Raw genomic sequence first — 72,089 nt, forward strand, 5'->3', positions numbered from 1 at the left:
GCGTATCATCAGGAAAACAAATTTCCTGGTTTTGGAAATGATCTTACTGCATTGTTTTGCAGTAATCAAAGAGATGGCGGCAGGTGGTGCTACCTCTGGTATCCTGAACAACTTATTTCCCAATGTAATAATAACAGCACGGGGCCTTGATTCATACACAGCATGTCGCTTCCACAAGTATGGTTGTCCTAGTAATATATCACAAACTTCAAGAGGAGCAATGTCACACAATACCTCATCAGTGAAGGGCTTGATGTTGTATGGAAGGCGACACTGCTAGCTCACGTGAAGATCTCGTCCTTGGTGAAGCCACCCAATGGTGTATGGTTGTGGATGTGCTGTGGTCGGTAAGCCCAACCGCTTCACGACCTCTGCTGAAATGAGGTTCTTTTGACTCCCGCTATCAACAATGAACTGTATCGGGGAGCCCTTTACCCACATCTGGGAGTGGAAGAGACGCTGCTCCTCCTCTGGATCTTCGGGTTCATTTTTCTGGATCTTTGCGGTAGCAACAGTGGTGCTGGGATCCGCATCAATGATCTGCTTCCCTTTTTCATACCCCTTATCGGGTTCTGACTCAGAGTCAGAACATGCATCTGATTCTGAAACCTTTAGCTCAGCCACCAGTGACTGCTTGGCCCGACACTCACTTGTGTTGTGAGTGGAGCTCTTATGGAACTCGCACCATTTTCCAGTGTCCTTTCTCGGCTTCGCGGCGCTGTTATTTGCTTGCGGCTTCGGCTGGTTGTCTTGGGCTATCCCGCCTTGGCTTTGTCCTTTGTTTTGTGGCTTAGGGGCACCTTTCCCCTCCTTTGGATTCGCAGATCCAAAGTCTCGCTTCTTCTGTTTAAACTTCTGCTCGACCTTGACGACATATCGGTATGCTGCGCCGAGCGAGGGGATGTTTAGGAATTGTATTTCTTCCTGGATGTACTTGTGTAGGCAGCCACGGTATTTGAGTATCAAATGTTGCTCCGAATCCTTGATACCCAACTTTGTGCGAAGGGTATGGAAAAGATTGGTGAACTCCAGCACGTCTTGGTCCCTTCCCTGCCGCAGCATGGTCCACTTTATGTATTCATCCTCATAGCTTCCGACAGGGTAGTACTGCTCCTTGATGGCATCCCGGAACGAATCCCAGGTGGGTGCGGCTGAAAATAGTGAGCCAGTACTTTCATCCTTCTGCTCGCAGTAGGTTTCTCACCAGTCCTTGACGTGGGGGGCTGCTTTGAGAAGAGCAAACACAATCTTTTCCCGACTCGAAAATTCATGAACAAAAAAATAACCTTCTAGCAGATTTAACCATTTATCTACGGCATCTGCGTCTATCTGACCCTCGAATATGGGGATTTCAAAATTAACTTGTACCTTAAAGGGTGTGGCGTTTCCAGAGTAGCTGCTGGAAGCCGATGCGTTGCTTCTGGGTAGCCGCTGAAGGATCTGGGCAAAGCTGTCCATCATCGCGTTCCGTTGTCGCTCGAGGGCTTCTTCGAGCAAGATTTTGATGGGATCTCCTGCCCCCTCGTCTTTCTTCTCGTCTGCCATGGGAGGCCGTCGGGATTTGCGAGGCTGGTCTTGCAAAGGTTCAACCAGTTCAAGCCCTAACTCCTTATATCCCGACCTTGTTGGGGACATGCAAAGAAAAACAGGGAAAAAGCAGACCGCTCTGATACCACTGATCCCGATTTAAACAGGAACGCAACAAATTACAGAGATAACCATATGCACAAAGATGCAGCGGAAATAATACTTCATTTCTTTAATGGAAAAATACTGAAATATGCTTACAACCAGAAATGGAAATAAACCAGCTAGGGCGATGGTAGCTTATCTCTGAGAAGAGATGTGATGGCTCACGCCTCTGAACTGTGTTACAATGAGGCTCGAAGGCCTATTTATTGTTGAGAAACAATGGAAAACCCTTAACATTCCAAAACCTAACCCTAGGAGATGAAATGCCAAACTGTGGGCCCCGTTTGGGGGTAAATTGGTACATCAACTTCCGGGGGTCGTAACTTTGGCATATGATCTCCGTTTGACGCATACAATAGCTCATTAGAAAGATCTATCCGAGCACTATCATTGTTGGAACAAGCAACATGGGGTCCATTCCATGGACCCATGTTGCCCCTGGATTCCCCAAAAAACGTCGTTTAGGGCCTCAAAACGGCTCCGGAAGTTCAGGACCCGAAAAACTGCTAAAAATAGTAAGTTGTGCTACAATTAAGGAAACTGAAAATGCTAAGAAAGACAATGGTGGGGGTCCAGGTGGACTTGGCAGGTGGCCACCAATATCCACCTGGATCATCATCTTTCCTCTTATAATAAGTTGAATCAGAAAAGCAATCTGATGAGGAAGACGAGGAACATGGTTTTCAAGATCGAAAGTAATTAAAATAGAATCAAAATGATCAAAAACTCCCATAGTAGACAACAATGATTTTTGTTGCGTTGGACATGCTAGGAGAACTTCCAAAGCAGACATCACCGAAGGCACTTGAGCTAGATCTTCGACTATATTATAATGTTGTGCAGACCTAGCATTCGTATTATAGGATGATTTCGGAAGGACACCTTTGGGAGGTGGCCGGATCACAAATTCATTGTTAGGTCACTCAATATGGAGCAGACCAGAGCTGGGTGGAGTGGATATATAAGGTATCTCAGTGACTTCTTTCTCCATCGTCTGCTTTTGAAGGGTTTGATAGTCTTTCGATCGAGTAGCAACAGAGATAGGCAGTGAACCTTGCATCATGAAAAAATGAGAACCAGAGAAGGCAGAGGATTGTGGTTGGTCTACCAACTGAGTCTAATGAGATGGAAATGGTTCTTTCAAAACAGTCGGAGTCCCTTTCAGCACGTCAGGGACAATCCTTAGTAGAATGGTCTTCCTCACAAATGATGCAAGCATATTTTAACTTTTGTTTGGAATCATCATCAACAGATGACTTGGGAGGATCCTGTTTGGGGGTATCGAATTTGGATTTACCTTTACCCGTTTTCTTACCTTTCGAGGATTTATCTTTGCAGTAGACTGAAAAGACATGGACCTTAGAGGTTTTACCAGGATTCGACTGATTTTTTGAAGGATGATTGGAACCAGTATCTGAAACAGATTTTTGCTTCGAAGAAGTCTTATTAGAGGTTTGAGACACTGATTTGATTATATCGTCAACATGTGCTACATCGAGAGACTTTGAAGATGCTGGATCCAAATATGGTCTTGGAGCAGTAGGCAACATCTCATACAACATGCGAGATTGGGATAGACTAAGTCTAAATACTGGGCAAAAGAAATAGCTTGGTCCTTGGTAACACAACCACCCATTTCTATATCTTTAGCAATTTTGTTTACGAATGATTTTGAGAACCATTCAATTAAAAACTCATCAAGAATATCGAATTTGATAAGGTGATGCCGACGTCTCCATTCATGGATATGATCCGAAATATGCATCGCAATATCTTGCTTCAGAGATGTTAGAAAATGAGTACTAGTGTCATAACAAATTGGAAATTCGAAGTGGCTGAGGAAAGCCATAGCTAAAGAGTTAAAGTCAACGTAGGTACCTCAAGGTAACTCAACACACCATTTTGCGGTAGCACCTTTAAGGTTCTCTGAAAGTGGCGAAGATAGATAGAATCGTCGACATAAGAATTTGAAGAACACCATAAGTGATATGTCATCACATGGGCTTGAGGGTCATCTTTAGGTTTTTTGAAGAACACCATAAGTGATATGTCATCAAATGGGCTTGAGGGTCCTCTTTAGGTTTTCCTTTGAACTTAGGGCAATCGCTCGAAATTTTAGTAGGAACTGGAGGCCAGTAAGGCGAATGAAGAATTAGATTATTGGTGAGCCTCGAGACATCAGGCAGTTCCAATGTAACTAAAAATGACAACTTTAGATTAAAAGGCATGTAAGGCCTTTGAGGAGGCCCAACCTACAGGTTCCAACCTTGTTGGTAAGGATTCTGCCCCCACAGTGGAGGATTTTGACCATAGGGGACTTGATTTTGCCCCCACTAAGGGGTAGCTTGACTGTAAGGTGGATTTTGTCCAGGGTAAGGTTGATAATGTTCTACCACAAGCCATTGATAAGAATTATATGCAGCATATGGATTGTAAGGTCGTTAAACCTGTTGACCTTGGATATGAAGAGATTGGCCCTACTGTTGCAAGGGTTGACCTTGTGTCTACAAGGTTTGACCTTATTGATATACAAGTTGAGCTTGTTGTTGCAAAGGTTGACCTTGTTGCTGCAGAGGTTGACCTTGCTACTACAAAGGTTGGCCTTATGGATACAAGGGTTGAGTGGGTTGTTGAACAAACTACATTTGTTGTTGCAAAGGCTGTTGATACTGCTACAAAAGTTGTTGCAAAGGTTTCCCTTGGTGCTGTAATGATTGTTGGACAGTTCCTTGAGGCATACCCTATGGGTATTAGTACGTTTCGTATGGATTTTGGCCATATGCATCGGGAATAGCAAATGGACTAGGCTGTACATAAGGTCTTGCTTGTGGAATATAAGATGGATTTTGCAAGACTTGTGAACCATATGGGACATAAACCTATTCGAGTGGAATATGAGCCGTGTAAGGCCGTTGATACTGGATATTACCTACCCCGGATGGACCAGCGGAGTTAGGAATACCAATAGAATAAGGTTGATTGACTCCAACCATGTGAGGTTGTGATCCACTCACATGGCTTCCACTTGAAACAAGAGGAATATTTAGATTCCCACCCAGGTGGTGGTACATTATGTCCACTTGACAGAGCGGTGGAGGAACTTACGGAGGCATGACCTAAAATAGTCGGTTGTACCAGAATGGAAGATTGAAATGATGGTACAGGTTATGATGGAATCGTCGGTTGAACCAGACCTGGCATAAAAATAGTTTTTACAAGAATTTGAGAGGCCATGCTTCAGATAAATGCACCAGTAGTGGGCATGGCATTTGATGACCAAATATGATTTAGATACAAAGATGAAGCACTAGGAATTCCTGAAACTAATTGAGCTAAGGTTGTATGACCATGTGGAAGCATAGGCCCACTGTTTTCAAGAAGTGTGTGAGATGGGACTCTTCTAGTAAAAGGAAAGCCTTCTCGAGGAAAGTCATATTCTTTCTCTTCATTAACATGAGGAGTGTGAGTAGCGGAAACTTCCGAATGACCTTAATGAAAGGTTGGGATCTCACCTTCTGAATCCATGGGTGGAAACAAATAGCGATGAGGAATCCCAGATGTATGAGGAGATAAATCCAAAGGAACACCAGGTTGATCGTAAGGACTGTAAGGACACTAAGGAGATATGAAAACTAGACCAAATAACAGATAGGACACTAAGGAGATATGAAAACTAGACCAAATAACAGATTCGGCGGATATAAGACAAACTTTTATGGACTCTCAGGGGTTTTTGGATCAGATTCTTGAGGTGACAAGGAATTCGAAGGTGGCGAACAAGAACCAAGAGTTTGGATGCTTGGGAAAATCCCAAGTTCAAAGCCTTGAGCTTCAAGTGACTGAGGAAGTTACAGATGAACTCCTTGTGAATACCCTTCACTATCAGACAATGAAGGGGAACTTTGGGGTGAACTCAATGGTTTAGCCACGATGACATTCTCTCAAGAGCAGAAGAAGGATAGATGATTCGTTGAGGGCTGATTAAAATTAAATTTACAAGGATTTACTCAATACTGGGCAAAGAGGTAAATGCATGGATTCGACATGTTATCGTTGGCATTTAATATTATTGACATGAAACAACAAATAAATCAAAATGGGTAAAAACTAGGCAAGAGGGTTTACCAAGTATCTGTGAACCGCAATATACACCCCAACCAAAGCTAAGGACTTAACGTACGATGGCAAATCTACTTGAATGTTTTCTTCGGTGTATCAGATTTACAAGGCAACTGACTCAGTTTCCTGTGGCTAAAGGATAACAACCTAAGGTCTCCCAATATATACACGATAGTACAGGGAGCACAAGTCCATGCTAGCGTTGTCTAATGCAAAACCATTTGATGAGATCATCCCTATATACTTTTCATACTGAAGTGCCTCCAATATACCCGAAAGTATTGGAGAACATTCTATATACTTCCATACTAGGACAAGATTTCACCCCCAGGATACACTGCAAACAGTTAACGACAACTACTATGTCTTAAGATGTTGGAACACATCTCTAGCTTAGACCTCTAGATATTTGCGTTAAGTGAAAAATTCTCCTTAGGTTAATTGAGGTAAATTTTAAGTTAATCTTGAATTAAGTTTCAATTTTGATGGCTCAACGATGTCACTTGTTCCTGGAATGCAACTAAATGATGAAAATGAAACCTTTTCATTTCATGAAGGCTAAGCTAACAAAGGAAGAGAAGCAACCAAGAAATGCATCAACCAATTCAAAATACATCATCACAATTATTCCAATGCAATATGTAAAAATGAAATTTAATCTTTCATTCTACTAACAAATGCAATTCCGACATGCAATCCTATCGAAAGGAAAATCTCTTTCCTTTCACTAAGATGCAATAATGATTTTTCATTTCACATTGATTCAATTAATGCAAACGAATGCAAAAATTAAAGGGAAATGCAAACAACTCATTGAACATGAAAATCTATTTCACTTTATGATTTTGAATGCACAAAATGTCTCAAAAATACTTAAATGAAAAACACTTTCACTTTCCAAAATACAAGAATGATAACAAGCACGTTCTTTCAGTTCAACCAAAGCAAATAGTTTGTGATCTATGCTCGACAACGGAACTAAACCGATCTTAAAAGCATCAATATGGTTCAACACTAATTAAAACAACTTCTCACCAAAGAACCAAAAGAAACTTGTAACAGATGTCCCGATGAAGAAGACTCTTGAATAGAAGTAATCGATCTCTGAGAAGCAGACCAATCAATGAGTGGAGGGTGACCTAGAAAACCTAGAAACCCTAGAAACCCTAGAAAGAAAACAAGGTTCAAACACACATAAAACAAATCAAGGGACAATTGAAATAAATCAAGTATGATAATCAGGACAAAAACACCATAGACACACTCAAAAATAACTAATAGAGGGAAAAAAGACTGAGAATAAGAAGAAAAACCCTAATTTCTCTTATGAGTTGGGATCATCGTGCTTGTTATAGGGAAAAGGGCGATGAAAGATTAATAATCACAACTGTAATTAAAATATCAGCGATGACATCATGACTGTGAAGTTCAAACCCGCGATGAGCGAGAAGAATGAGGGAAAATTAAAAAAATATTCAAGACTAGACAAAAGTGAGTGTCCTCAAGCAATCACCAGCAAGTGAAAATAATTACGGAAAAGAAAACAAAGCAGAAAAATGACGGTTGGTCAAACTCATCACATCTCAGGGTGAAGGATTGGATGGAAAGAGTTATAGCATCCCCAATAGATTCACCATTTTGTTGTCTAGGAAATCCTCTCTGCGGATTGAGACAATCCGTCTAGCTCAATCAGTGGGACTAGCAACCTACGTGACAATCTACTGGACACTTTGTTACAATTGAAATAAGAGACGAAGAAGTTGGCCTACCTCGTTCCGATGCTACCACATCTTCCTTTGTTGAAGACCTTGAATCACTTGCATCACGGGCTTGGTCTTGCTACTCACAGCATTTAAACACCTGCACAAGAGATCAAGGCACAACAAGGCATATCAATACAAATAACATAATAAAAATTAACCTACTTAACAGATAAAGGAGCGCTAAGATAAATGATACATAAGCATACACATTTATGGAAAATGAACAAGCAGTTGTATATTACAATAAAGGATGAAGGATACAACCAAGACTTGATGTCAATAGGCTCTCCTTGAATGAATGTGCAAGTCCAAGCTTAAGATTTCCAAGAACTCCTTCTCCAAGCCAAATGGGTAACATATAGGCACAACCTTAACAGAAGGGTGCAAATAGACAAACACCAACCATTTGGGAATGGGAAAAGATGAATATAAAGGCAAGGAAAGGGAGTTAGGCTCTCTCCAAAGATAGGAGTAAGCCCTCATCTCAAGGAGGCAGCTCATAGGGATAAGACCAAAAGGCCAAGTTGAGAGACCTTGACCTCATCCATGCCAAACAACCTCCAGCTCGTCACTCTAGAAGCTTCTATATCATGAAGCTTCTTGATCCAGGTGGATATTGGTGGCCACCTGCCAAGTCCACCTGGACCCCCACCATTGTTTCTCTCAGCGTTTTCAGTTTCCTTAATTGTAGCACAACTTACTATTTTTAGCAGTTTTTCGGGTCCTGAACTTCTGGAGCCCTTTTGAGGCCCTAAACGATTTTTTTTGGGAAATCTGGGGGCAACATCGGTCCATGGACCGATGTTGCCCTTCCCAAAGTGGTAGTGCTCGGATAGATCTTTCTAACGAGCTGTTGTACGCGTCAAACGGAGATCGTATGCCAAAGTTACGACCCCGGGAAGTTGATGTACCAATTTAACCAAACGGAGCCCACAGTTTGGCGTTTCATCTCCTAGGGTTAGGTTTTGGAATGTTAAGGGTTTTCCATTGTTTCTCAACAATAAATAGGCCTTCAAGCCTCATTGTAACACAGTTCAGAGGCATGTAGCCACCACATCTCTTCTCAGAGATAAGCTACCATCGCCCTAGATGGTTTATTTCCATTTCTGGTTGTAAGCATATTTTAGTATTTTCCATTAATGAAATGAAGTATTATTTCCGCTGCATCTCTGTGTATATGGTTATCTCTGTAATTTGTTGCGTTCCTATTTAAATCCGGATCAGTGGTATCAGAGCGGTCTTCTTTTTCTCTGTTTTTCTTTGCATGTCCCCAACAAGGTCGGGATATAAGGAGTTAGGGCTTGAACTGGTTGAACCTTTGCAAGACCAGCCTCGCAAATCCCGATGGCCTCCCATGGTAGATGAGAAGAAAGATGAGGGGGCAGGAGATCCCATCAAAATCTTGCTCGAAGAAGCCCTCGAGCGACAACGGAACGCGATGATGGACAACTTTGCCCAGATCCTTCAGCGGCTACCCAGAAGCGACGCATCGGCTTCCAGCAGCTACTCTAGAAACGCCACGCCCTTTAAGGCACAAGTTAATTTTGAAATCCCCATATTCGAGGGTCAGATAGACGCAGATGCCGTAGATAAATGGTTAAATCTGCTAGAGGGTTATTTTTTTGTTCATGAATTTTCGAGTCGGGAAAAGATTGTTTTCGCTCTTCTCAAAGCAGCCCCCCACGTCAAGGACTGGTGGGAAACCTACTGCGAGCAGAAGGATGAAAGTACTGGCTCACTATTTTCAGCCGCACCCACCTGGAATTCATTCTGGGATGCCATCAAGGTGCAGTACTACCTTATCGGAAGCTATGAGGATGAATACATAAAGCGGACCACGCTGCGATAGGGAAGGGACCAAGACGTGCCAGAGTTCACCAATCTTTTCCATACCCTTCGCACAAAGTTGGGTATCAAGGATTCAGAGCAACATTTGATACTCAAATATCGTGGCTGCCTGCACAAGTACATCCAGGAAGAAATACAATTCCTGAACATCTCCTCGCTCGGCGTAGCATACCGATATGTTGTCAAGGTCGAGCAGAAGTTTAAACAAAAGAAGCGAGACTTTGGATCTGCGAATCCAAAGCAGGGTAAAGGTGCCCCTAAACCACAAAACAAAGGACAAAGCCAAGGCGGGACATCCCAAGACAACCCACCGAAGCTGCAAGCAAAGAACAACGCCGCGCAGCCGAAAAAGGACACTGGAAAATGGTGTGAGTTCCATAAGAGCTCCACTCACAACACGAGTGAGTGTCGGGCCAAGCAGTCGCTGGTGGCTGAGCTAAAGGTTTCAGAATGAGATGCATGCTCCGACTCTGAGTCAGAACCCGATAAGGGGAAGGAAATAGGGAAGCAGATCATTGATGCGGATCCCAACGCCACTGTTGCTACCACCAAGATCCAGAAAAATGAACCCGAAGATCCACAGGAGGAGGAGCGTCTCTTCCACTCCCAGATGTGGGTAAAGGGCTCCCCGATAAAGTTCATTGTTGATAGCGGGAGTCAAAAGAACCTCATTTTGGCAGAGGTCGTGAAGCGGTTGGGCTTACTGACCACAGCACATCCACAACCATACACCATTGGGTGGCTTCACCAAGGACGAGATCTTTGCGTGAGCCAGCAGTGTCGCCTTCCGTACAACATCAAGCCCTTCACAGATGAGGTATTGTGTGACATTTCTCCCCTTGAAGTTTGTGATGTATTATTAGGATAGCCATACTTGAGGAAGCGACATGCTGTGTATGAATCAAGGCCCTGTGCTATTATTATTACATTGGGAAATAAGTTGTACCAGATACCAGAGGTAGCACCACCTACCGCCATCTCTTTGATTACTGCAAAACAATGCAGTAAGATCATTTCCAAAACCAGGAAAATTGTTTTCCTGATGATACGCCCTCAAGGAAAGAAGAAGACGGTGGCCTTGGCCTCCAGACGGGGTCCCTCTGCACGACAACTACAGATGGACAAGGTTGTGGAGGAGTACGAGGACATCTTCACCTCCCCTGCAGGGGTTCCTCTACACTGTCAGGTCAAGCACTCCATCGATCTAACCCCAGGTGCGTCGCTACCCAATGGACCAATTTATCGGCGCTCCGTTCTGGAGAACAATGAAATCAAGAGGCAGATTCAAGAGCTCCTACAGAAAGGTCACATCCGTCCGAGTTCATCGCCTTGTGGGAGCCCGATCATGTTGGTACAGAAGAAGGATGGGACGTCGAGACTCTGTATTGACTATCGGGCACTGAACAAGATCACTGTCCGTAATAGGTACCCGATCCCGTGGATTGATGACCTCTTGGACCAACTAAAGGGGGCGAAATATTTCAGCAAGATCGATCTGAAGTCAGGATATCACCAGGTACCAATCGAACCCTCTGATGTGTGGAAGACTGCCTTCAAATCCAAGGAGGGCCTTTTCGAATGGTTGGTTATGCCTTTCGGATTGACGAATGCTCCAGCAACCTTCATGAGGCTAATGGATGACATCTTGCGGCCATTCACCAACTCCTTTGTAGTAGTATACTTGGATGACATTCTGATCTTCAGCCAGAGTTGGGAAGAGCACCTCCACCACATCCGACAGGTTCTCCAAACACTACGGAAACACAAGCTATGTGCCAATTTGGAGAAATGCACTTTTGGCATGACCCATGTTCAGTATCTGGGATACATCATTGATGAACAGGGGGTGCATGTCGATCCAGCCAAGATCCAAGTCATTCGGGATTGGCCATCTCCAACCACTCTAACAGAGCTCCACAGCTTTCTAGGTCTTGCCAACTTCTACCGCAAGTTCGTGTTGGGGTTTTCTCATACTACTTGGCCCTTGAGTCAAGTCACCAAGGGAGGGGCGAAAGCAAAATTCTTTTGGTCTGAATCTCAACAGAAGGCATTCATGGAGTTGAAGGATCGCCTCTGCACGGCACCAGTGCTCGCGTTACCAGATTTACAACAACCATTTGAGGTCGAGACAGATGCCTCTGACTATGCTATTGGGGCAGTCCTTACTCAACATGGACATCCAGTGGCATATCACAGTGAAACACTTTCAGACACAGTCCGGAAGTACCCCACTTATGATAAAGAGATGTATTCCATTGTACAGGCCTGCCGACAATGGAAGCATTACATTTTGGGGAAGGAAACGGTCATCCACACAGACCACCGACCCCTGCAGTTCATACAGACCCAAGGGAAATTGCCGAATGATCGCCATCAGAAGTGGTCTACATACCTGCAACAGTTCCACTTGAATATCAAGTATAAGAAGGGCATCACCAATAATGTTGCAGATTGCCTTAGTCGACCACTGATCATGGCGTTAACCACCGTGCTCAACTCTTGTGGGCACGAGACTTGTGATTGGCCACTTCTCTACAAAAGCGACCCAGAATTCGGCCACACATACCAGACACTGTTGGAGGGTCGGCATGTTCCAGATTTTCACCTCCAGGATGCCCTGTTATGCCACCTGGGTCACCTTTGTGTTCCTTCAAGCGAGCGTGCCAATATGATTTGGGAAGCACACTACAGTCGGGCTGCTGGGCATTTCGGGGTCGAGAAAACAGTGGCAGTACTGCAAAATTATTTCTATTGGCCAAATCTTCGACAGGATGTTGGGAAGTATATTAGATCATGTACTGCCTGTGCCATTGCCAAACCGACCATTAAGAAGCACGACCTCTATACCCCATTGCCTACCCCTAGTTGACCTTGGGAATCCATCTCCATGGATTACATGTCAGGCCTTCCTTCCACTAAGCATGGAAATGACTGTGTTTTTGTGGTCGTCGACAGGTTCTCGAAGATGGCCATTATCGTGGCCTGCAAGAAGAATATCACAGCAGAAGCCACTACTAAAATATTCTTTGAACGAGTGTGGGTGCACTTTGGGATCCCACAGTCTATCATCTCAGATCGGGACAGTCGGTTTCTCAGCACATTTTGGTCTAGTCTCTGGTCAATGCTGGACACCAAACTCACGAAGTCCACAGCCTTCCATCCTCAAACTGATGGCCAGACAAAGGTTGTCAATAGGATGATTGTGCACATTCTGCGCATGTATAACTCAAAGCATCCACGCACATGGGACGAGAGCCTCCCCTATGTTCATCACAGCTACAACTGAGCTCTTCATAGCTCCACTGGCCATAGCCCTTTTCAAGTGGGTTTGGGATTCCAGCCACTATGCCCCATTGATGTGGCCATGCCACTTGCAGCTACTCACATAAATTCAGCTCATGTCCAGTCCGAAACAGATAAGGCCACCAGCTTCATTGAGCACATCCAACATATTCGCCATCAGGTCCATGACATTCTTGAGAAATCAAATGCCAAGTACAAGCAGCGACATGATCAACATCGGGTGCCACACAAGTTTCAGGTGGGCAACAAAGTCTGGTTGCATTTGCAAAAGGAACGCCTTACTGGAGCCTATCGGAAATTGAGACCACTCCGATATGGTCCTTACACCATTACTAAGGCTATGGGAGACAATGCATTTGAGCTCAGCATTCCCCCATTCCTTGGCCTGCACCCAGTGTTCAATGTGGACCGCCTTCGGCCATACTTTCCACCATTGCTAGACACATCCGACATTGCAGAACAGCTCAAACCCACAGAATTAAATCCAGATTGCATGGAACAAGCTGCAACTTATCGGATCATGGACACATAGATCAAGAACACTCGCCAATAGAATATCCAACTGTATCGAGTTGTCAAAGCAGGCCAACTCCTTCAGCAGGCCAAGTGGCTCACCAGGAACAAGTTCAGCAAAAGTTTCCTCATCTCATGGAGGAACTCAACGCAATGGGGACCATTGCTTCCTAAGGGGGGAGGAATGATCCAAGTGGATATTGGTGGCCACCTGCCAAGTCCACCTGGACCCCCACCATTGTTTCTCTCAGCGTTTTCAGTTTCCTTAATTGTAGCACAACTTACTATTTTTAGCAGTTTTTTCGGGTCCTGAACTTCTGGAGCCGTTTTGAGGCCCTAAACGACGTTTTTTGGGGAATCTGGGGGCAACATCGGTCCATGGGCCAATGTTTCCCTTCCCAAAGTGGTATTGCTCGGATAGATCTTTCTAACGAGCTATTTTACGCATCAAATGGAGATCGTATGCCAAAGTTACGACCCCGGGAAGTTGATGTACCAATTTACCCAAACGGGGCCCACAGTTTGGTGTTTCATCTCCTAGGGTTAGGTTTTGGAATGTTAAGGGTTTTCCATTGTTTCTCAACAATAAATAGGCCTTCGAGCCTCATTATAACACAGTTCAGAGGCATGTAGCCACCACATCTCTTCTCAGAGATAAGCTACCATCGCCCTAGCTGGTTTATTTCCATTTCTAGTTGTAAGCATATTTCAGTATTTTCCATTAATGAAATGAAGTATTATTTCCGCTGCATCTTTGTGTATATGGTTATCTCTATAATTTGTTGCGTTCCTATTTAAATCCGGATCACTTCTCATCCTCTTTGGGAAAATTTCCTTTTAGGGATCATCACAGGTATCCAAGAAAATAGAGTGATGGCATCGCGAGGCTAGTATAGTGCAACTAGCCACCATTTTGGTTTTCAGTATCATAAGGGCGATGATTCTAAAATTAGGGTTTTAGAGCTATTTCTTTTAGGGGAAGCTCAAGGCATTTTCCAATTAGTGTTTTAGGGAGGATCTGAGTTGCATATCTGAATGAGTACACTGTATGATGGTCATGTTTCAGGAACTTCAGGGTATGTCACAGGGAAGTGTTGGAGGTGTGACAAAATATTGTGTAATAGGTACACAAGGAGTTGAAGATGTATTGTAGGGTATGCGATGTTTGTTAGAGGATGGGGTGACCATCGCAAAGGGACGAGTTGCCACTAAATCCACAAATAATGTTGCAGGTGTTCAATAAGTGGGTGATAGACTTTGTGGGCCCAATTTAGCCACCAGGCAAAAAGACGGGGGCTAGATACATTATCACTACAATTGAATACTTGACCGAGTGGGTGGAGGCATAACGAGTGAAAAACTATAACGCAGGTACAACGATGATGTTTCACTTTGAATACATCTTGTCTCGGTTTTTCTGCCCTAAAATTTTAATGAGTGATAGGGTCACACACTTTTTAAATGAAACCATTACTGCGATGCTTGAGGATTTCTACGTTTATCATCAAAAGATTACGCCCTATCACCCTAAATCTAATGGCACAGTGGAAGCCTTCAACAAGATTTTGGAGACCGCCTTGACAAAGAGTTTCAAGGCGAAGAGGAATGATTGGGATGTGCACATACCAACGATGCTTTGGGTGTATAGGACCACTTGTAAGAAGTTGACAGGACAAACCCCATTTATATTTATAAATATGGGCAGGAGGTTGTAATGCCCATGGAATACATTGTGCCAAGTTTGCAAATTGCGGTATTAATAGATATGGCTGATCATGATACTATGGACGAGCTTCTCGCGCAGCTGGTAGAACTAGAAGAACACCGTCTCCTCGTAGGATTTCATCAACAAGTGCAGAAGGATCATGAAAAGGCATGGCATGATCGCCACATCAAACAACACACCTTCAAGAATGAATATTTGGTATTGATATATGACAGTAAGTTTACAAAGTTCCCTGGAAAGTTTCAAATGCATTGGCTAGGACCCTATGTTGTTAAGGAAATTACAACTGGTGGTGCATTTCATCTCGCGAAGCTGAATGGTGAATTATTCCTAAGAAAAGTCAATGGCAGTCGATTGAAGTTGTATAGGGGTGATCCTACCCCTGCACAATGACTATATGATTTCGGGATAGTCTTAGTACCCCAGGAAGCTACAAGGAAGTATAGGACTCTAAACTATATTGCCCAAAAGTTGGAAAATCGACCTAATGGGGATGTCTGATGGGTTGACATAAGGTACCGAGGGGAGCTGCATTGAAGAAGACGCGCCACAAGGATGGGTGCCACGTGGCTAGGCTAACAAATGACCATTGGAAACACTGTAGATGATTGGATGGAAAAATTTGGTTAAAAGGAGCGGGGAAGACACATTTATGGAGCATATCGTTGGAAATTTGATGCCAAAGATGCATTAATGATAAGAAATTGGAGGGAATGGTTGGATTTGAATTTCATGGCATGTTGTCCCACATTTGAACACTTTGGTTCCTGAGAGTTTTTATTGAGATTTCTCACCTTGCTGTGTGCCAAGTGCAGAACTGTATGTCTGGGCCAGATTGGGAAGAGCTCTTTTCATGACTAGGGTTGGCTGACATACCTGAATTTCTTCATGAGCATTTTCTAGCCAGAATGACTGCAACTCCCTCTGAGATGAAAGTAGCACTATCTATCCCTACCAGATTTCTGACTACGGTGCATAGGTCTCCCAGACCTAAGGCTTTGGTATGTGAACTTTTTGCGTCCAAGGAGAAAGATAAGAAGAAGAATAAACCTCAATAGGTCCCGTTGAAGCAGTCACCACAAAAAAACCCCGCGGAAGTCTGCCAAAAGGGGAAGATGGATCGGTCATAGCAACCGATAGAACCGATGGATTTGGATGAAGAATAACTCTGTGGAGGTGTAGAGGAGATTTATGCTGAGGAGGTTGAGCCGATGACTCGGCTACCAAAGTACATTTCGCCATGCAAGGCCACAACTAAAGTGCCAAAAGTTATAGACAACGAAAATTTTATGGTGTCCACGCAACTCTTGCCAGATAAGGTCATGTTCAAGGGTGCGTTGTTGGCCCGCATACCAACACTCAAGATGGAGGATTGGGACTTAGGGGACCATGAGAAGTTCCCTCGGTTGGCTCCCCCCAAAATACCTGTCCAAGGTATACTACGAAGAATCATAGGTTACATAGTTGGAACCAATGAAGTGGGTAGATGGTTTTAGGGCCGGTGGGCTCCTGAACATGCTTTGTGTGCCGCATTTTAGTCGCACCAACATAAACAAAATCTGTGTGTGCCAATTTCTCACACTAGTGCATTATGGGTGTATCTAGCTAGGAGAACCCATCCCGATTACAGACATGCTGATCCATTGGATCACCTTAATAACATACCAAGGAGTGGATCCTGCAGAAGCATTTGGAGGAAAAATGCGGGAAAAGAAGCTTGCAGACCAGATGAAGTGTAAGTTTGGCCTCATCAAGGAGTCGCATGGATACTCTATCCACTCTATCTCGAATCCTGCGGTGCAATTTCCCATGTAGATATTAGCAGGGAAGGTAATGCATATGTGCCTCACAGACAAAATACCAAAACCAATAATCTCTTTGGCTTCCTAGTGGACCAAAGGAGTTCAGTATAAATTGGCTTAGTACTTATGCAAGGAATTTCTAGAGAATTGCAGGGAGGCCCAAGATGAGGGCAAGGTGTTACATTATATCTCGTTTTTTCTACTAATACCATTGGTGGCATGGCGGACTCTAGAGGATAGTTTGTTTCCTCCCCACGATCCAGACCTTCCCGAGGCAGCAAAGTTCACTTCACTCTGGGCTACAAAGGACCCCAAACGCATCACAAAGGTGAATATCTTATGGGTCCTTTCTGATATGGATTTGAGAACAGTGATTAGTCAGAGGCCGAAGTTGTCACCCACACTGTACAAGCAGTATGATACCATAGCCAATTTCAAAGCATATTTCCACAATCTTCATATTCATGGATGAGGGATCCCATGAAGATATCGCACAAGTTTCCCTACTTGGTAGCTGAAGGGGACATAGTACGGGTTGCCACCAAGTGGCGAAGTGACTGGCTCACCCCGTTTGATGTCGGTGTAGGTACTAGTAAGGTCTTGGAGGGGTCGACCGTATAGACGACGACAACAAAGAAAAATAAGCACAACACACTGCCATCCGGGAGAAATCTACAAAGAAAAAATAAGTTGCAGCCAGAGAAAAATAAGTGGAAGCCAAAGAAAAATCATCCTAGGAGACACCAACGTCACAGGCCATAATTGACATTGAGGAGTTGGAAAAGGATAAAACACCGGATGAGGAAGACACAAAGGAATGCGATGCAAGGGGTGCAGAGTTAGAATCCCCCTTTGTAGTCCAGAAAAGAAACAAAAGTCCGACTGATTAGTAGGCATGACCCCTTTAGTCCTTACTGAAGGGGATTTAGATGTGATAGGTGACATGGTCCATGACACAGTGACTCATCTTTAGGGCCACTTTGAGGAATAGTACCAGTAGGCGCTGGGAAAGGTTTAACAATATTTGCACGAGTGCAAATCAAAACAGGCAGAACGCAGGAAAGCATGGGCTAGTTGAACGGGTAACAAGCGAGCCTGAATCAAGTGAGTGAGTCAGTTTTGGATACAAACAGGTCTTTGGATCTTTGCATCATTCAATTGCCAAAAGGATCCCTACATGCCAAAACAGACCAACAAAGGGCCCAACTAATGTAGATAAAGAACTCGGGCTTAAAGCTCCCGACACCCCCTATCTAGACCTTGCATGAGCTACACCAAGGGGTGTCTGATGAATTGTGGATTAGGGGGCAGCATGCGCTGCTAGTAATAAGTGAAGTTAAAACAAGCAACCAATAGAATTTTTAGGAGAAGGCGCAGGCGCTTAAGGAGAAAGAGGAAATCACAGCGCAGAACCAACAGTTAGAAGTAGACATTGCATAAGCTTGTAGTGACCAGCCAGGCCTTAATATTTCGACCAAATTAGCCTCTGTGGAAAATATCCCAAATTTGGTCACTATAGTGAAGGAATCTAAAGATGAAATAGGCCAAGTCTAGTTTGAATTATAGTTGCAAATATCAGAGCTACAATTGAAGTTGCAGCCCACGACTCCTCCAGAAGTTAGAGAGCAGCATGGAGCTGCTATCAAAGAAGGCATGGATGCATTAGAAGATGAAATAAAAGGCTACACGGAGCTCTTTGAGCAAGCCATCGAGTTGTGGAACTTGCTGCAGGAGGATCTAACTCTGTAAAAGATTGGAGGGGATCAGAGAGAATCAGAGGCAGTTCGATGAAATCTAATTGACTACAAGAACACTGGCACCGGTACAACAGTTCACATGGTTGCAGTAAGGGAAAATGATACAAAATGAAATTGAGGAGCTACGCCATAAGGAAGCAATTCTTTCTACACGAACATAGCCATGGACAAAAGAGGCCAGCCAACTGACTCTATCTGTACATAGTAATATCAAGGGGATGTAGCAGACTCAGAGGACCATGGGCCTTGCATTTGAAGGCCCAAAAACTGAAAAGTTGGTCAAAGAAGTGCAACAAGCTGCTACACAGGGAACCGCCAACCTGCAGGTTTTGAAGTTGGAGTTCTGCAAACTCTAGGCCAAGATTGAAGCACCAGTAGAGTGACTCAAGGACAAGTCACGAAATTGTGATGGAGAGCTGTTGGGATAGGGTACCCTAGGGTAAAGTTTTGTAATAAATTTTGGTATAGTTGTAAAGTCTTCGCATTTTGAGGGAGCAGAGTGTGAAGGTCATAGTAGTAAAAGGGGCTTAATCACTTAATTTGCTAGAAGATAGGAAATTTTGTGACCCACCCATGGTCCGCAGACTAGGGTATTGTAAAAGTGAAGTCTATATATAGAAGAGTCATAGCGAGTCTAGGAAGTAACTTGATATAGAATATCATTAAATTGGCAACTAAGCTAAGGAGGGAAATTTTGTTTCCTATACTTAGGCAAAGGGGAAGGCTCCTGCAGATGAGTGCGTGGAGACGTTGGTAAGTCTGCAGGCTGAGTGCATGGGCCCCTGCGGCTGAGTGCGCGGGCCTCTGTAACTGAATGATTATATCAATAAAATATTGTTTTGAAGCTCCACTTATGTATCTATGCATCTATCTTTACTTATGCAATTTTTGTGTATTCGCTCTGATATTCTGAAATTATATGAAGTAATTGTTTAATTAATGCACGGAAGTAGCAGATATGCATTTTTACTTACTGTTATGAATAATTAAGGCATTTCGTGAAGGTTAATATTTTGTTTTATTGAGTTACTAAAATCGGTTATCATTTAAGGGTTAGGATCCGCGAAGGCTGAAAGAATCCCTAAAAGCCACATGAACCCATCACACTGACCTCTGGATGCAAAAGCCTAGTTTTCTCATCCCCCAATACTGCTTCGAGTGAGACTTCAGCCTACGCTACACGGGTTGTCGCCAAAAGGGCCAAAAATTAGGGTTTTCTTGGTTGGCATAGCTAACTTTGAACTTGGGTTAGGACCCCTCAAGCCAACAGTGCTCCCAGTGTACATGCCACCAAGAAAACTAGGCACAAAGCTAGTTAGGGAGCCAAAGGAAGGGAAATTTTCTACCTATACGCCACTATTGCCAGAGGAGGTTCCTTTTGAAGGAGAAGTGTTTAGGAAGATTCCCCGGCTCAAGATGGAATATTGAGATTTAATTATTGAAGTAAGTACCCTTAGTTCAAACCAAGTAAATATCTCTAGCAGGTTTAGTACCCAAAAAGAGGAGTAATAAGGTTGGAATCGCAACAATGGTTTGTGGGAGTGCAGAGAGCAGGGCTTCTGAACATGATGAATGTGCCACACTTCGATCGAAGCCCATTTAGTACAATTTGTGTGTGGTAGCTCATCGCATTGGTGCATGATGGTTTCATTTGGCTAGGGATGAGGATCCTGATTGATGAGATTCTTATCAAAAGAATCATGGCATTGCCTCATCATGGAAAAGACCCCGTGGAATAATTTGTGGGAAAGAACAAAGACAAGGAAATGAAACAAATAATGAGTGAGAACAACTAGAGAAGGCCATTGTTGAGACATGTAGCACAGTTCCAGAAGTGCAGGTCCGTGAGGATGAACCACCAACAAAGAAGGCCACGAAGCTCACCCTCGTGATCAAGGACTCAAAGGATACTGTGGCTAAGTTTAAATTTGAATATGAAGTGAGGATATCAAAGCCATGAATAAGGTTGTAGCCAATGACACCATTAAAGGTTCTGGAACAAAGACAAAGGGACCTCAGCGCAACATTGAAAGACATATTTGATACAGTAGCAGATTATGGAAAATTACTCGACGGTACGATGGATATTTGGACCTCACTGTAGGAGGATCCAAACATCTTGAAGATTTAGGAGGAACTACAGGCCAATCAGAAGTAGTGTGATGAGATCTTGTCAGCGATGAAGACCTTACCATTCTTGTAGAGGCTTACCAACTTTACTGAAGGAAAGAACCTCCACGCGCAAATTGATGAGCTTTGAAGGAAAGCACAGTTCTTGCAGGAGACGACTCAGTTGTGGCTAGAGGAAGCCCTGCAACTTTCACAGGTAGTGGACGAAAAGATGAAGGAATTGAAGATAAGGGAAGCAGAAATGCTGCAAAAGACTGTTGTCCCTACTACAAAAGCTTTGTTGAAGAAGGCACGCCAAGAAGAAAAATTGATGACAGTAATGGTCCTGTAGTAAAACACAGTGTACAATGGGATTGCAACAAAAATTAAGGGTTCCTAAGCTGAGTGACTTGGGACGAGTCATGGGTGAGTGTTGGGGGCTTGTTAGGCATGGCCCAACTTGGTCCATTTTTTGGGTAAAATACCCTAAAGATGAAGGAGAGGACAGCGTGGAGCTGATGCAGATATATTCATCACACATTTTTTTGGGGCTTTTGGGATGGGATGAAGCCCTTATTTTGTAATGGTTGTTGGGTATTAGTTCTTGTTTTGTGTATCTATGGTATGTGGACCATGGTTTTTGTAAAGATGAAATGTATTTAAGGATGTGTAATACCTTAGCAAAGAGGAAGTAGAACATAATAGAAGAGATTATTCAACTATTGTATCTTTTTATCTTCTGTATTCTGGAGAAGGCTCTAGAGCTTAGTGCGCGGAGATCTTGAACAGTCTGCAGCTAAGTGAGTAGACCACAGCTGGGTGTGCAGGTTAGAGAAGTGCGTGTAATTGAATATGATTTTAATGAAGAATAAAGTTTTGGCAAAGTGTTGCATCTCTTTATGTGTTTATTATTTATTGTTATGTATCTGGTTGTGTGTGCTTTTCACTTAAATATGCGAAGAACTGTAAGGTATACTATTACTTGTTAAATTTTTGGGTTTAATGTGAATATATTAAATTAATCATCTGTGTGAAGTTCGTATGCATGCGAAGTTATAAGATCAATATAAAGTAGAAGTAAATACACGACACCATTGTGCAGATATCCCTTCGATTGCAGAAGCCTAGTTCTGCAGCCTCCCATAACTGCTTCAGATGAGATTTTGATTTTCTTGCAGATCGTTGCTAAATGGAAAAATAGTTGAGGGTTTTGTTGGTCCATAACACACTCTGAACTTGGGTTAAGCCCCCTCATACCAACATCTATATAAACTGTGATGAGTGCCAATATTGCAGCAAGGATGTTGCAACTCCTGGGCAACTAGCTTTACTTATCAACTCGGGGTTCATACAAACTTGGAGGTGACAGTGTTGTATGCACAAGTAAAAGTGATGGTTCTACTTGTTGTCACTGTTTAGCTGGTGAGAGACCATTGGGGTTCAAAGCCAGACTTCTATGGAGTCAAACGAAGCTTGATTCTTTGATGGAAGAAAGGTAAATCTACTCTAAGAGAGTTACTCTACTGCATTAACGGAGAAGGTCAACATGTAATGCTAAATCACACCATTCCCTAATTAACCATCTAAGAATATATGCTAGGTATAAATGCTAAATCAACATGAAACAAATGCTACTATCTGAGTTGTAGAAGTAAGAAGCATCAAACAATACCAATGTGCAAGTAAAGAGACTAAACTAAATCTGTTTTTTCTTTTCTGGTCTTTTTATGCAAAATCAAGTATGCAAACTAATTGTTCTTGTGGATGTGGCAGGTGGATTAATGATGTTTGAGGACGGCTAGAAGGGTTGTGAAATCGTTGGATGGTGTGGAGGACCCCTGGGAGGCTTTTGGTGACTTCCTAGAGGTTTTCCATCAATTCGATCTCAAAACAGGTCGTTTCAAGAAAACCTACATGATGTACTATAAACGTACAAGATGATCCTGTAGGAATTAAAGGAAACCTACGTCATACAATTGAGAGCTAGATGTGAGGTGTTGGAGGTGATGGGAGGCTTAGAAAGGTGTGTAATGGGTGGAATGGAGTGGGAGAAGGTCTAGGATCCCTCAGGAGTCAATATCCAAGATAATATATGGCTAGATTTGCTCAATTTGTTCGGGAGAATTTCTATGAAAAATGATGAAAAACTAGTGAAGGTGATGGTGAAAACAAGGGATGGATAAGGTGGATGAAGTGGAAGGTGGCTTCTGGATATGAATTCTTAGTCTCCTTCTAAAGAAACTTCTCTACATAAAACATGTGTCTCTTCCAAAAATCTATGCAACAAGATACATTTTCATAAACTAGAAAATCATAATTAATGAATCAACTGCCTAACTATGGATGAAGAAAGTTTCTAAAAGGAATGAGAAAGCATGATTGAGATCTACTGCAGAAATGGAGATGAAAAAGATGACAATGAAATCTACCTTGCAAATTTAACCAAAAACTAAATTAAATACAACAAACTCCAAAGCTCATAAAAGAACTAGAAATCTGTGTTTTTGGGGCTGCTTAAGGGTCCCTTCCTCAAGTCATGGTCCCAAAGGGAGAAAGTGAGGCTGATACACCTACTAAAAACCTTGTGGTGATCCTTTTTCTCCTTACTAACCTGCTACTTGAAATAAGGCACAAATGGAAGAAAACTATCCAACAACTAATCTAATCTACATTATTTGTAATGGAGATACATCTAAAAAGAAAATTAACAATGAAGCCATGAATCTACACTAAACATACATGTACAATAAAGAGGAGCCTTGGCTGCTAGGGTTGTGCCCTAACCCAAGAGCTTCAGCCATCTGAGTTAACTCAGTGCTGGCTCAAAACAAAACTCATTCTTATTACCAAAACATAAAATTACATCAATAGAACCGTCACAAGTTTTGCAGCTCGAAAATAGATTAGATTTTTACAATAAAAAATTTGAATCTTACTGAGGTCCTAGGCCTCTCTACTTATACATCTGAATTCCCCAAGGACTTCCTTAAAATTAGGAAGGCTCGACTCCCAAACTCGAGATAAATTGGTGCTTTGTCTCTCACTTTCTCAGCTGCCTTCTAGTCCTCGTGATTTGGTTGTTTGCACTCCGAGCGGATGTGATGAATGGAGGAATATTCGAATGGAGGAGTAGTAAATGAGGAGGATTTACCTCCAACAATCCCTCTCCCTTGTCCCATTTGAGTTTTCACCTTAGTCTTTGCCAAAATTCCTTGATTTTCTCCTTTAATCCTGCATTCAATGCATATTATACCATAAAGCATAATATCCAACTCTAACTCACCTCATAAACAAAATATAATAAAAAACATGTTATAAGTTATGAGAAAAGTTAGTTTTCCTAAGCTAGGAGGTGAATTAGCGCCCATATTTACCCAATGATGAGGCTCATCATCACCCCCCTACTGAAAGTGTTGCTCATCCTCTGAGAAACTTAATCAATATCCATATCCTTCATGGCTCTAGTGGCCTCTCTGACATCCCATGCCTCTGTTGTGGTCTCCTGTTCATGTTCATAGAAACCTGCTTTCTTTTCTACCGCCTCCCACTACCTCTTTTCTTCTTCTTCTTTTCTCCCTTTTAGCATCCCTAAGAGTAGTGGTGGACTAATTTTTAGGCCAATCCAATTGACCTTCAACCTTTGGATATATTGCTTATACATAGGTGTCCTGTTGAGTGCCTCTCTCAACCTTTGAGGAGAGTGATACTCTCTTATCTTTAAGTTGTATGGCAGTGTGTTCCATCTCCTCAGGAAAGCATGTATATCATCTCTTAGCAACCTGAACATGTCATGAAAATGTGAAATTTCTTGCTATTGGGAAGCAAGATATCTAGGTGCCAGCTAAGGATCATTTGCAATAAAATGATTGGTATTGATTAGGGCCATGGGATTTGATTGTTTAGCTCTTATCAGAAGAGGTTCAGTTTTCTCTCTTGCCAATATCCTTTTCACCTCTACATCCCTTCACTCCTCATGGTTCATCCGTGATGCCAAAACCATTAATTGTAAATCTCCTAGCTTGGCATGAGGGTCCCATACATTCATGTTTGTGAGGTCCATGTTTTGCAAATAAAACTCAACCATTTTGGCCTTATCTTCTAGCATACTTTGATCACGAAGACCAATAAACTTCCTTTAGTCCTGAAATGGCATGGTGCCTCTCTGTGCTAGGGTATTAATCTGAAACTGCATCCATTGTTCTTTGAGGTAGAGAGCATAGGATTTAGCTAGCATCCTACACTGGATTACTTCCAAAGAGAGATTGGCCATACATCCAAATTGTCTCTCTCTTTCCTGCAACTGTCCCCTCAACCATGCATTTTTTGTCTCTAGTTGATTTCTCATTATAGCTTCTCTGTCCCTCAAGCCACTTAGCTCTCTACCCATCTCCTTGAGTTTCTCTTCCATGTGCCCAATGTCTTCCACCCCCTTTGATTTGGTGATCTGCATCCATCGGTGAGTTTTGGCCCTCTCCTTCTCAAGCTCGAAGAACAGTGGGATGAAAAAAAAATTAGGTATGACCCTACCTCCTTCAATAAAATGGTAATAGGAGTCCAGGTTAGGTTGGAGGCTAGGTTATTTTGTCTCTGGGTCCTCTTCTTTAGTTTCTTGTTTCTCCCCTACCTTCCTTTCCAATTTCTGTGCCTCCTATAGATTCAGCAGAGTGCCCTGTATGACAATTTTTTCTTCCTGTAGATTTTGTTGCGTATCCTGTAGGATTGCCTTTCCCTTGGAGGAAGTTGATCTAGTAGTAGGCTTTCTCACATAGGTGATAGGGAACTTCGGGGAAGGCATTTTCTCTTTTTATGTAGGGGAGTATTCAATCACAATAGGAATTTTGCTTGATGTTTGGGGTTTCCCTGTCTTATTCTTATGCTCTTTCTTGTCCTGAAATATAATGGGGTCTGCCTCTGCCTTTTTCCTTTTTGCTTAATTAGGGTGCTAAGAGCAGTGAGGGCAGTTGTTACCTCTCTCTCAATAGCATTTGGAGACACCCTAGGTGACTCCACCTTGTTTTATTTCCCCTCTTTTCCATTGCCTTCTTCCTCTATGTCCTTCCTGTTTTCTTCTTCTTGTAGATATTCATCATCTCTATCAATTTCCTCCTTAACATCCTCCTCTGTTTCTTCATCATCCTCCTTCTCTTCCCCCTGCTCTTCTTCATCTCCATCATGTTCCTTTGTTTCATCTCATTCTTCATCCATCTCATCCTCATCTCCTTCTATATCTTGCTCTTCCTGTTTTACTTTCTCTCACTGACACTGGGACTAACATCATAAGTGAGAGCTTTGAAGTCATCCTCTACTGGCATGTCTATGAAAACTGACAATGTTATAGGAGTTTTGAGGTTCTAGAGGGCACCTTCTATAAGGATTCTAATTAACCCATGGTGAGTTAACTGTTGGGAATTTCACTCCTTGAATTTGATGCTTGAGTCTATGAGTGATTGAAGCAAGAAGTATGGTATGCTGAGCCTTTGGTGAGTGGTTGTTTCTGCTCCAAATCTCAATTCTTCAAGGATCTTGAAATGATAGCCATAGACCACACTATACCTACCTTCACATGAAATTTATTTGATCAGTTGGTAGCTTACCTCATTCCATGGATATGGCATACTTTCTCTCCTTACTCTATTTTTGTCCTCAATGGGTTCCTCACCTTCTAAAAAGATTTTTCTTTTGGCAACCTGGCTATCTCCTTTGTCTTCTTTCTCCATGGTATTCCTAGGGGAAGTGTGGTGACTCTACTAATGAGCTCAGGGGTGAGATCTACAGAGAGGCCCCTTATTACAACAGTGGAATGGATTCTGGTGACTGGAATGAGGGAGAGAGCAATTTCTTGAGCTACCTCATCATAATACCCTTTGAATTTTTCGAAAAACCCCATCCAATTATGTCTTGTGAAGATTTAAATCACTTGGGGTGTTGTTGGATTCTCACAGTGTTGGTGGGCTCCCTCCTATTAAACCCTCATATCATCTTGTTGGTGAATTTTGAGGAGATGAGAGGGTTGAAACAATTTTCAAATGCAGAACCACAACAGAAATGACTATGTATGTAATTCCTTTACACAGTTACTAAATTCACTCAAACTTGGAGGATTTCTGGTTCAATTACTTGTAAATAGGGATGTAATTATAGAGCCTACCTCTTTAGATTCTTTGCAGTGGCCAACTCCCATGATATCACTTCTGAACTCTTCTCTTCCAATCCTGTAGACAGTCTCTGTGTATCCTGTAGGAATTCCTGTGAATGATCCTGTAGGAATTCCTGTGCAATTCTGTAGGAATTCATGTGCAGTGAAATGATGGAGTTTTGCTTCGAGTGGGTTTCTTGGGTATGACAGTGACCTGAGTGAGTGACTTTCGAGGAAGTGAAATGCATGAATGCATGGGAACGATGTTTTATTTCCTCTTATGGTGGTTCGGGGTGAGGTGGTGTGCTAGAAGCAAAGGTACATTTCCATTTTTGGACCGTTGGTCCCCACTTCCACCCCATCATTCCCCACTCCTCATAATCATCTCCCACCTTATGGATTCGTAGTTTTAACTGCTTTTGTCCTACTCCTTCTCTGTCTTTGAGTTGACTGCAGCCACGTGTGAGAGGACACCTGGTTGTGCATGTGTTGATTGAACGAAGGTGGCTAAGTTAACTGGCCACCTTTTCACTTATAAAAAAACTATCTCATAACCCTTACACTTTTTTGACTACATGACGCATATGAGAGAGCAAGTGGGATACTTACTGATCTAAAAATGGAATGTACTTGTTTAAGGGTGCAAGGTATCCATTTCCAATAATTTCAACTGTGAGCTAGACACTCCAAATGACCTCTAAAAATGTATAAACTTCTTATTTCTTATACAGAGATAGACTATAGGGGCATTCACCGGACATGTCACCTCTAAAAAGAGGATGTGTTCCAGAGGCTACCTGGCCCTCTACAGGCTCTGCCTAAAGAAATAACAAAGTAAACACTTAGAAGTCTTTGACATACACATACTTGAAGGTTAAGGTCTTGCGGAATAAGACAAGTAACTTTCTGTAGCTGAATAAGTGATTATGTGTGTATGCAAGTTATATTTATTTTCTGTTTAATACTTTATATCAGTTTTGTTTAGCATATCATCTTCAGCAAATAAAGACATCAAAATGATAAAGCAGTTCACCCCCCCCTCTGGGCTACATCTGCTGGACCAAACCTCTCCAACTAGGCTTGTCCTCTTGTATTAAAATTTCTACAAAGGATAATACAAGAATATGGGTGTCTCAAAGGACAGATCTGACTGTAAATACAGAATCAAAAGATAGGAATTAGCCAAACATGCTCTTTCCCAAACACTAAACAATGAATTTTGTACCTTATACAGTACTTTCCCCAATTGGCCCTAGTGTCCCTTTAAACTTGCATGGAGAATTTCAAGGTGAATATGACCTCAATTGGTTCTAAAACCTCTGCCATTAGACTCAGAAGGTCGAAAATAGCAGACATAGGCTTTTGAATCACCAAAAACGGATGAAAAGAGCCCCCAAACAGCTCCTGCACTGAAATGGCCCTAGTGGCCCTGAAAGCTTCCCTGAAGCTAAACAGTGAGAAGAATGCCTCAAAAGGAAAAACTAGATGTATAAATGGATTCAGAAGGTTGGAAAACTTTAGGAATGACCTTCGTTCCACATTCACTGGCTGCACAATTCCCAATGCAGCTCCCAAACTGATTTGGCCCTAGTGGCTCCTGGAACTTCCACAAAGCTAAAACACCTGCAAATGACCTCAGATGGCTGTGAAACCTGTACCAATGGCTTCAGAAGGTTCAAAATACCCAAAATCAAAAAACAATTCGTCCAAAACCGACTTTCCTAGCCAAAGTTATGGCCATTTAAAGTTTCTCCAGTTTTTCCCTAGAAAAACTCCAGCTAACTTTAGTTAACTCCAGATAGCTCTGCCAATTATGGCGGGTCCGCCAAATTTGGCGCTCCTGCAAAAATTCCGCCAACTTAACTGCAGTTACATTTAATGTTTGGTGGTTGCCTCGGATTTCGTGCCAGGCAGAATATTCCTTTTTTAATTTTTTTTTGAAAAATTAAAATTTCTAATGTTATGGACAAATTCTTCTTTTTGCCATAACTTCCTCATACGCCGACCGTTTTTCGAACTGTTTGTGGCGCCGGAATCAGGAAGACGAGAAATTTCCTGTAATTCAACTTTGAATCAGTTCTAAGCACTTTAAATTTTGACCATTTTACGACACTTGGTCCTGAGCTCCTGATCACACCTCCCAAATGAGAAGGCTTTTGGTCCCCAAAAGCTCACTGAATTTCTGAACTGAACTATACAGCACTTGAGGAACAGAAATATCCTCTTCCATTCAGCCAAAACAGCATACTAATGCCAAAATGTCTTGCCTTATCAACTGTGGTCATGGAAAATGTCGCTGCATAAACCAAGTACTCGTCGAGTCCCGACCAAGCTTGCTCGCCAGACAAACTGAAAGTTTGCAGAAACCAGCAATGAAAATTGCGGATATATGAGCTGAAATATTCTCCTGAACATGTGGGCTTGCCAACTGTCACGATGCCCATCCATGGAAGCTCCGCTCCAGAAGAAGAGCTGCCTCCCAAATGAGAAGGCTTTTACAAAGATGAAACACCTCATCATTTCTCCTCTTTACAATCTTGGAGATCAAATTAACTTTTTCCAAGTCAATATTACATTACATGCATGGTTAAAAACAAAGTAATCAACCCTTCAAGTTAATCACACATACATGTTTAAAATACAAGGAAATCATCATGATCCCTGTGCTCATGCATATCATTCTCATGCATGCAGTTTATCCTTCAACTTTCTCTTAAGTACAATCATAAGTACAATATCCTCGATCACATGTACATGTACTTTCAAAACTGAAATGAATATAACTTTCGGTACGATAGAGTGAGTCTCATACTCAGTTTTTCCATCTTGCAACTTGCATTCCCTTAACCAAGAAATGCATTCAATCAAAAGACATGCAACTTTAATTGGATAAGAATTCTAACCATTTCTTACCAATCCATTTCAAAGGCGCTTCCTTTAACTGCACATCAATATCAACATGTGTATCATCCTGACACATATCAATGATGGAAACTTCCTTCCCATTCTTTCCATACTCTTTCTCCAGTTTCTTCAACTTTTGGGGAAGCATTGTTGGATTCAGAGTCCAACACCTTTCAACAGTATGTCCATGCTTATGGCAATAAGTGCAACACATGTTCATCTTCTTGACAGCATGATTTGCATTGTTCAATGGAACTTTGGCTTCTTGCCTCCTTTCCTTCAAAAGTTTCCTGCAGGTTGCCATTCTTTTCCAACATCTAGAAACACTATGGTTAAACAAGCCACAAAAAGAACATGCAATTCTTTTCCAATGCTTGTGTGGAAATTTTCCATGCTTTACATGATCAAAGGAAATATGATTGAAATCAGATTTATACCTTTCCCTTTCACCTTCATTACCTTCATGAGGAGATGAATCAAATGAAGAAGAAGCTCCTTTTGAAACATCATGAATCCCTTTAATGGTTTTAGAGCTTTCACAATTCTCTTGTTCAAGTGCATGCTTATGCACACCTTCTTCCTGCAAGGTATGTTTCAAACTATTGCATTCATCAATGATACAACCTTTACAACCTTGAGATAAAGACCCTGAAATGAAACTCCTTCTAGGAACTGTTTCAATTGCCTTCATGGCTGCTTTGGAACTTTCTCCACAAGATTGTCCATAGCCAAGACCCAAATTCTTAGGCCTTGTGGGAATTTACAGGGTAAGTTCCTCAGAAAGAATACCAAGAGGACACCGCTCACAACCAGATCTCAAATCAATACACCAGTATTTTTGACGTGGTTAAAACCCTCAGAGTGCAAGGAGGGAAACAGTCCACGGCCTGTCCCAACGTGGGTACAGACAATTTATTAATCAAAGAATGAAAATTTACATAAGCTTCTCTCATGCACGGATTACCCGAACAATGACCCTCCATGCGCTTTAAATAGAACTCATGGACCAATCGGGTGTCAAGCCACGGATCAAGTGTCGGTAATACCGAGGTGAGAGTGAACCGTCGGATCACTACATATCGTGACCGTCGGATTGTAAGTTACAAAATGTACAACGGTAAAGAAACACACTTTACCTAACTCTAACCTAACTCTATACTAGACCAAGTTGAACTTAACTATATCCTATGTGTCGGAATATCCTAACATCCCCCCTTAAGAACAACTTGGGATAGGATTGAAGGATTTACAAATATGACACAATAGGAGAAGGAAGGAGGCACTAGAGCCTATCCCCCCTTAGTGACAACTTCCTGAACTCCAAGCATATATCGAAGTTTAGTGAACTTCGCCTCTGTGAGAGCCTTTGTGAAGATGTCTGCAACCTGATCATCTGTTGGACAATATTGCACTTCAAGAACATGGTCATGAATGAGCTTTCTGATGAAGTGCATGTGTAGTTCAATGTGTTTGCTGCGCTGATGCTGGACTGGATCTTTGCATAGCTGAATGGCACTTTGATTATCACACCAAAGTGTGGTTGGATGCTGCTGCTCAAAGCCAAACTCTGATAGGATCTGACGAAGCCACAAGGCTTCCTTACTAGCTTCCACGGCACCACGATACTCTGCTTCTGCTGATGAAAGAGAAATGGCAGCCTGTTTCTTACAAGCCCATGTAATAGGTCCTGAACCAAGAGTGAAGACATAACCGGCAGTAGACTTCCGATCATCAAGGTCACCAGCCCAATCAGAATCAGTGAAACCAACTAACAGAGGAGCTGCTTTGGCACTGTAATGAATCCCAAACTGTACTGTACCTCGAACATAACGAAGTATTCTTTTAGCTGCTTTCCAATGACTTTCACGGGGGTTTTGCATAAAACGAGCAACAAGGCCAACAGCAAAGGAAAGATCAGGACGAGTATGGGTTAAATACAAGAGTTTTCCGACAAGTTGACGGTATAAGGTAGCATCAACTTCAGGAGAAGTACAAGAGACTGAAAGTTTGACTCCAGACTGAAAGGGAGAAGTGGCTGGCTTACAGTCTTCCATGTGAAAATGACGAAGAATATCACAAGCATACTTGGACTGGAAAAGGAAAATACCCTCTTGGGATTGCAAGACTTGAAGACCGAGAAAATAGTGTAAGTGTCCTAAGTCTGTCATTTCAAATTTCTTTTTAAGGCTGGACTTCACATGGGTTATAAGGTTGGGATCACTACCAGTAAGAATAAGATCATCAACATAAAGAACAAGGATGATGAGAGAGTTGCCCACTTTCTTGGTGTAGACAGTATTGTCAGAATGACACCTAGAAAAGCCAGATTCTAAAAGAAAGCTATCCATTTTGGCATACCAAGCTCGAGGAGCTTGCTTGAGGCCATAAAGGGATTTCTTAAGTCGACATACGAGGCTGGAGTCTGTTTGTATGAAGCCAATGGGTTGTTCCATATAGATTTCTTCCTGCAAGTCACCATGCAAGAAGGCAGATTTAACATCCATTTGATGGACTTCCCATTTTAAAGAGGCAGCAAGGGAAAGAACAAGGCGGATAGAGTTCATTTTGGCAACTGGAGAGAAGGTTTCAGTGTAGTCAATGCCTTCAACCTGTGAAAAGCCCTTAGCAACTAGACGAGCTTTATGTTTATCAACTTTCCCATCTGGTCCATACTTGGTTCTGTAAACCCATTTGCATCTAACAAGTTTGCGTCCCTTTGGTAGAGGAACAAGATCCCATGTATCATTTGTCATCAATGAATGATATTCTTCATTCATAGCTGTTTCCCAATGTGGATGGCCTGAAGCTTCTGCAAAAGTGTCAGGATCATGATTTACTGGAGCTTGAGCCAGTAAAGAAGAGGCTCTTTCAAACTGAGAACGTGTACGTCGCTGATCTGTAGGATCACCGGCAAGATCACCTGCTGCATCCCGAGTAGCACGGACCCATCTTGGAAGTTGAGGATCCTGAGAAGGTGGGGAAGGATTATCATCCTCGCTTTCATCATCAGAAGAAGAAATGTTTTCAAAGATAGAAGAGATAGGAAGAGGTGGCACATCCGCCGGACTAGGCTCGCAGGCCGATTTATTTTCATCAAATTTTACATCTCTTCTAATGATAACATTTTTGGACTTAAATGGAATAAGTCTATAGCCTTTTACATCTTCAGAATATCCAACAAAAGTACATTTCTCACTCTTAGGTTCTAAGGCTTTATGCTTTTCATCTGGAATATGGGCCCATGCTTCACTTCCAAACACACGAAAGTGACTTACATCTGGTTTAATGGAACTCCAGGCTTCTTCTGGAGTGATATTCTCTAGAACCTTAGTAGGAGTGCGATTGATTATATAATTTGCACAATTAATTGCTTCGGCCCAAAAACTAAGACTGAGTCCTTTAGATTGCAGCATACAATTAGCCATTTCCTTCAAGGTGCGATTTTTCCTTTCAGCTACACCATTTTGTTGTGGAGTGTATGGAACAGTATGTTGCATTTGAATTCCATTTTCGGTGCAAAAGTTGATGAATGCATTTTTAACATATTCTCCACCATTATCAGTTCTTAGCTTAAGAATTTGATGTCCAGATTGTTTTTCAACGAATGCTTTGAAGGCCAAAAAGGTGGTAAATACTTCGCTCTTGAGTTTTAAGAAGTATACCCAAGTGCGTCTGGAGAAATCATCAATGAAAGTTAAGAAGTACTTGCAGCCAGAGAATGAAGCAACAGGAAGAGGACCACATAAATCACTGTGCACAAGCTGTAAAGGGGCTGAGGCGTGCCAAGAGGCACGTTTGTCAAAACTGTCCCGATGATGTTTTCCGAGTACACATCCGGAACAAACACCATCTTTGCAAGATACCATAGGAAGACCTGTCACCATGTTTTCTTTACATAGATGCTGAAGGGAGCGATAGTTTAAGTGACCATACCGCTCATGCCAAAGTTTGCTCACTTCATCATTATGAGCAACAAATACTGAGGGAAGATGGGATGACCCAAAGTTGTGAAACTTATACAACCTTTTGGAATCATCAGCAAGACCAGTAGCTAGAATCTGTTTAGGATCTTTTAGATCCTTGATTACAACATCATGAGGTGAAAATTCAACAATTTTACCTTCACCTGAATGAGTTATCTGATAGACAGATAGAAGGTTGCAGGATAAGTTTGGAACACATAATACATCATTGAACTGACCATTGTCTAGATGAACAGTTCCAGTCCCTACAACATTAAGAGATCTATCATCACCAACATATATATTTTTGGTGTTACAATCATTTAAAGAAGAAAACATGGCTTGGTTTTTGGCCATGTGACAAGAGGCTCCAGAATCAATGAGCCACTCATGAGAATGAGAAGAAGAAGAAGATACATTTAATGCATAACCAGACTGAGATGATTGACGATGACATGCAGAAAATGCCGTTCCGGAAGTTGAAGTTGAAGTAGGCTCCAGATGGATGTTATGTTTCTTCATTGCGGCTTCCAAGGCTTCCATCTTCTTAAAGCATTTAGATTCTAAGTGGCCATCTCGATTACAAAAGTTACAATGTCTGTCAGTCTTCTTCCATTTGTTTTTATTGGTCTTGTCATATTGCTGAAATGATCTTTCATCTTGAGGCTGAGTTGGTTTAGGACCATTCCTTTGAGGATAAGACTTCTTAGGATTCTTTGAATTTGGTTGCTGCTGGGCGGCTAACGCTTTCGAGGAAGAGTTTCCAAGATTAAGAAGACCAAGGTGTAAGAGTTTTTCTTGTTCTCTTATTAAGGAATCACAAAAGGAGTCAAAGGAAGGGGGCTTGTAGTCTTTGCCTTGACAAATGAAAGCTTCCCTGGTAGAATGGAAAGTGGAAACAAATACAGAGTAGGCTGGTCCCAACTTAGTAAGGATGGAATAAATAAGGTTACCATCTTCTTTCTTAACTTTAACACCTTCCAAGAGATATCTAAGGGTCTTGAATTTGGACAAGAAATCTTCAATGCAAGAAAAATTATTAGGATCCAAAGTAAGCAACTCATTCTCAAGTTGATGGGCTCTAATTTCATTTTTAATCCCAAAAACTTTAGCAAGTTTTTCTAATGCTTCATGAGGAGTTTCAATTTCTGCAATGTGGAATCTAAGATCAGGAGAAACAGACATTCCTATCAAACCACGTGCTTGATCTTGTCGATTTTCCCATTTTTCGGCCTTGTCTTCATCTTTGGGTTTCTTCTCTTGGTCTGTGGCTATTCTGAAGAGACCTTTACTTCTAAGTAAATCTCCCATGTAGGCTACCCATTGGAAGTAGTTAGTGCTGTCAAGAATGACTTGGCATGGACTTTCCATTTTTTGAAAAACAACTGAAGCTGAAGATGCTGAAAGTAAGTGGTCCAATGGATAGATCTCGAAAAAATAGGCGGTTTTAAAAAAAACGGCTCTGAAAAAGGCTTCCGGATGAAGAAGTTATGGCTCTTTGAAGACTCTTTTCCGGCTTTTGCGTGCTTGCCTTGGGAAGACTCTTTTCCCCTACAAAACACAAAACACAAAACCCAACACGAATATCCAAAGAAAAACGAACCTTACGGCTCGAAGTTAGCTTTAGCCAAAAAACTAGAAATTTTAAAAAAAAATCTCAAAGTTAGCTTTTAGCCGAAAAACTGAATATTTTTCTCAATGTTTCTGATTTTCCGAGATCACACTAAGGTGCAGGGAAAAGAGCATACGCATGAGAAAAATCCTTTCTTTCTGTTTCTGATTTGCCCAGATCGCACAGAGTCGCAGGGCAAAGAGCATACGCAGAAATGAAAGGTATAGATCCGGAAAAAAAAAAAGGCTAAATAAACCGAAACCGAAATAAGCAGAGAGAAAATGACAGTAAACTGCAAAAAAAAACACTGTATACCTCCCGATCTGAAAAATGACGCAGCTAGGGCTACCGGAAACCTTTTCGCGTGAAACGAAAGGGGTTCCTCACTGAAACAGATGCTCCGAACGCAACAGAGCAGTCCTCTCGGCCCGAAAGCAGTCAGAAACAGCAGATCTAAGAAACGACAGCCGCATGCAGTTCTACCGGCTTCAGATTTGGATCACCAACGGACGCGGCCCTCAAATAGCTCCGATACCATGTGGGAATTTACAGGGTAAGTTCCTCAGAAAGAATACCAAGAGGACACCGCTCACAACCAGATCTCAAATCAATACACCAGTATTTTTGACGTGGTTAAAACCCTCAGAGTGCAAGGAGGGAAACAGTCCACGGCCTGTCCCAACGTGGGTACAGACAATTTATTAATCAAAGAATGAAAATTTACATAAGCTTCTCTCATGCACGGATTACCCGAACAATGACCCTCCATGCGCTTTAAATAGAACTCATGGACCAATCGGGTGTCAAGCCACGGATCAAGTGTCGGTAATACCGAGGTGAGAGTGAACCGTCGGATCACTACATATCGTGACCGTCGGATTGTAAGTTACAAAATGTACAACGGTAAAGAAACACACTTTACCTAACTCTAACCTAACTCTATACTAGACCAAGTTGAACTTAACTATATCCTATGTGTCGGAATATCCTAACAGGCCTTACCTCAACCATTATTGGTTCAACTATACCCTATGCATGTTTGCCCAATCCTTGTCCTTCATATCCCATTTTGGACATCAACTTGGACCCTATGCCTCTGGTATGTTTCTCAAAAGAACCAACATAAACATTCTTATCAGAATTTGAAGACAAACTAGAATTGTTTACCTCTTCGTCAAGCTGATATTTGGCTAAGGCTTCTTTGGCAACAAGGAGTTGTGTCTCCAACTCATGCATCCTTTCCAGCTTCATGTTTGCAATATGAAGTTGGCCTTCCATTTCCTGCAATTGGTTAGAAAGCAACTGCTTCTCTTCCCTCATGGAATTCAACTGCTCTTGAAGTTTAGAGCTCTGCCTTTCATCCTCATACATTTCTCTCACCATATTCATCATGATGAAAAATTCTTGCTTCAAGCCTTCATCAAAGAATCTTGTGAAGGAGGATGATTTTGAGAACTCACTTATGGAAGTTGTCATTATAAAAATGAACAAAAGAGCTTCAGCAAACTCAACCAACAAGTAGTTTGCAGAATAATAAAGCTGTCAATCTTCAACACTGCTTAAGACACCTTTCAAGCTACACAATCAAGCTAGTGATGTCAGTCAAGCAACCTAGTGCTCTGATACCATCTGATCTAAAAATGGAATGTACTTGTTTAAGGGTGCAAGGTATCCATTTCCAATAATTTCAACTGTGAGCTAGACACTCCAAATGACCTCTAAAAATATATAAACTTCTTATTTCTTATATAGAGATAGACTGTAGGGGCATTCACCGGACATGTCACCTCTAAAAAGAGGATGAGTTCCAGATGCTACCTGGCCCTCTATAGGCTCTGCCTAAAGAAATAACAAAGTAAACACTTAGAAGTCTTTGACATACACATACTTGAAGGTTAAGGTCTTGCGGAATAAGACAAGTAACTTTCTGTAGCTGAATAAGTGATTATGTGTGTATGCAAGTTATATTTATTTGTTGTTTAATAATTTATATCAGTTTTGTTTAGCATATCATCTTCAGCAAATAAAGACATCAAAATGATAAAGCAGTTCACCCCCCCCTTTGGGCTACATCTGCTGGACCAAACCTCTCCAACTAGGCTTGTCCTCTTGTATTAAAATTTCTACAAAGGCTAATACAAGAATATGGGTGTCTCAAAGGACAGATCTGACTGTAAATACAGAATCAGAAGATAGGAATTAGCCAAACATGCTCTTTCCCAAACACTAAACAGTGAATTTTGTACCTTATACAGTACTTTCCCCAATTGGCCCTAATGGCCCTTTAAACTTGCATGGAGAATTTCGAGGTGAAGATGAACTCAATTGGTTCTGAAACCTCTGCCATTAGACTTAGAAGGTCAAAAATAGCAGACATAGGCTTTTGAATCACCAAAAACGGATGAACAGAGCCCCCAAACAGCTCCTGCACTGAAATGGCCCTAGTGGCCCTGAAAGCTTCCCTGAAGCTAAACAGTGAGAAGAATGCCTCAAAAGGAAAAAAGAGCTGCAGAAATGGATTCAAAAGGCTGGAAAACTTCAGGAATGACCTTCGTTCCACATTCACTGGCTGCACAATTCCCAATGCCGCTCCCAAACTGATTTGGCCCTAGTGGCTCCTGGAACTTCCATGAAGCTAAAACACCTAAAAATGACCTCAGATGGCTGTGAAACCTATGCCAATGGCTTCAGAAGGTCGAAAATACCCAAAATCAAAAACAAAATCGTCCAAAACCGACTTTTCTAGCCAAAGTTATGGCCATTTAAAGTTTCTCCAGTTTTTCCCTAGAAAAACTCCAGTTAACTTTAGTTAACTCGAGATAGCTCCGCCAATTATGGCGGGTCCGCCAAATTTGGTGCTCCTGCCAAAATTCCGCCAACTTAACTGCAGTTACATTTAATGTTTGGTGGTTGCCTCGGATTTCGTGCCAGGCAGAATATTCCTTTTTTAATTTTTTTTTGAAAAATTAAAATTTCTAATGTTATGGACAAATTCTTCTTTTTGCCATAACTTCCTCATACGGCGACCATTTTTCGAACCGTTTGCGGTGCAGGAATCGGGAAGAAGAGCACTTTCCATTCATTCGACCTTGAATCAGTTCTAAGCACTTTAAATTTTGACCATTTTACGACACTTGGTCCTGAGCTCCTGATCACTTACCTGTGGTTCCAATGCTATGCTACAGTTGTCCAAGACCAGAGGTGTTTTTGTGTGTATTTGCTACATGCTATTCTTCTTCCTCCTCTTGCTATCTACTAATGGATTCTTTGTTTGTGTAGGTACTTGCGGTTGAAGATATGATGCTACTGCTTTGGAGCTCTTGGATCTTCATGTTGAATGCTTGTTGCTAGTATGATTGGTATTATGTGGGATAGGCTGCTACAGGATTTCCTACAGGATGTCCTGTAGCTGCTTCTCCCTCAAAACTCTTTAATCATTCTTCTTGTTGGGGATGTGAGGATGGTGACATGGATGGAAAGAAGGAGTGGGAGTGTGGAGAGAAAGTAATATTCAGGTGATGCTCTTTATTCCTCTCTATTTCCCTTTTTTCGAAGACTGAAAAAAAAAATACTCTTGAAATTGATTTTTTTTTCTAATGGTGAGTGCAAGGATGATGATGGTGGATAAGGTGTGGTGATTGATGATGAAGAGGGTGAATTTTAGTGGCCTAGCAAGTCAATAATTTTCCTTCGGACTACTTCCTGTAGGATTTCTGGGTCACTGTAACTCCTACAGGATCATCCTGTAGGTTTTCAGGGGATCTTGTAGGAATACAGGGGATCCTGTAAAAAACACAGTCCTTTTATAAACTGAAGCAATGAAGTGGAAAAATGACAGAAATGATGGAGGAATGCATGGTAATGAGTGGAAAAATAAATATGTGAGTGACAAGGGTCTCTTTATGAGCCTCCTTTGCTCGAGCATCCTTCTTGCTGACCTGCAAATGGAAATCTCATGATTTAAATATTTTATTTTTTTTTGAAAAACAACTAGTCTACCTCTGAGAGGTTTTCACCCTAGCTATTTTCCCTGGGCGCCTCAAGAAAGGTTTTCACCCAGGGATGTTTTTTATTCTCATTTTTTTTTTACACCATTGAGTTGCCTCAAGAGGTTTTCAACCCAATGATGGGACTCAACGCCTGATGGAGGTTTTCACCTAAGTCATTATTCTTTTTTCTTTTTCTTAGTGATTTGATGTGGGAGGAGTTGGAACTTGCTCCACTATCATCATTGTTTTATTGATATCATCAATGAACTCTTGTTTTGATAAAGGTCTCTTGTAAATTTTCAATCGGTGACCATTAACAAGCAAAGGAATCGCTTCTTCATCTATGGTTCTGATTTGCACTGAACCATTATCATGGCATACTTCCACAGTATAAGGTCATAGCTATCTTGTCCTCAACTTTCCCTTGAAGTCTTTATACCTAGAATCATATAGCAATGCCCAATCGCCTTCCTGAAATTGCTTCTCCTTGATATTTTTATCATGCCAAATCTTCCTCTGAACTTGAACTACCTCTATATGTAGGAGGGCCTGCATTCTGAATTCATCCAAACCATTCAACTGGAACAATCTCTCTTTCTATGCACTGTTGAGATCTAGATCTAGTTGGGCTTCCATCCTTAATGTGTTATATTCAAATTCAATGGACAGCAAGGCCTTTTTCTCATAGACTAGCTCATAGGGTGTGAATCCAGTAGTGGTCTTCCATGTGGTATTATAGGCCCAAGTGGCCTCAACTAGTCTTTTGTCCAATCCTTCCTGTTGTTGCTTACCACTTTGGTCAAGATGCCCTCCAGCGCTTTTTTGGTCACCTCCACTTGCCCATTAGCTTGTGGGTCATAGGGAGTGGAGATTCTATGCTTGATCTTGTGATGGTTGAGCAAGTCTTCAATCATGTTGGAGGTAACTAGTTGCCTTGGTCTGTGACCATCTCTCTAGGGTACCCAAATTTGTAGAATACTTTCTCCCTTAGGAAATTATCCACCTTCTTTTTTGTTGCCACCTTAATTGCCTTGGTTTCAGCCCACTTAGTCAAATAATCAGTGCACACAATAATGTACTATTTTTTCTTTGAAGGAGGGTCAATAGGCCCAATGAAGTCCATGCCCCACTTGTCAAATGGCTCGAAAGTCAATTGAGGCTGTAGACACATTTCATCCCTTGGAGTTGGCCTTCCCATCCTTTGGCACCAATCACGATAACTAGTGTATTTTTTCACATCCTAATGAAGTGTGGGCCAATAATAGCCTACTTGTAACACTTTGAATGTGTCCTCTTTGTTGCAAAGTGACCTCCACAAGGCCCATCATGACAAGTCAGAAGGATGTCAAAGACTTCCTCCTCCCTAACACACCTTCTTAAGATTTGATCTGGGAAAAGTTTGAAGAGATTGCCCCCAATCCAAGTGAAGGGGGCAATTTTCCTGACTATCTTTCTCTTTTCTTTAGAGGACAAGTGTGGTGGAAACTTTGCTGATACCAAATAGTTTGCTATATTAGCAAACCACGGAGAGAGAACTGAAATAGAAAGTAAGTGTTTGTTCAGTAACTGGTCATCCTCCATTCCTTCTTCACCTGCAGGCAAATTTACCCTAGAAAAAAAGTCTGCAACAACATTTTCCTTACCAGGCTTTTCAACAACGGTTAGATCAAACTGTTGTAATAAAAGTAAAATTCTCATAATTCAAGCATTCATATCTGGTTTTTTCATTAAATATTTGATTGCAGCATGGTTAGTATGCACAAATGTTTGATAGCTTGTAATATAATGAATGAATTTGTTCAATGAATGCACAATAGCCAGGAGTTCCTTTTCGGTCACTGTATAATTTAGTTTAGCCTTTGATAAATTCTTACTGATAAAATAGATAAGATAAGGCAGTTTTTGATCTATCTAACCTAGGGTTGCTCCTATGGCTTTGTGTGAGGCATCAACATGAATATGAAATAGGAGGGCCCAATTTGGGCTTCGGAGAATTGATGCAGTGTTTAACTTATCCTTTAGGATGTCTAAGGCCTCTTGATAACTTTTTGACCATATAAACTCAGAGTCATTGGCCAAAAAACCAAATAAAGGAGAGGCCAACTTGCTGAAGTCCTCTATGAACCTTCGGTAGTATCCAGTTAACCCTAGGAAACTTCTGACATCTCTCTGCTTTTGAGGAGGTAGGACCCTTTGGATGATAGCTATTTTGTTTGGGTCCACCTGTAGTCCTTGCTGAGATATTGAATGACCTAGCATGGTCCCTGTAGTCATTAAGAATTCACGCTTTTAAGGACTGAGAGACAGGTTCATTTCAATCCATTTGTTCAGTACTTTTCCTAGGTTAGACAGGGCTTCTTGAAAATCACAACCATAAGGTGTAAAATCATCCATATAAATCTCCACCGCATCATGGAATAACTTGGCAGAAATACTCAGGACTACTCTCTGGAAAGTGGCAGGAGCATTTCATAGGCCAAAAGGAAGGACCCTATAGGAAAAAGTACCCTAAGGAAAAGTGAATGTGGTTTTATCCTGGTCTTCTAGGAAGATCTGGATTTGGTTGTACGCACTGAATCCATCTAGGAAAGAGAAAAACCTTTTCCCTATGAGGCCATCTAGCACTTGGTCAATGAAGGGTAGAGGAAAACGATCCTTTTTTGTGGCTTTGTTCAACTCCCTGTAATCGACACAAATTATCCACTTACCATTTTTCTTGGGAACTAACACCAAAGGAGAGACCCACTCACTGTCGGAGATAGGGTAAATGAATCCCGCATCTAGCAGTTTTTGCAGTTCTTCTTTGTCTATATCTTTAAGAGCTGGATTCATCCTCCTTTGTGGTTGCCAGACCGGCTTGCAACCTTCTTTGATGTATATGCGCTGAGTACACACTGAGGGGTGTACTGCCTTCATTTCTTTGTAACTCCAAGTGAAGACTTCTAGATTTTCCTTTAATATGTTGCATAACTTCTCTTCTTGGAGAGAAGAAAGAGATGAATTGATTTTCAAGGCTCTCTCTAGGCCAAATTCTATGGTTTTGACATGAAGTGGTTTGGAATCGGCCAAGCATAATTCAATTGGATGTTGGTTTTAGGTTTCCTTTACTGCTTCTTCTAAGGGAAGTGAACTGGGAGTTGGAATTTGGATTAGGTGTTCAATCAAGTCATCCTTATCCTGTTGTCCTCCTCCCATGGTTGCTCCTAAAGCATAAATTTGGGCGGAATAAACTTCATCTTCTTCCTCCTCCTCCAACCCTAAAGGTAAGTCATTCTCTAGAGAAGGTTGAGCAGGAGGGTATATGACTAACTGCTTGGACATATGCCCATTCTTGATGGTCATATTTCTAGCTCTGCAACTAATGTAAGCATCGGTAGTGGCCAACCATGGCCTCCTAAGAATGAGAGGGTAACCAGTAAGCTTAGCCTTAGGCTGGAGAACTAGGAAATCTGTAGGGTACTCCCAAGAGTGAATGGAGACCGTTACATCCTCCACAATTCCCTCAGGGGTTACTATGGAACGGTCTGCAAGTTGCAGAACTATTGTGGTCTTCCGAAATGAACCTTGGAGGTTGAGCTTGAGCATGGTGTCCTTGGTCATCACATTAATGGTAGCCCTAAGATCGATCAGAGTGTGTGGGACAATGGTGCCATTGATGTGCACATCTACTACATGGCTTCCAGGGTCCAAATATTTTGGACAGATAACCTACCCCAACATTAATTTGCACAGCTGGCCAATGACATTAATGGTAGGGGCATCCCTTTTTCACCCCCCTGGATGCTTGAATCACTTCTCCTTAATCAACTTATTGTAAATAGGAATATCTTTTATTTCCTGGAGAAGTGGGATCTTCACACATAGATTTTTCAATTCTCCCAGAAGTTTAGTCTCTTGTGGGAGAGGATGGAGTGGTTGGGCTAATATCTCAAGAAAGGGTGGATTTACTTTAATATTTCTTTCCTCTCTTTCTTCCTCAACCTCCCTAGGTGGAGGTGGAGGTTGGTTATCTGGGAGAACTCTCCCAGATCCTAGGTTAATCTCCTAGATTTCCAAAACATAAGTTGGATATGATGTCTCTCCACTGTATACTTGCTAAGCCTACCTATTATTTGGGTTTGTATTTGGCTGGGCAGGCATCTGGGTTTGCTTGGGTGGAGCAGAGTTTAGGAGCCATGGGTGGGTAGGTGGTGGAGGCAATAAATCTAGAGAATTGTCGTATTGGGGCCTCCACCCCTAGAGTGGTGCATTCCACTGAGGTTGTGGGAGAGCAAAAGGTTGAAATAACTAGTTGGCTGGCTGGGAATGATACTGAGATGCATAGGTCCAAGGAGGGGGTGTAGACCAGGAAGGATGACCAGGGGGTCCCCAAGAAGGTATGGTTGTGGTGTGGTTGGGGTTTTAATATGCATAGGATGACCCTTGCATGCCCTGCTGGTATGGTCTAGGCCCATGAGGTCTCCTTTGGTTAATGTAGCGAAGTTGCTTAGTGACCCCTTCAGCTCCTGGATATATAGCTTTGAGTCTAAGCAAAGAAGGGCACTTGTCTGTGGAGTGGTTTTCTTCATAGACTGAGAAATTTTCAATAGAGTTCAATGGACATTCATTCCTAGGATGCTTCTTGGTGCATCTGGGACAAAACATGGCCAAGGCTCTCTCTACTTCCTCCTGCTTCCACTTAATGTGCATGGTGTCCATTTGCAAGGCAAGGGTTTGCAACATCTCACTTTTGAAATCTTCCAGCATGTTTCCAATTTCACCCTTGATGGATGAGTTGGAAGACGATGTACTAACCATAGGTTGACTACCCCTACCCTTTTTCCTAGCTGCCCTGGAATGGTTTCTAGAGACAGTCAGGATATCCTCATAGGGTAATTGGTAGATATCTCCTCTTTCTAACAAATGTAAGGTATCCAAAAGATCCTCTCTTACTCCCCTAAGCGGGACCAACTTTATTGACTTAGGGTCAAGTGTGCACCTGACCCTTTTGTAACTAAGCTTGAATCTTTCTTTGTAATCCTCTACGGATTCATCATTGCCTATGGTCATCCTAAAAATTTCTTCTTTAGTATCCTTTGACCGACAATAGTCCCGATATTTGTTGTTAAAGGCCTACTGCATCTGAGCCCAAGTTGCGATACTATCTCCAGGTAAACCCATGAACCAGCACAATGCTGCATACTTGAGGCTAGATGGAAATAGTTTTAACTTTTTCTCATCATCTGTATAATCATAGGTTCGACATATAACAGCAAACTCAAATAGGAAAGTATCAGGGTCCTCTGTGGTCAGGCCATGGAAATGAGGTAGGGCAGAGAGGCTTATATTTTTCATCTTAGTGTCCCCATTGGTTTCCCTAATGGGGAAGGCACCCTCAACTTTCTCTCTATTCCCTCTGTCATTTCTGTTTTTAGCCATTGGTTCAGTAGGAATGTGTTCTTATTCTTCTTCTTCCCATCTAGGTTCTTCAAATATGTTAGGTTGCTCACCTAAGGGTTCCTCCAGTTCACAGTCACCAAAGAAGAGGGAAGATTGGATGTTGGATGCAGTGGAGGTATTTGGAAAACGTTTCCCTAATTTGTCCATATTCCTACGAGGCATGAAAGGAAATTTTTTTGGTTTGGTTTTGTATTTTTTTTATTTTATTTTTTTAACTTGGAAAGTACTTGTAGAATTGAAATTGCTGATTAAATGAAAATTACTGACAAAATGAAAAATCTACTTGCTTAATTGAAATCTTACTTGCAAAATGGAAAGGAAAGCACACAATGCAAAATGAAAGAAAGGAAACAACTAGATTACTTTTGCATAAATAAACTAATGGCAGAATATTGAATACAAGAAATAGAAGAAAAGAAAGCAATAATCACATTCTACTCAGACACCTCCCCGGCAACGGTGCCAAAAAGTGATGAGCGCCAGTATTGGAGCAAGGATGTTGCAGCTCCTGGGCTACCAACTTTACTTATCAACCCAGGGTTCGTAAAAACTTGTAGGTGATAGTGTTGTATGCACAAGTAAAAGTGATGGTTCTGCCCGTTGTCACTGTTCAGATGGTGAGAGACCACTGGGGTTCCAAGCCAAAATTCTATGGAGTTAGAAGAAGCTTGATTCTTTGATGGAAGAAAGGTAAATCTACTCTAAGAGAGTTACTCTAGTGCATTAACGGAGAAGGTCAACATGTAATGATAAATCACACCATTCCCTAATTAACCATCTAAGAAGCTATGCTAGGCAGAAATGTGAAATCAACATCAACAAATGCTACTATCTGAGTTGCATAAGTAAGAAGCATCAAACAATACTAATGTGCAAGTAAAGAGACTAATCTAAATCTGTTTTCGCTTTTTTCTTCTTTTTATGCAAAATAAAGTATGCAAACTAATTGTTCTTGTGGATGTGGCAGGTGGATTAAGGATGTTTGAGGATGGCTTGAAGGGTTAATGGTTGGATGGTGTGGAGGACCCCTGGGAGGCTTTTGGTGACTTCATAGAGGTTTTCCATCAATTCGGCCTCAAAACAGGTCATTTCAGGAAAGCCTATAGGATGTACTAGAAACCTATAGGATGATCCTGTAGGAATTATAGGAAACCTACAGGATACAGCCGAGAGATATATGTGAGGTGTTGGAGGTGATGGGAGGCTTAGAAAGTTGTGTGATGGGTGGAATGGAGTGGGAGAAGGTCTAGGATCACTCAGGAGTCAATATCCAAGATAATAGATGGCTAGATTCGCTCAATATGCTTGGGAGAATTTCTATGAAACATGATGAAAAACAAGTGAAGGTGATGGTGAAAAAAGGGATGGATAATGTTGATGAAGTGGAAGGTGGATGCTGGATATGAAGTCTTAGTCTCCTCCTGAAGCCCCTACTCTGCATAAAACATGTGTGTCTTCCAAAAATCTATGCAACAAGATACATTTTCATAAACTAGAAAATCATAATTAATGAATCAACTGCCTATATTATGCATGAAGAAAGTTGTTGAAAGGAATGTAAGCATGAGTGAGATCTAGTGTAAAAATGGAGATGAAAAACATGACAATGAAGTCTACCTTGCAAAATTAACCAAATACTAAATTAAAGACAGGAAACTCCAAAGCTCATAAAAGAACTAGAAATCTGTGTTTTTGGCGTTGCTTAAGGGTCCCTTCCTCAAGTCATGGTCCTAGAGGGAGGAAGTGAGACCGAGACATCTAATAAAAAACTTGTGGTGATCCTTTTTCTCCTTTCTAACCTTCGACTTGAAATAAGGCACAAATGGAAGCAAACTATCCAACAACCAATGTAATCTACACTATTTGTAATGGAGATGCATCTATAAAGCAAATTAACAATGAAGCTATGAATCTACACTAAACATACATGTACAATAAAGAGGAGCCTTGGATGCTAGGGTTGGGAACTAACCCAAGAGCTTCATCCCTCTGAGTTAACTCAGTGTTGGCTCAAAACAAAACTCATTCTTATTACCAAAACAGAAAATTACATCAATAGAACTATCACAAGTTTTGCAACTCGAAAATAGATTAGAGTTTCACAATCAAAAATCCGAACCCTACTAAGGTCCTAGGCCTCTCTACTTATACATTTGAAGTCCCCAACAACATTCTTAAAATTATGGAGGCTCGGCTCCCAAACTCGAGATAAACTGCCTTTGTCTCTCACTTGTTCGACTGCCTTCTAGTCCTCATGATTTGGTTGTTTGCACTCCGAGCTGATGTGATGAATGGAGGAACATTCAAATGGAGGAGCAGTAAATGAGGAGTATTCACCTCCTAAAATCCCTCTCCCTTGTCCCATTCGAGTTTTGACCTTAGTATTTTCCAAAATTCTTTGATTTTCTCCTTTAATCCTGCATTCAATGCATATTATACCACAAAGCATAATATCCAACTCTAACTCACCTCATAAAAAAAATATAATCAAAAACATGTAATAAGTTACGAGAAAAGTTGGTTTGACTAAGCTAAGAGGTGAATTAAGGCCCATATAATTACCCAATGATGAGGCTCATCAAATTGAAGAGGTTGGTGATCGGTGTGGATAATCATCTCCTTCCCCAAAATGTAATGTTTCCATTGCCGTCAAGCTTGCATGATGGAATACATGTATTTATCATAAGTGGGGAACTTCTAAATTGTATAGGAAAGTGGCTTACTATGATAGGCCACTAGATGCCCCTGTTGGGTGAGGAATGCATAATTAGCGTAGTTTGAGGTGTCTGTCTCGATTTCATTTGGCTATTGCAGGTTTGACAATGTGAGTACCAGTGCAAAGCGAAGTTAGTGCTTCACCTCAACGAACTCCTTCTCTTGGGACTCCAACCAGAAAAAAAATTCTTTTGACCAACCCTTAGTAATCTAACTCAAAGGCCAAGTGATATGGGAGAATCCCAGCACAGACCTCTGAAAAAAATTGCAAGGCCCAAAATGATGTGAAGCTCTGTTATAGTGGTTGGGACTAGCCAATCCCGAATGACTTGAATCTTATTCAGATCCACATGCACACCACACTCATCTATGATGTGACCCAAAAATTGGACCTAGCTCATGCCAAAGGTTCATTTCTCCAAGCTGCCACACAATTTGTGCTACCGAAGGGTTTGAAGGACCTGTTGAATGTGTTGCAAGTGTTCTTCCCAAATCTTGCTGAAGATGAGGATATCATTGAGATAAACAACCACAAATTAGTTGGTGAAGGGCCACAATATGTCAACTATTAGCTTCATAAAAGTAGCAGGGGCATTTGTCAACCCAAAGGGCATAACTAGTCATTCAAAAATGCCTTCCTTGGATTTGAAGGCAATTTTCCATACATCTGTGGGTTCTATTGGAACTGGGTGATAGCCATAATTCATATCGATCTTGCTGAACTACTTGGCCCCATTGAGTTGGTCCATAAGGTCATCAATCCATGGGATTGGATACTTGTTCTTGAAAGTGATTTTGTTTAGTGCCTGATAATCAATGCAGAGCCTCCAGGTCCCATCCTTCTTTTGTACAAGTACAATCGGGCTCCCACAAGGTGAGGAACTTGGTCATATGTGCCCTTTTTGCAGCAACTCCAGGATTTTCCACTTGATCTCTTAATTTTCCAAAATGGAGCGGTGATATTTCGGCTTGTTGGGTAGAGGTGTTCATGGCATCATATCGAACAAATGTTTGACCTGACAGTGCAATGGTACCCCTATGGGTGAGGAGAATATGTCCTTCTATTCTTCCACGACCGTATCCACTTGCTTCTACTGCATGGAGGAACCTTACCTAGGGGCCATGGATGTGGCTATGATCTTCCCCTTACTTTGATAGTGAACCAGAAAGAAAAACAATTACCAATATGGGATATGATCTTACTGCATTGCTTAGAAGAGATCAAAGATATGGTGGTAGGCAGGGCTACCTCCGGTATCTTGTATAACTTACTACCCAAAGAAATAATAATAGAGTGGGGTCTAGATTGATATACAACATGTCTCTTCCACAAGTATGGTTTCCTTAATAATACATCACAAACTTCAAGAGGAGAAACATCACACAGTACCTCATCCATGAAGGGCTTGATGTTGTATGGAAGGCAACACTGCTGGCTGATGTGGAGATCTCATCCTTAGTGAAGCCACTTGATGGTTTACAAATGCATATGTGTTATAGTCGGTAGGTCCATCTGCTTCATGATGTCTATTGAAATGATGTTCTTTTGTCTCTCGCTGTCGACAATGAACTGCAGCGAAGAACCCTTCACCCACATCTATGAGTGGAATCGGAGTTCCCCCTCCTCAAGATCTTCAGGCTCAATCATTTGGATATTGGTGGTGGCCATAGTGGCACTAGGCTCTGCATCAATGATATGCTTCCCTTTAGCATTCCCCTTGTTAGGTTCTAACTCATATTCAGAACATGCATTTGAATCGGAATCCTTCAGCTCGGCCACCAGTGACTACTTGGCCCAACACTCACTTGTGTTGTGATTGGAGCTCTTATGGAACTCACACAACTTTCCTGTGTCCTTGTTTGTATTCATGGTGTTTTTCTTTTCTTTCAACTTCATGAGTTATCCTAGGTCACCCTACCTTGGCTTTTCCCTTTTCCCTATGGTTTGGGGGCACCTTTCCCTTGCTTCGAATTCACAGATCCAAAGTCTCGCTTTTTCTATTTAAACGTATTCTCAATCTTGACAGCATATCGGTACATTGTGCCGAGCGAGGAGATGTCGAGGAACTCCATCTCATCCTGGATGTATCTATGTAGGTAGCCACTATATTTGAGAACCAAATGTTTCTTAGAATCCTTTATACTCAACTTCGTGTGAAGGGTATGAAAAATATTGGTAAACTCTGACACGTCTTGGTCCCTTCCCTGCCGTAGCATGGTCCACTTTATGTATTTTTCCTCATAGCTCATGATAGGGTAGTATTATTCCTTGATGGCATCCTGGAACGAACTTAGAGTGGGTGCAGCTAAAAATATTGAGGGTGTACATTTGTCCTTCTTCTCATAGTAGGTTTCCCACCAATCCTTGACGTGGGGGGTGGAAGTGAAAAAGTAATCTTTTCCTGGCTAGAAAAATCATGAACAGAAAATATCCTTCTAGCAGATTTAACCATTTATCTATGACACCTGCATCTATCTAACCCTCAAATATGGTGATTTCAAAGTTACTTGTACCTTAAAGGGTGTGGCACTTCCAGAGTACCTGCTGGAAGGAGATGCGTCGCCCTTTGGTAGTTACTGAAGGATCTGGGCAAAGTTTTCCATCATCGCGTTCCTCTGTTGCTCGAGGGATTCTTCGAGCAAGATTTTAAAGGGATCTCCTGCCCCCTCATCTTTCTTCTCTTCCACCATGGGAGGTCATTGGGATTTGCGAGGCTGGTCTTGCAAAGGTTCGACCAGTTCGAGCCCTAACTCCTTATAACCCGAGCTCTTTGGGGACATACAAAGAAAAAAAGAGAAAGAGCAGACCGCTATGATACCACTAATCAAAAATTAAACAGGAAAGCAAAAAATTACATATATAACCATAAATACAAAGATGCAACATAAATAATACTTCATTTCATTAATATGAAATAATGAAATATACTTACAAACAGAATGGAAATAATACTAGCTCAAGCGATGGTAGCTTATCTCTAAGAAGAGATGTGGTGGCTACATGCCTCTGAAATGTGTTACAATGAGGCTAGAAGGCCTAATTATTATTAAGAAACAATGGAAAACCTTAAACATCCAAAACCCTAACCCTAGGAGCTGAATAACCAAAACTATGGGCCCCATTTGGGTAAATTGGTACATCAACTTCCCAGGGTCGAAATTTTGGCATATGATCTTCATTTGAAGTGCACAATACCTCGTTAGAAATATCTATCCAAGAAATACAATTTTTGAGTTGCCAACATTGTCAACGACCTATGTTGGCCATGGTTTTCCCAAAAAACATCATTTAGGGCCTCAAAACGGCTCCGGAGGTTCAGGACCAGAAAAACTGCCAAAAATAGTAAATTGTGCTACAATTAAGGAAAGTTAAAGAGACAATGGTGGGGGTACATGTGGATTAGGTGAGTGGCCACCAACATTGACCTAGATTAGGCTAGTAGCCTATTGTCTTGCACTGCCTCCGACAGTGAAAGTCCATGATGTTTTCCGTGTTGTATTGCTTAAGAAGTATGTTAAAGATGTTGATCATGTGATTGATTGGTTTGTATTGCAAGTGGAACCAAATGGAGAATTCCAGCCAGAGCCTCAATGTCTATTGCAGAAAATGGTGCTCAATCTCCAGAACTGATAAATTGAGCAAGTTAAGGTGCAATGGAAGCACTTTTGGCCTGATGAAGCTACATGGGAGATGGCGGATCAGATGCGGGCTACATATCCTTCATTGTTTCTTATTGAGGCAAAGAAGTTTTGGTATGGTGTTTTGGTATATGTCATGGTATATGTCATGGTATATGTTTTGGTATATGTTTTGGTGATGTTTGGTATATGTACACATGCATATGGATGTAAATACCGCCATGAGCTATGTTATAAATCTCCAATAAGCAGTATGTGTGTCATGTCATTATGATGTTATACTTGTTATGTTTTCATGTTGGTTTGCTTCTAAGTAGGTTGATCATTGTAAATACTACAACGAGCTAAGTTTAAAAGCTCCATTAGTAGTATGTTTTTATTATAGTAGTCTTGTGGTTATAAGTGTTGTTGAACATCGAGGATGGTGTTCCCCCCAAGGGGAGGGTTTTGTAACATCCCTAGTGAAATTCCATGCAATAAATGTTAATAAACGCAAACTAATAACCACGGTTGATGGGACAGTTATTCCAAACTGAATGTTAGGCAAGAAATCCTAGTGTGGGTGTTCATTTCGGTTAATATGGCTAAGGAAATTGGCAAAGGAAATGGCTAAGGCTTTGAAAAGGAAAAATGGAATTTTTGGCACATTTATTTATGAAAATAATGGAAATTAGGAGAAAAGGGAGGTGAAAAGTCACACGTTTCATGTGAGGAGGGAAATGAAGGAAAATAATGGAAAATGAAGAAAATAGAGGCCTTATTGATAAAGAGGCTTCTGAGGATCAGTGGGTAACCTTTAGTAGTTCAATTTTTGGAGCTCTCTCATTATTCTCTCCCTCTCACTCTTGGACACTTAAATTTTTCTTGGAGCACTCTCGGAGGGTGTGGCATACTTGGAGTTTGTTGGAAATAATACTGAGAGGAGGGGGGGGGGGGGGGGGGGGGGGGTGAATCAGTATTATCAAGTCAATTATTTTTCATTTCACAATCCAATTTTTATACACTAATTCAGTTAGTGAAAACTGCGTATATACGCAACTACAGTTAAGGAAACTAGCGTATAACCTATGGACTTGTAATTTAATTTATTCTTCAGATGTTGATCATTAATCTGTGCATCAAAACCATCTAAAACAGAGTAGACAGTCTGACACAAGAACACAAGATATAATGTCGAAACCCAATGTGGGTGAAAACCACCTGCGGCAATTCATCTCTATCTTCTTTTAATTATAAACTTCTTTTTACAATGTTTCTGTACTGGTGCAGTCTTATGTCAGTACACAGGCTGCTACCTGCAGAAGGCTACAACCTTCTCTCATTCTCTAGCTTCTCCTGGAAGGGAGCTACAACCTCCTTAGCTCTTGTACTAGCTGAGGTACTAGTACGTAGGTGCTAACCTACAGAAGGCTACAACCTTCTCTTTTCTTCCAGGGACGAAATTTCATAAATTTTCAGACTGGATCCATCAATCAAACATCAAGTATATCTACATCAACCAATCTCCTTTGCACCAACCAAAACTGAATCAACCAATCACTTCTCTGAATGCTGTAACCAGAATACAGTAACAGTAACCAAAAACCAATCCTGAACCCAGAACACTGCAGCAATAAACAAAAGTAGCTAAAACATATTTTATGAGTCATACGCTACTTCAATATGTAGAACCTACATGCATACGCTACTGTATTGAGGCAAACCTGCATATACGCGTTTTTGAAACACCTAACCAGCGTGTATACGCGCCTTTTCTATGCGGAACCTGCATACAGATCTATAAAAGATAGTTTACCCCTTAGAAATATTTAGACATCAGTTATACCCAAATTCTCAGATTCATATATCAAGTCATGTGCCAAATATAACAGATCAAAATCACACAAAGATACTTCTCTTCAAGCCTTGAGATCTTGACCCATCAATAGAACTTATCCTTCTCCTTGCGCTTAGGTTCAGATCCAGCTATGCACCATAACCCAATGACCAGTATTCTAGTTCTTTCTCTTCATAAGATATTCAATTCTTGAGTGTGCCTTTGCCTAACGATCTCCTTCCCCTTTTATAGTCTTAGGCCTTACTCAATACCATGGTCCAAAACCACTTAGAACCAAAACTTGGGACTCAATACCTAGGTTCAACACATCAAATGAGATACCATGGTCCAAAACCATAGGTCCAAATACCAAGGACTAAAAACAAGTTTTCCCACATGTACGCGCTTTTCCTTGCATGGAAGTGCGTGCATATGCATATGCGTCTTTTGATAGTCTATCCCGCATGTATACATGACTTCATCAAGGGGAACCTGCGTATACCCTTTTTTATTTATTCTGAGAGCCTGAACTCTGATCTGTCATTTGAGTGGGTTGCCATCAAGAACAACACCTATGTCATAGTGCCAACCTGTCTCATAATGCCAACAATCTCCCCCTTTGGACTTGATGGCAACCCAAAGTCACTCAAAGTCATTCTCCCCCTTTGTCATCAAGGGCAAAGGGTTATGCTCCCCCTGAGTACATGCTGAATTCTCTGCTCTGCTGTGCTGTCCATGCTCCCCCTGATTGTAGGCAAGGTCTGCAAAAAGATGTTCTACAAGAAGGAACATGACTCTATACATCATAAATGACCTTCCTATCACCAAAGACTCATACATACAACCATCTCCCAACCAAGTGGGGATATACCAATATTGACTCATCCACCCAACCAAGTGGGGATACACCAAAAGTTTACACATGATAAACAGGAACATTACATCATCCATCCCAGGCATACTGGGGAAACAAGATAGGTCGTTACATGACCTTGATAATAAAATAAATACATGACATAGAGACTAAGAGTCTAAGACAAGACTATAATAGTCATCAGCAACTAACATCAGCAACATCTATCAATCATCATTTAGACTAGAAATCATGATCTCCCTCTGCACCTGTTCCACCTGAAACAAAAATAGCTGTGAAATTGAACCAAGATCTGCTAAGATAATGCCAACAATGCATTATTAGAAGTATATGCTCCCCCTGAACCTGTGCCAGATGGCCTTTGTCAGACCCATATCAGACTCTTTTCATCTAGAGTCTGGCCTACTGTTTGTCTTCAAACCAACATATACGCGACTGTATCCACAGAAACAGGCGTATGTATGTGGATACGCTTTATGAAACTCGCATACAACCACTGTTCTCTGAAACAGATAATTTCAACAACAAGATGATTCATCAACTACTCCCCGCTTCTATCTGCGGTATTCAAATGCAGGGAAAATTTTAAGAACCCCCCCTAAATTTATAAATATAATAAATGGGCGAATCTCCATGGTTTATAGGAAAAATGGAAGGCGATTTTATCAACAATATAATATGTATATATAATTTTTTGGCGAATCTCTCACCAGGCATGGCGAATATTTTACTCAATTATAAAATCTTGTAAGATCTTGGCGAGTCTTTCACTAAATAATAAAACTTTGTAAAGTCCTAGTGAATCTTAGCATAGGCTACATGATGGTTTAATTCCCCCATTTAAATAGGCTACATTCCAAGTGAATACCATGGGTCAATACCATGTGCCATTTTGGTGAATACCATGGGTCAATACCATGTGCCATTTTTATTTTTATTAATTCTAATATTAGGGTTAATAATGGTTTTTTGCATGGTATTAATAACAATCTAGTCCATGGTATTTGTCCCATAGTATTTTGGCCATAGGTTTCACCTAAATATAACCCATTTTTTGAGTGTTCGTAAATATAAGGTGACTTATGGAGTAAATATAAAAAAATGTTTTATTTGTTTACCATACCTCTCGTTTATTTATATTTTTATTAATTTACCATACCTCTTTTACAAATATGGTATTTGGCCCATAGGATTCACTTAAATAAAACCTCTTTCTTGAGCCTTCATAAATAGAACGAGGGTTATGGACTAAATATAAAAAGAGGTTTTATTTATTTACGATCGTCTAGTTTATTTATATTTTTATTTATTTACCATATGAGTAAGTATAAAAAGACGTTTTATTTATTTACCGTACCTCCACTTTACTTATATTTTTATTTGTTTACACCCTTACATGTATATAAGGTGACTTGTGGAGTAAATATAAAAAATGTTTTATTTATTTACCATACCTCTCATTTATTTATATTTTTATTAATTTACCATATCTCTTTTATAAATATGGTATTTGGCCCATAGGATTCACTTAAATAAAACCTATTCTTGAAAATGGGCGAATGGATTCATTTAAATAAAACCTATTCTTGAAAATGGGCGAATGGAAGGTTGTAAGTCCTAATTTCAAGGGCTAAATTTACCTTTTTTACCCTCTCCCTTAAAATAAGGTGGGCTATTTGAGGTGATTTGTAAAAATGTACTATGATACAAAATATTCGCCCACTAAAAATTTAAAACCCCTTAATTTCGCCAAAGGGCGAACATTAGCCCCTAAAATTATCCTTGTTCAAATGTCTCCCTAGGCAGAGGTTTGGTGAATATATCAGCAACCTATTCCTTGGAGGTAACATACTCCAATTTGACCTTTTGTTCAAGCACTTGTTCCTGAAGAAGATGATATTTGATAGGTATGTGCTTGGTCTTCGAATGCATGACTGGATTCCTTGAAATACTGATTGCACTTGTATTATCACATAAAATGGAGATAGGTGGAGTACAAGTGATTTGAATGTCTTGCAAGGTTTGCATCATCCAAAGGAGTTGTGTGAAGTAGGATGCAGCCACCACATATTCTGCTTTAGCTGTAGATAATGCAATTGAGCTTTGTTTATTTCTGAACCAAGATACTAATCTAGAACCCATAAAGAATGCACCACCACTAGTGCTTTTTCTGTCATCCACGCTTCCTACCCAATCTTCATCTGTATATGCATGAAGTGTGAGATCTATATCTCTTGGATACCATAAGCCATAGTTTTGAGTTCCTTGAAGATACTTGAAAATTCTTTTAACTGCCTGAAGATGAGTTTCCTTTGGATTTGCTTGAAATCTTCTAGCTATTCCCATTGCATGCATGATCTCTGGTCGGGTACTTGTCAGACAGAGCACACTACCAATCATGGATCTATAGGTTGGTTGATGTACTGCTACTGATTCATCATTTGTGCTGAGGCTACATCCTGTTACCATAGTGGTACATACTGGTTTCGAATCCTCCATCCCATATTTCTTCAAGATTTGCTTGAGGTACTTGGTTTGTGATAGAAAAATACCATCTTTGTTTTGTTGGACTTGTAAACCAAGAAAATATGTGAGCTCACTAAGCAGGGACATTTCAAATTATTTTTGCATCACCAAGGCAAAGTTTTGACTCATGCCTTCTTCATTGCTACCAAAGACGATATCATCAACATACACAACAAGTATTAACAACTTATCATTGTCAATTTTTATATATAGATTGCTATCTGTTGATCCTTTTGAAAAACCTTGTTGACGGAGGTACTTATCCAAATGATAATACCAAACACTTGGAGCCTATTTAATGCCATAGAGAGCCTTTTTGAGTCTGCATGCAAGTTTTGGATTATTTCCAAGGATAAACCCATCTGGTTGCTCAATATACACTTCTTCTTCCAAGTCTCCATTTAGAAAGGCAGATTTCACATCCATTTGATATACTTTGAACTTCTGAAAGCTATAAAGAGCAAGAAACATTCTTATCGCTTCAAGTCTGTCAACTGGTGCAAAAGATTCTTCAAAGTCTATACCTTCTCGTTGAGCATACCCTTTACAAACAAGTCTAACCTTGTTTCTAATAACATCTCCATTTTCATTCAGCTTGTTTTTGAATATCCATTTTGTCCCTATGACATTCTTATCATTTGGTCTAGGAAAAAACTCCCAAGTGTTATTCTTTTCAATCTGCTCAAGTTCTTCATTCATGGCCTTGACCCAGCATTCATCTTTGCATGCTTTTCTTACATTTCATGGTTCGACGGAGGAGAGCAATGCTAGATAACTTGAAGCTTCTGTAATAGTTCTTCTTGTTTGAACACTTGCCTCTTTCTGCCCCAAAATTTGAGTCTTTGGATGATTCTTCTAGACGTTCATGGATGGAGTCTTTTCTTCTACCCTTATCTATTCTTCTGGTGCCTCATAGGTTTCTTCTTCATCATTAGTCTGATTTGAAGTTGAAGGATAGTCATCTTCATCTTCAAAATCTTTAGTTTTTATCTGCTTTGGATTGTCACTTGTTTCATCAACCACTACATCAATACTTTCAACAATTTTTCCAAGTCTTTTATTGTAACACTTATATCCTTTACTTTGAGAAGAGTAACCAAGAAGAATGCCTTCATCTGCTCTATGTTCAAACTTGCCAAGGTTTTCATCAATCCTTTTGATGTAACATTTGCTTCCAAAAATTTTGAAGTATTTTACCGTAGGAGTCTTACCATACCAAAGTTCATGAGGAGTTTGAGTGCTGTTTACCCAGATGTTTGTTTTGTTGAGAATAGTAACGACAGCAAATGCAGCTTCACCCCTGAAGATTGCAGGAGTTTCAGACTCATCAAGCATAGCACGAGCCATTTTTTGAACCGTTCTGTTCATCCTTTCTACCACTCCATTTTGCTGAGGAGTCTTTGCAGTAGAGAATTCCCTTCTTATTCCATGTTCTTCACAAAAGTTGAAAAATTCATCCAAGGTAAATTCCCGTCCTCGATATGACCTGAGACATTTGATTTTGTGATCTGATTCATTTTCAACCAAGGCTTTGAAAGCTTTGAACTTTTCGAAAGCTTCATCTTTATGCTTCAAAAGTCCTATCCAACACACCCTGGAAAAGTCGTCAATGAATAATATAAAGTATTCTTCTCCTTGAGGTGACTTTTTCCTTGATGGACCACAAAAATCAGTATGGACAAGTTCAAGTGGCTTGTTAGCTGATCCTTCCTCTTCAGGGAAATGTGTTCTAGTTTGCTTACCAAACTGACATGATTTGCATATTGTATTGTCTAGTATTCTGATGTCTGGAAGGTCGCGAACAGCCTGATATTTGCATGCTTTCCTTATCTGAGGGAAGCTTAGATGCCCCAATCTTCTGTGCCATAGCCAGTGTTCATCATTTTTGCTTAGATAGCATTGTTGTTGTCCTCCCTTGAGTATGTATAAATTATGTGGAGTTCTTATGCCTTTGATCATTGTTTCTCCTGTATCAAGCTCACGAACAATACATCCATTTGATCAAAAAACTACCTCATTTCCTTGATCACACATTTGACTAACACTCAATAGATTATGCTTTAAGCCATCAACATACATAACATTTCCAGATTTGACCTTTTCTTTTAAAAGAACAGAGCCTTTACCTTTTATGAGAGCAGGGTTGTCATTTCCAAATGAGACCTTCCTTTCCTTTTCTAAGGCACTATATGACTGAAGTTTTTCTTTATCACTTGTCATATGTTTCGAGCATCCACTGTTGATGTACCATTGATTTTCTTGTCCTTCTACATATAAGGCTATACCACATCTTTTTGGATGTGGTTCTTTCTTTCTCCATGTTTTGGGACCCAATGAAGCTTTCTTCTTCTGAGATGTTTGCTGAAACCTGCTTCTGCATTCAGAATCTTCATGACCAAAGCTGTTACAAATAGAGCATTCTATTTCATTTTCAAGAGCAGAAAAGTTATTGTAGGTCCTCTGCATGATCCTAGTCATGCTCCTTTGATTTCGTGTTTTTCGAGTCATGATGGTCTTGTAGGCAACACATTGAGCAACTTTGTGTCCAAAGCTATGACATGAAAAACATTAGCCATTGAAGAAATTCCTGCAATTATCAAATCTACCGTCCAAGTGATTGTAGTTTCCATTGACATTCATTCTTGAGGCAAATTGAGAATTATTTACCTGTGGTCGGTTATAACTTCTGTTCATCCTTGAAGTAGATTAAACCTGATTTACTTGGTGATCTCTGTTCATCCTTGAAGTAGATTGAGCCTGATTTACCTGGTGACCTGCTTTATACCTTTGCTTCCGATTATCAACCTGTTCACTTATCCTTGCTACATCAAGATAACTCTTGGAGGTGGATGGACTTTGTGCTTGAGATGCTTCTTCAGTATATCCAAGACCTATCTTTATTAGAGGAGAACGTTGCACCTTGATAATCTCATCTAAAGTTTCAAATCCTTTAGCAAATCTAAGATTAAGAGCTTTTGTTTTCTCAATATCTTTTCTAAGTCCCACAATTTCACATTCTAACTTTTCATTATGTTTTTCCCTTTCGGCAAGTTGGAATGTCAGAATATCTATAATCATACTCTTTTCTTCTAAACAAATTTTAAGTTTAGAAATTTCTTCATAGAGATCATCTTCATCTATAGCATCCAAGAAATCATCATCTTCAAAAGCCATCAAAAGTCTATAATCATTATCATGTTCATCTTCATCACTATTTGAAAGTCCATCGCTATCTTCATGTGTATAATAACTCTTCTTACTTACATTCTCTTTTCTGTTCCATTTAAATGGTTCTTGAAAAAGTTTGATTCTTCCTCTCCTTCTGACGTATGCCCTGACTCATTGTATTCTTCTTTTCTTTAAGCATTGAATGCGACTTCCCTCCTATCTGATGGTCCCCCTTTTCTCATTTCGAAAGCAGTTAGGATTCCGTGCAGCTGTGACATAGTAATACTCTGAATATTCTGCTTTTCTTCTATGGTAGAAACTTTTGATTCAAACTTAGAGGACAAAGATCTTAGAACCTTTTCAACCAAAGTAACTTATTTTATCTCTACACCCAATTTTTTCATGTGATTAACAATCTCATCTATACGTAAGAAATAATTAGCCACACTTTCATCATTGTGCATTCTGAGAGTTTCATATTGGATTATGATAGATTGAAGTTTTGCATAGTTTACCTGATCGTCTCCTTCATAGCTTAGAACGATCTTGTCCCATATTTCTTTGGTGGTTCTGAGCTGCATCACCTTGATGAATTCTGATTGAGATAGACTCCCCAATAAAGTATTGATAGCCTTTGCATTTGTTTCATACTGCTTTTTACCAGCCGTATCTGTAGGAGTTGCTGATGGAAATGTGTATCCTCCTTCCACGATATCCAAAACTTCTGTACCAAGAGATTGAAGATAGGTTGTGATTCTTACCTTCCAATAGACGAAGTTTCTCCCATCAAAGATTGGTGGCTTGATAGATGCCTCCTTTTCGTAGTTGCTCATGATGATAGATCTTCCTTCAAGCGATCAAGCTTCTTCTGAAGGACATTCTCTAATACCAATTGTTGGAAATAATACTGAGAGGTGGGGGTGAAGCAATATTATCAAGTCAATTATTTTTCATTTCACAATCAGATTTGTATGCGCTACTTTAGTTAGTGAAAACTGTGTATATACGCAACTGCAGTTAAGGAAACTAGTGTATAACCTGCGGACTTATAATTTAATTTATTCTTCAGATGTTGATCATTAATCTGTGCATCAAAATCTTATAAACAGTAACCAGGAACAGTAAAACAAAGCAGACAGTCAGACACAAGAACACAATATACAAGGTGGAAACCCAATGTGGTTGAAAACCACCTGCTGCAATTCGTCTCTATCTTCTTTTAATTAGAAAATTATTTTTACAATGTTTCTGTACTGGTGCAATATTATGCCAGTACGCAGGCTGATACCTGCAGAAGGTTACAACCTTCTCTCGTTCTCCAGCTTCTCCTGGAAGGGAGCTACAACCCCCTTACCTCTTGTGCTAGCTGAGGTACTAGTATGTAGGTGCTGACCTACAGAAGGCTACAACCTTCTCTTTTCTTCCAGGGACCACGTTTCATAAATTTTCAGACTGGATCCATCAATCAAACATCAAGTATAGATGCATCAACCAATCTCCTTTGCACCAACCAAAACTGAATCAACCAATCACTTCTCTGAATGTTGTAACCAGAATACAGTAACAGTAACCCGAAACCAATCCTAAACCCAGAACACTGTAGCAATAAACAGAAGTAGCTAAAACATATTTTATGAGTCGTACGCTAATTCAATATGTATAACCTATGTGCATACGCTGCTTTATTGAGGAAAACCTTCTTATACGCGTTTTTGAAACACCTAACCAGTGTGTATACTCGCTTTTTCTATGCGGAACCTATGTATAGATCTATAAAAGATAATTTACCCTTTACAAATATTCAGACATCAGTTATACCTAGATTATTAGATTTATAGATCAAGTCATGCACCAAATATAACAGATCAAAATCACACAAAGATACTTCTCTTCAAGCCTTGAGATCTTAACCCATCAATAGAACTTATCCTTCTCCTTGCGCTCAGGTTCAGATCTAGCTATGCACCATAACCCAATGACTAGTATTCTAGATCTTTCTCTTCATAAGATATTCAATTCTTGAGTGTGCCTTTGCCTAATGAACTCCTTCCCCTTTTATAGTCTTAGCCCTTACTCAATACCATGGTCCAAAACCACTTAGAACCAAAACTTGGGACTCAATACCTGGGTTCAACACATCAAACGAGATATCATGGTCCAAAACCATAGGTCCAAATACCAAGGACTAAAAACAAGTTTTCCCACATGTACGCGCTTTTCCTTGCATGGAAGTGCGTGCATATGCATACGCGTCTTTTGATAGTCTATCCCGCATGTATACACGACTTCGTCAAAGGGAACCTGCATATACCCTTTTTTCTTTATTCTGAGAGCCTGAACTGTGATTTGTCATTTGAGTGAGTTGCCATCAAGAACAACACCTGTGTCATAGTGCCAACCTGTGTCATAATGCCAACAGAGTTTTGGAGTAAGAAGGAAAAGGAAGAGCGGGAAAGAACAAGAGGACATCGAGATCAACATATATAACATGTTTTTCTTGTAGGTATCGAGTTGTATGTTTGTTTCCCTCACTAGTTTTGGCATGCATCCTATATGAATGTGGTTTATTGGTCATGATCTACCACTAACATGGAGGATTTCCTGGATTAGGAGTGCATTTTCCTAGCCTTGCCATTTCCTGGATAGCCATGGTGATTTTGGATTTATTTCCTTGTTTTTTTTTCGTTGGTTCTCATGTTTCCTTAGCTTGGGTTGAGTTACTAGTTCCTAGAGCCTTGGTTGGACAAATACTCTAGAGCCCTGTAACAATTTGGGTTGAGTTACTAGTCTGGAGCCTTGGTTGGACAAATGCTCTAGAGCCCTGTACCAACTTGGGTTTAGTTACTAATCTTGGAGCCTTGGTTGGAAAAACACGCTGGAGACCTAGGTGGGTTGAGTTAGTAGTCTCATAGCCTTGGTTGGAGAAACGATCTGAAGCCCAGTATAAGCTATGGGTTGAGTTACTAGTCCTGGAGCCTTGATTGGAACAAACGCTCTAGAGCCCTGGAAGGTTTGGATAGAGATCAATTTAATGATGGTTTTTTGATGTCCGACCATGAGGTGGAATCATTGTTTGATGGGTTTAGGTGGTTGACCGTTGGAAGCCTTGGATGGCTTTGGATTGATGTGTTTTATGAGATCCCACATTCATGCTTGGAATATGGAACGGGGGTGAATGGATGAAGAGAGGTTTTGCTTAACCATTCTACGGTTGGGTGGAACGTGGTAGTCCTATCCTGGGTTTGTATTTTGCATCATCAATATGAGGTTATTTCTACTTGTATTTCTATGAGTATTATATGTTGGGTGTGGAGCTTGATTATCTTCTTTATTTAGAGTTATCACTGCATTGGACCCCAGTTTGTAATGCGGTGGCAACACCACTCGTAATATTTGCACTGTAATGGGGGTCCACAGGGAGCATCTACAATCTTTGGGAGCCCCTCCCTGACAGGGGATCAGAGGCAGCGCCCCCGAAGCTAAAAATAGATGTAAAATTGCCTTGTAAAATGTTGTAATTTCGTAGTCAATCTAGGTCGTTCATTAGGCGAATATTTGATGGTAGAAGTTATGTTTAATTTAGGGTTTTTTTCCCTAGAAGGCACCCCCTCGCTATATATGAGGGAATTGTATTGCGTCTATGTAGATCTGTATTCTGAGCGAGAAAGAGAGAGGAGATTGAGCAAGAGAGAAGAGGGAATTACATCAGATCTGCTGTAGGTTGTATCTCTTCAGTTTGCTGGATAATATAAAAGGAAGGACTGGTTGTTTCCCATGGGTGTAGCCTAAATTCGGTGAACCACGTATATGTATGTCTCTCTTGTTTTATGTGTTTTCTATGTTTATATTTCTGCAATATATTTTATGCGTTCCATTGCTCTGTAATATATAATTTTCTAACATTATACTAGTTTTTATATCGATCATATAGTTGTGATTTCCTTGGTATTTCTATTTCTATTATGTTAGTTATGTATAAGTTTTATGACAGTAGTTGTGTATGGCTCTCATCATGTTTTTACTTGTAAATGAATGAGAAATGTATCTATGACCTAATGGATGAAACTGCAACTAATGTGTTTAGGCATCAATGCTTCTTAGCGATTTTCATATGAGTATGAGACCCCTATGCTTAGATCTATTGTTTACACCTGTAGATTACATATTTTTGATATTTTTGACGAAACGGTTGTCTTGGCTAGTAGGGGTCCAGTCAAGGGCTTGTTCAAGTATTTGCATTTCATCATTGTTTCATTGTTATCTTTCTATTCTGAATGTGTCATTCAATTCTGGGCAATGACTTGGGCTATGGGCATGAAAAAAGTGGCTCAAATCCCTAGGATGATGGCACAACACTGAGAAAAATAGTCCCTAGGCATTGGCATGCCTTATCGTGAGATCTTCCAGAGCCTCTTGGATGTTGTCAGGCCTATAGCATGGGAGCGTCCAGAGATTAAGAGGTCTAAAACCTCAGTGGGACCCACGGGTTGGTTACCAGAAGTGTTGGGATGGTTCTCAGGGGTCCTGTAGCTCATGTGGAAGGTCTGTATGATGTGTTTTCGTTGATTCCATTTCCTTAAGGTCACCTAGGAGGTTGAATCATATCATAGTAGCCTCTAGTCACATGTTTACCCTAGTTAGCTAGTTACTTGGGTAGACGTGGGAGGAGGGTGTTACATGCACAATATAAATCCAATTAACATAATTATGTCATCAATAATGAAATTCACATTAAAAATAATAGTATTTCTAGTAAAAATTTAGTTGAAACATTTCTCCTTCTCTGTTCTTTAAATTTGATCTCCTACAATCTCCTCCAAAGCATAAACTCTGCTACTAAAAGCAAGTGCTACAATAGTGCAAGCTCTACCTCTCATACACAATTCATAATGAAAAGAGACAAATCCCAATAATTCCCAGATATCATATTGATCCTCTATACCTACAACATGGAGCTCCTATTACAATATTGCTTTAAGAATTACAAAATTTCAGAAGAGAGGAGTGCCCCCCTTTTCTCCATTCTACAAACTACTATTTGTAATTACAAAATTGAATTCCAAATAGGAGAGTTGTTGAAAAACAAATTTGCTCCCTTAATTTTCATTGGTCAAAATTATTTATCTTCTCTTGCTGGAGAAATTCCATTGATTCAAATTTTCTCTTCTGCATCTCCTCAAATGTTCTCCTGCCAAAAACAAATCAAAATTAAATTAAAATGCAAATCAAAATAAAAATTACCAAATCTAGAAAAAAACATTTCCAATCAAATTTTAATTAAATAAATATGTGCTTTCCATTCACCCTTGTAAATATCTTATTGGTCAAAGAGAACATCATCCAATGGATCTGCAATCAACATATGCTTTGGGCCAATGAAAATGCAAAAAATTATATTCAGAAAATTAGTTTTGGTTACAAATTCAAAGCTTAATTTTTTGCTAAATTTTAGACCGAGTGAATGATTGAATCTAGTAATGTTAGGGTCCAACCCTAACCCCTTTATTTATGTAGTAAGCCCAATGGGCCGAGTCATAGTCATATTTAGTTAGAGATTAAATAAAGCCCACATTTATAATTGTAAGTGATTGACCCGCATTAGAGAAAAGGGACCGCAATTAGTTGTAAATGGGCCATAGTTAATAAACAAAGTGGTTAACCTGTGTTATGCAAGGGACTACTAGTATTTAGGGTTTTGGATGTCATTTAACTATAAATAGTCTTAGTTAGTAATGGAAATATCATTGAGTCTTATTGTAATTGAGCTTTCCTTTGCTAGAGGTTGCCCCCTCGAAGAGGCAAGTGAACATTGAATCTATTTCTGAATAATAAAATACTTGCAATTTTTCTCATTTTATTCTGTGTTCTAGGCTATATTTCTTCACATTTCTAGTATTATGGAATTTCTCGTAGGTCAAGAGAATAGCAAGTTGTATCAGAGGACTTTCTAGGGCTGGTTGTACCTCTAATTTTCGAAGAACTTCTTTTAGGCTAGAGACGTGTTCTGACATCTTTAAACGACGAGATTTGTCGTTGAGCACATAAACTTGCGGATTTGGGGAGGCATGCACACAAGAAATACAAGTGGTGGTCATGCTTTTTGGAATCCCTTGTAACCCCTGTGGGTACCCCTTTGAGTAGTAGCGCATTAGATAGAATCGTGCATTGACTGCACTTCCACATACCCTTGGGTATATCAAAAGCCCCCTAGGTATACCTAAAACCTAACCTTAGATCAGTTGTTGGTTGTCTTTCTCCTACAATACATTGAGAATAACACTGAAGGAGATTACTCGCACGTACAATAGGGCAGTTGGGTAGTACAGCTAAGGATATGGTCGATCCTCCTTATTTAGTGCCCTAAGAGATTGGGACGAGTATTAATGTTGGACCCCTATATATTGTTAGCACTGTGTAATTTTTAGAGGTTGCAGAAGAAAATGACAAAGGTAACGACAAACCACTTTGGAAGCTAGGATCTAGCCCTACCAGCTTCAGAGACAGCTCTCTCTATCAGGTTTAACTTTTTGTATTTAGATATTAGGCTAGTTATGAAGGTTCGAAGTTTGATTTTAAATTGTTTGGTTGATTAAGTGCATGAACCTTCCATTGGGATATGGCATCTATAGTTCAAGAGAGGTTTGTTTCAGCTTTTGGAAAGGAGTTTCACAGGGAAATATAGCTAAACTAATTGGATCCTTTATATTTAAATAAAATGGGGTGGAATAAAAGATATAAGTTCAATAGAAGTTAAAGAGAAATTAAGAATTCCTTAACATGATATTAGAAGAAAATATTGAAATTACCTATAGCTAGAAGTAGAGTGTATTTTTCAACAAATTTTGTTCATCAATTTTCTGTAAAATAATTCAGATTAAGAAAACATAAGTATGGAAACAAAGTAATAAAAAATTAACAATGAGAAAATCACATCACCAAATCATCCAACACATGAATCCTGTGAAGAATGTCCTTTTTATTATTGATCAACCCATCAAATGGAAATAGTAAAATAGATTTCTGAAATGCAAAAATCCACACAGAAATCAACACTTGATACTTCTAAAAGAGAAGTATTTATAATATATTTACAAAAAATCCTATCAAAACCGGCTAGGATGTATTTAGGAATTCCTAAATTGAATCTATCTAACTTATTACAAAAATTTAGGAAAATTTGAACTGTCTGAAGTGCTGGCACTAAATTTGTGAAATTTCTAACTGTCTAGCCCTTTGAATTTTGTTGTGTTGTTGATGTTGAGTTGTACAACCAAATCCTCTTCTTACTCCAGTAATTCGCATAATTTATCCCATTGGTGCTCACTAGGGATACTTGTCTTCAGTAACTTTCTATAAACCTTGTCCACTTCAGTGTACTTAGAAAAATTCAGTTTAGAGATAAAGATATGCTTAATATCATACTGGATATCCATATCATATGTCAATGCTTCCAAGAATGCTTTTCCTGTCATGCTGATTCTTCCACCTGTAACTTTAGAATTGAATTTAGACTTGGTCATCAATTTCTCAATGTAATCAGACCATGTACTGAGCTTATCATTTATTACTAATAAATTAGGAAGTCCCTTTTTATAGAGGGCCTCTAGCTTGTTGAACAATCTTTGTACGCCAATGTCTAGAATATGACACTTTTCTTTAATCCGCCTCATTAAATTTCTCTTAGTCAGCGCCTTTTTGACCTCGAATATAGTTTATGTTCTATCTTCAATCTCCAACTCTTCTAATTCCTATTTATTTTTAGAGCTGAGGAACTTGATGAGCTGAGTAGCTTCACTGGGTTTGTCACCCAACTGTTTTTTGACTTCTTCAATGGCTTCATTAGAACTTTCAATCAGTTCTTGTTTCTCAAATATGATTTTTATTGAAGGAAAAATATCTATCATATCTTCATTGATCTGTTTTCAAATATTTTCTTTGATCTGGGCCAAGGTATTACCCATGGCAGTGTCTTTCTCCATTTGTGGCAATCTCTGGGATTTCTGCATCTTTGTCATGAGAGAACTCTCATATCTATTGCTCTACTCCTCTAAGGTCTTCACATCCTATCTTAATTTCTTTATTTCTTCTCCCTGTATAGAAATGATTTCTAGGGATTGGGCCAACTTAACTGAATCATCTTCATTTGATGAGGGAAGTACTGGAGAAGAGGATGCTCCTATTATTGTAGTTGTTGTAGGGATACATGTTTGAAGTAGGGATGTAAGAGGCATTACATCACGAGGAACCACTGCTAGTTGAGAAATTTTCTCCTTCTCTTTGATAAACGTATCCATCTCTGCTTCCATCTCCTTGATCTATGCACTCTGCTCCACCAGTAGCTTAAACATTTCTTCTTTATGTAACTCTGTGTCTCCTATCTCCTTTTCCCGGGGATCTTCAGTTGCAGGAAACTTTAATAGACTCCTTAGAGATGCTATGTCATCATTCTTCTTCTTAATAATTTCTTCCATGGTCTTTGAACTACCAGGATCAAAACCTGCTTTGATCACCATTTCCTCCAAATATTTAATTATGTTGTCTTTAGCAAGGGATGAAACTTTATCTAGTTTAAGTTGAGATTGGACATTATTCAAAGACAGTTGAAGTTTGGAAGCAGTGAGGGCAGTCTGTGTGAAGGTTGAGTAGACCATTTGTCCTATTTGCATGTGCATGTCCATATGATCCAAAGCATGAAAATCCTTTGCCTCAAACTCAAAAGTAGTTTGCTTGAAGTCAACAATTGATTTTGGTTGTGGAACTTGTGCCTGTAAGAATGCCATATGAATTCTCCCCTTCTCTGTGTCATAGGCTGAAATGAGCCTGTGCTGGATTGAGGAAGACTGCTTCCTAAATTGAGCAGAGATGTTGTCATGAAGGGCTTCATTCCTCTGTTTAATTTCTTTATATCTTTGGAAAATATCCACCCGCCTCTATTTTGTGAATGTGTCTAGTGTATGAGGTGTTGTAGATGGAGTCTCTTTAGTAGAAGAGGATAACGGAGAATCCAGAGAGCACAATGGTACCCTTTGTTTCCTCCAGTAGTGGGAAATATATCTTAGAGCCTATCTTAATGTTGGGAACGGGTCCCCTAAGGTCAATTTTGGGGTTAAAAGCCCAAGTTTTGGGGCAGAAAGCCCAAGTTTTGCATAAGAAGTGTAAAGTATCCACATTTTGTGGTTGCAGAGTGGAAAGATGTAAAGAGTCATAAAAGATTTCCGCCCTTTGTTTAATGTAAGTCATGTTGGTTGTAGGAGATCTACCCATGGTTTGCGGACCATGGGATTGTATAAAAAGAAGTCTTGAGGAGTCTTTTAGTAGTTCAATGGAGAGAAATGTTTTGAAGAGTCATTGATGTAATGGGTCTGTGAGAGCTAAGAGCGAAGAGTCTTAGCGTGGGAAAAAGGATCTGCAGCTGTGTGCGCAGAGGCCTAGGGTAGAAGTCCGCAGCTGAGTACGTGGACCCCTGTAGTTGTGTGTGCATGGTAGTTAGAGTCTGTAAAGGAGATCTGAACATCAATAAAGAGAGTTATTCTGGAATTACCTACGTATGAGCTATTTTACTTTTGTTATGACTACATGCGATTATGTTATGTTGAATACTAGGTTTATGATTTAATGTTGTATTAATGCACAAATCTATGTGTTTTACTTTGTTATATGAACACAAGTAAGAATATATGTTTACGCGAATGTTATAGCTCCAAATCTCACTCTTATGGTTTGTGATGTTGTACTCATGGCCTAGGGCAACCCCTCCTTCCAGACTCGGTCCTAAAATTTAAAAAACTGTGTTTTATCCCTTATACGTGACATTGCCCTGAGTTAAACGCGTGTATGCACGGGTCTGTGTATATCCAACCTGCTTGTATGTATTAAAACACTTTAAAAAATATAAAACTCCTTATTTTCGGGCGAAGATCGTGGGTTTTACCTGCTGATCACCTGTTAGTGCCCGTGGCCCAACTGTTCCCAACCAACTCCTAACTAAAAAACTACTTTGGAGATGGTATAAAAAGACCTCAAAGGGAAGGCCTAAAGGAGGAGAGAAGAGAGAGAAAGGTTATGCTGAGATTTTTCCCTTGACCAGGTCTGAAGTCCCTTGTGCCTTCTGCACTTCCCCCATTTTGTATAGGAAACCTTTGTTTCCTTGTGTGTTGATGTTCATCCACCATTTATGACATCATGGAGAGAGTCATGGAAGGAGTTTGTTAGAGGCTTGAGGTTGGAACAGATCCAGAAGGAAGCTTTGCTTGGAGCCTGCTGAAGGTGACTCGGGTGAAAATATTCCTTTTTATGTACTTTATTTGTCTATAATAAAAGAAACACATGTCTTGGTTCCCGAAATGAATCTTCTTTATGTTAATGATATTCATGTTTAGAATTCATATGCAAATGGTTGTTTGGATTTCATAACTAACTACCTTTCTTTATAACATGAAGATGGTTTCTTTATAAGTTTTTGTCCATGTACTGTTGTGCTCTTTGAATTGTTTGTTTTGCAGGACAAAAGAGAAGAAGGGAACTCCAAGAAGGGTTTGGACCCTAAGGGCCTTCTCAAACGTAGGACCAAAGGTACGTACCCTTATCATAGAATTTGCTTACAATAGCATAATGGCTGTGTGAATGCATGTTTCTTTAAATAGATAACTTTCAGTCTGCTAGGGTTTCAACCCAAAAAGCCCTAAGGGAACTTTTCCCTCTATCAGCGAAGATAATCATAATGCATGTTGAAGTTCTCCACTACTTAAGCTAATCTGAGTAAATACAGAAGTAAGAGTAATTACAAAGGCGCGTAAGCATTGTTGGCATTATGGTGCATGTGTTGTACTTGATGGCAACCGACTTGTAGAAGAACAACTCACTTGTATATGGTAACTAGATGAATGTACATAAGAGATATCAGATGTGACAGAATGCATGACAGTAGTGTTTACAGATGTGTTGAAATGCAGGGCAACTTCAAGGAATCAGTTCAAAAGGCAACTCACTCAGATGAAAGATCACAGTATAGCAGGTAAACAACAAAGAATTACAGATCAGTCTTCACAGAATGAAGAAGAGAGGTATACGCAGGTTCACCATTGACCAAGTTGCGTATACACGCAGGTTCACTGTATACAAGGCGAGTATACGTACACACACACTTTCGCAGAATGAAAAGTGCGTATACCTTGGAAAACTAAGTTTTGGTCCGAAGTATTTGGTCCATGGTATTGGTCCGAGGTATTGACCCTAGGTATTTCATCCAAGGTATTGGTCCCAAGTGATTTTGGTCCATGGTATTGAGAAAGGCCTAAAACTATATAAGGAGGAGAATATCATTAGTCCAAAGTAGACAAGCATCAAATATTTGATAAAGTGTGAGATCCAGTATGCAGGTTATGGGTTTATGATGCTTTGCTTGATCCGAGCCAAGGAGGAACCTTAGCGGTTGATGGAGGACAAGATCTAATGATGGATCAGGATCTTAAGGCTTGGAATGAATTATCTTTATACGGTTTGATCATGCTTATTCTAGATCTGTATACTGATGCATGTGTTGTTCTGTAAATATTATGATCTGGGTATAACTAAAGTCTGTAATAGCTGCAAAATTATGAATGAATATTTACAGATATATATATGCTAATTGACTTTGGTAAAAGTGCGTATACATGCAGGTTCGACACATCAAAGTAGTGTATACCTTATGAACTATGATGTTTGAAGTTATAATTAGTTCTGGTTGTTGATGCAGAGTTTTGGGTTTTGCTTTATATTCTGGTGACTGCATTCTGGTAGTTCAGTGATCAGATTGATTGATTAATTGTGATTTGCTTTAGTAATGATGGATGAGATCTAATAATGGATCAGAACCATAATGACTTATTATTATGTGATCTGATGGGCTAGATCTGGTTGCTAACACATGTATTATCCTTTATATGTGATGATCTGGGTATGTCTTAAGTCGGGAAGTGCAACGAAGTTATAAGTAAGTATTTGCATATCTATACGCCAGTTCGCTTTGATGAAGTTGTGTATAAACTCTGATGCATGGTTTTGAGGTTACAGCTAGTTCTGATTAATGATGCAGTGTTCTTGGTACAAATCTGTGTATTGGATACACTGATATCTCTGTTCGAGTTGATTTGTTGAAGTTGATTAAAGTATGAATGAATGGTTGATTCAGTTGTGTCAGAGGTTCAGAGGTTTTCAGTGATTGATTGAGTTTGGTTGATTCAGAAAGTAATGATAGAGTTTCAGTGATCGGTTAATTCAGATATAGGTGATGGTTATATTGTAGTGGTGATTGATTTGAGCTTCAATGCTGTTGATGGGTCGAGTATGAAAATTGGATGAAACGTGGCCTTCAAATTATGGTGTTGTGTTCCAAGAGTATCCAGTTTGAAAATTTATGAAATGAGGTCCCTGTAGGAAGAAATAAGGTTGTAGCCTTTTTTAGGTCGGTGCCTATGTACTAGTAAACATATTGGCTAGTACAAGAGCTAGGGGGTTGTAGCTCCCTTCCAGTAGAAGCTGGAGAACGAGTGAAGGTTGTAGCCTTCTACAGGTAGAAACCTACGTACTGGTATGACTCTACACCAGTACAATGTTGTAAATAGATTTTCTTATTATTAAAAGAAGACAAAGATGACAATAGTAGGTGGTTTTCACCCACATTGGGTTTCCACCTT

Source organism: Pinus tabuliformis, chromosome 8 (genome assembly GCF_031772625.1).
Source record: "Pinus tabuliformis cultivar Carrire ecotype Pingquan chromosome 8, CPIR1, whole genome shotgun sequence".
NCBI lineage: Eukaryota > Viridiplantae > Streptophyta > Pinopsida > Pinales > Pinaceae > Pinus > Pinus tabuliformis.